The sequence below is a fragment of the Nicotiana tabacum genome, chromosome 8 (assembly GCF_000715075.1).
Source record: "Nicotiana tabacum cultivar K326 chromosome 8, ASM71507v2, whole genome shotgun sequence".
Lineage (NCBI taxonomy): Eukaryota > Viridiplantae > Streptophyta > Magnoliopsida > Solanales > Solanaceae > Nicotiana > Nicotiana tabacum.
In genome coordinates this window covers 190,021,462-190,093,550 of record NC_134087.1, presented here as the reverse complement: position 1 = coordinate 190,093,550, position 72,089 = coordinate 190,021,462, and the positions used below count along the sequence as shown (strand labels likewise).

The following is a 72,089-nucleotide window of genomic DNA, read 5'->3' as shown; positions in this document are numbered from 1 at the left end:
AGAATGAGGATGAAGAAAGAAAAGAAGTCAGGCGTCCACCTGGAGAATGAGGATGAAGAATTGAAGAAGTCAGGCGTCCACCTGGAAAATGAGGATGAAGAAAGAAAAGAAGCAGTCAAGGCACCCACTTGAAGAACGAGGGAATGAAATTGAAATGTTGAAATCAAAAGCCCGCTCATATGAAAAAGGAGCACACTTAGAATCAATAAAGCAGAGGAGTCCAACAGAATCTCCAGCAAGAAACAACAAGAGTTCCAAAAGGAATACGGAATAAGCCAAGTGCCCAAGAGTCACCAAGATATCAAGACAACAAGAAACACAAGGGCATGATCTAGATAAGATTTTTATAATTCATGTACCATAGTCTAGTTTAGCTTTTGTATTTCCTTTAAAGTAAGGTGTAATAAGGAGGTCAGCAAGCAGTAAAAATAGCACGAAGCAGTAGTAACATCACAGTCCCACGGTAGTCCCAGCTACCCAAAATTCCCGAACTACATTGACCTGATTCCTTTATAGCCAAGGATATGTAGGAAACCTTTGAAGTAGAGGTTCGGTCAAATATTTCAAAAAAATGCTTCCCACGGAATATTCTAACGGGCAAAAATCGCTCGTATCCGCTCACTTTATCTTTGTACGAAAATTCTTCGAGTTTCCGCACAAAGAGGGGCAGCTGTGAGCACGTGATTTTTGCCTTACGAAAAAAACTACTCCAAAATAAATCAAAAAATAAAATAAATTTCTTTTACTGTGTAATTTTCGAATTTGCGTGGTGTTAAATACTTGTGTAATGTCCGTAAGTGTTTACATTGTCATAATAAAATGAAAAAATAAAATAAAATACATATTGCATGCATATAGGATTTAATTATGCATTTAAGAGATAATTTAAATAAAATCACAAAAATATGCATTGGTTCTATTTTAAATGTTTCACTGTGTGATTGATGTTTTGTCTATGTGTTAAATAATTGTTATAGAGTAATTAATATATTTTTGTGAAGTTAAAATTGTTTTATAATTACAATTAGAATTTAAATTAAAAAAAATGAAAATATATATATATACACAAAATCGGGCCGGGATTAAAATATATATATACAAAATCGGACCTGGATTTAAATCCAGGCCCAAATCAAATTACCCCCACAGCCCAATCCAGGTAGCCCCAAGACCGGTCCAATCCAGACAAGCCAAAACGACAGCGTTTGGTCGTAGCTTCTCAGGGGCCGTTGGATTAAGTCCATCCAACGGCCAAGATTTCATCACCCTAACCCGAGACCTTTACCCGATCCAATACCCGGTTCAACCCGTCCCCCTAACTTAAACCAAACGACACCGTTTGGTTAAGTGAATAGATCTCAGCCGTCCATCCTGCCTAATCCAACGGTCAATATCCACCCACCATTCCCCTATATAAACCCATAATCCTTACCCCGGCCCCCTAACTAAACACCCCCCCCTCCGCTCCTGTTCATCATCGTTCCAAACCAAATCCCTAAACCTAGCCGCCCCTATTCCCCTTTGCCTGAAACCCGGCGGCATCAACGCCGCCGGTCTCCACCTTAACACCCCAGAACCCCCTGAACACCCTCTATCCGAATATGTTAGCCTCTTGGCTCGAATCTTCCTGAAGGTTCTCGAATCTTTATTTGAAAATTCGAGCCGAGTTTAGATCTAAACCAAACAACCCCTAGTTAACACCATAGTACCCCCTAGCATGCCTTGTTATGGATCTGAAGTTAGTTTGGCTTGAATCAGTTCTGAACTTCTCGAATCTTCTTTTGAAGATTCGTACCAAACAAGAACAAACTCAGATCCATTTCAAACTAACACCAAATGACCCCTAGGCTACCCTCACCCTTGTATCATGTTTGGTTCCCTTCGAATCTGCCCGGAAATGTTCGGATTTAAGATCCAAGAACCTGAAACCCTAAAATATTTCCAATCTTGGAATTTCTCTGATTCGAGTAAAGGGTTGAGGTCTAAGAGACTTTAATCGAGGTATTCTCAACTGAGAATACTTCGAATAAAGTCTGTTTGATTTCAAACAAAAATCCGAAGCCGAGTTGAGTTCCAGTCTGATTAAAATTCAGAGGTATTTTTCTATTTCTTTTGTATATTCTACGTGTATTTTTGTCTGTATTAATAGCTTGTAAATTTTTTATATTTTTTATTTTGATTAATTCTGTCATTTCTGTCTCCTACCTATCTATTTGATCCGAATGTGAATTGTTTCTATTGATTGTGATTAATTACAATGTGTGTAATCGACTCGATTAAGTTCGTCGATTAGTTGTATTGTGAATCTTGCTTTTGAAAATGTTGACTGAGACAACCTGTCTTGAATAGATTATTTTACTATAACCAGTTAATTAGTTATTGTTAATCAGTTAGTTCTTGTTTAATAAACCAGTAAATTCAAATGTATGATGTGTATGTATTGTTTTCTGAACAGGGCATTGTCAGTATATTGACCATGACCCTGTGTGTTTTTGATCTTGGTTCAATGTTAAGTCCAGTCTGAATTGTTATGATAATTTCAGTAATATGTTGTTATGATGTTAGTTCTGAATTCAGTGTAATATTGCTGTAATGTCAAGTTTGAATTCAAGTTTACAAAATGTTGGTCAAATACAATTGTGTTAGGAGGTTAATAGGATTGGTTATAGCTGTAAATCAGAAAGATAATTAAGTTTATACAGATTTTAGAATCTGTTTTGCAGTAGGTTCTGATTTTTCAGTAATAACATCAGGATTTCAAAGGGGTACTATTGGGATTGAAATAATGTAATAGTGTGCTGATAATGGAGTATTAATGGCTATTAGTTAGTAATAAAGGGGAACAAGGGATAATGGGGCTGCTGAAAAACAGGATAAATAGCACTTAGTTTTAAAATATTAAAAAGTAGTTTTAATGGAAAAACTTTCTGATTTTTAAAGGGATAAAGGGTCCATCCAGCATTAAAAGGGTGCAACCAGCCCTGTATAAATACAGGAGCTGGACAGACAGAGGGATAAGTTTTTTTTTAGAGAGGAGTTTTCAGAGAGAGTTTTCAGAAAACTTGAAGAGAGAAGAGAGTTTTACACCCAAATTTGGAGAGCTTAGAGATAGTTTAAACAGAAATTTGAAAAGGAAGATAGAAAGAAAAGAAAATAGAAACATTAAAACAGAATCCTACATCGGAAATTAGTATTGAAGCTGATTCTGTGTTTTTGAAATTGAAAGTTTTCTTTTTCAGTCTGCTTTGTTCTAAACCTCAAAATCAGAAATATTATTCTTGGTATTGAATCTGTCCGGATTTGTTCGATCTCATTCTTCAGTTAAAAATCTGAAATTTCTTAAAAGTACTTTTACTGTGCATCCGGGCTCTTCGAATCCTATTCTTGTTCAGACTTGCTGTGTTATTGGTATATTCTGCTGATTTTGTTACTGCTGCTACTGCTGAAATTTACTCCTCCTACCTTCATTTTCAGGTACATGTCTTTTAAATTTTATGTTGGAAAGAGATTCAACATGACAAATAAATAGAGTTTGAATTGTAATACTGTCTTCTACTCATTTGAGTTCTTTAGTTGAAAATTTTAGCTTTGGTTTCATGTTGGTTAACCAGTAGTGAGTTCGACTCGATGGCTACAAGTTAATTGTCTTATTTTGAAATTCATATAAAACTTTGTAATAATGTTATCCATGTCAAATTTCATTAGTTTAGTTATCTATGAGTTGTGTAAATAGGAAGCATGGCAGAAAATTGGCTTTTATTTACACTTTATGGTATTGTTAGATAGGTATAGCATAATATGGCATTATCAAAGAAAATATGCTATTAGTTTATTTTGTTAGTTAATTAGTTGTTGTTTAAAGCTAGATGATGATTGGTTGCAATTTGCTATCTTTCGGCATAACATTGGTTGTGTTCATAATTTATAGTTGAAAGATGCGTTAGTATAATCCGTATGTTCAAAATGTCAAATATGGTAAGTAATATTGTATGCAATATCATTTTATTAAGTCAACAAGATTTGTTCTCTTTTTTAATAATAAAGGGCATAGGAACTTATACAATGTGAAAATTAATAGTTAGTAATAATTCACATAGATTGAGAATCAAATTGGTTTGATTATATCTATATCTATCCTAACTCAATAATAGGCATAATTAATTAAATTAATTTCGTCTATTAAGATTAAAACGAGTATATGAGAATAAGTTGAGATGTATATGCACAAATTGCAACACTTTAAATCAAATGGTAATTAGAAATAGAATTTGCATTAAGTAAATAATGAAATTTCTTGGAAAATATTTCCTTCCTTTATGAATCATTCATTTTCAGTTTCATATGCAATTTATTCTTTGGCATATATATATATATATATATATACGTCATATTTGTTTTAAAAGATAGTATTAATCATATTTTTATTCTGTCCTTTAAATCTGAATAATTGGAATGAATATAATTTGTATTCAGAAATTATAATCAATGGGCAACATTCAATAAATTGATGAATTCTTTTTCAAGAATTAAGGGGTATCTTAAATGAAGATTTCTCATAATATAATAAACAATTTGTGGAAAAATCCCTGATATCATTGCAAAAATTTTGCGCAATTAGGGATACGTTCGCGTACCCTGATTATATTTTTAAAAAGCAAAAAATTCGGATTATGCGTACGCGCAATTTCGAGCGAATATTTAATAAAAGGATTTTTCCAAAGGCGTTAAATCAATTTCATATAAACCCGAGATGTATGGTTCATTATTCAAGAAAAACAAATATTCTTGATTCGACACAATTTCGAAAAACGATTGTTTAATAAATATATTACCAAAAGTTATCGTGTACACGTACGCGTGACACAATTCCGCATTTTTTTAAAATTTATAACACGAATATACGTATGCGTAATTCGATTCAAAGAAGGGTCCTCAATCACAGTAAGTATAAGCGGTAGTAAAATCATGTAACATCAATATTATTTAATAAAATCAAGATAATTAAGCCAATAATAAAAACAGTTAAGCGACCGTGCTAGAACCACGGAATTCGGAAATGCCTAACACCTTCTTCCGGATTAACAGAATTCCTTACTCAGGATTTCTGGTTCGCATAATAATAAACAGAGTCATATTCTCCTCGATTCAGGGATTAAAATTGGTGACTTGGGACGCCTTAAAATTCCCAGGTGTCGACTCTGAAATAAATAAACAAATCCCGCTTCGACTGTCCTTCAATTGGAGAAAACTCCCCACGCGCCCTGCGGGTGCGGTAAAAAGGAGGTGCGACACTTTCTTCTTGTCTTACTAACTTGCAGGTTGATGCCACATTGGCGGTGCTTCAAAAGCGGAAAAAGGCAATTGGATGGACTTTAGCTGATATTAAGGGGATAATCCCCGCATTATGTATGCACAAGATTATTCTGGAAGATGATGTAAAGCCTTCCTTGGAGAATCAAAAGAGGTTGAACGAGGCAATGCAAGAAGTTGTGAAAAAGGAGGTGATCAAGTGGTTGGATGCCAGGGTTGTGTACCCCATCTCTAATAGTTGTTGGACTTCATCGATGCAATGTGTACCGAAGAAGGGTGGCATGACCGTGGTTTCAAATTCATAAAATGAGTTGATTCCTACCAGATATATCACCGGTTGGAGGGTATGCATGGATTACCGCAAGTTGAACAAAGTGACCAGCAAGGATCACTTTCTTTTGCCTTTTCTTGATCAGATGTTAGATCGATTTGCTGGGCGTGCCTTTTACTATTTCTTGGATGAGTATTCTGGGTACAACCAAATCTTTATTGCTCTGGAAGATCAGGATAAGACCACATTCACTTGTCCATATGGTGACAATTTTTCCTTCTCTAGGATGCCTTTTAGGTTGTGTAATGCACCAGCTACATTTCAGCGGTGTATGATGGTCATTTTCACCGATATGGTGGAAGACATTTTGGAGGTGTTCATGGGCGATTTTAGTGTTGTGGGGGATTCATTTGATGTGTTTTTGAAGAATCTTGATAGGGTGTTGGCCCGTTGTGAATAAACCAATCTTGTCCTCAATTGGGAGAAATGCCACTTTGTGGTGGAAGAAGGAATAGTTCTTGGGCACAAAATTTCGAAGCATGGTATTGAGGTAGATAAATAAAAGATCGATGTGTTTTGAAGGCTCTCTCCCCCTACATCTTTCAAGGGAGTTCGAAGTTTTCTTGGGCATGCGGGGTTCTATCGGAGATTTATCAAAGACTTTTAGAAGGTAGTGAATCCCTTGTGCAAGTTGTTGGAAAAAGATGCTAAGTTCGTGTTTGATGAAAAATGTATGCAAGCCTTTGAACTTCTCAAGCATAAGTTGACCACCACTCCTATCATTACCGCACCTAATTGGAGCTTTCCCTTTGAGCTCATGTGTGATGCGAGCGATGTTGCGGTTGGGGCGGTTTTGGGTCAAAGAGTGAACAAAATGTTTCATCTGGTATACTATGCGAGCAAGACAATGAATGATGCTTAAGTGAACTACACGGTGACCGAGAAGGAACTTTTGGCTATTGTGTTTGCTATGGAAAAATTCTGGTCGTATCTTATGGGTGCTAAGGTTATTATTCATACCGACCATGCCGCACTCCAGTACTTGATGACGAAGAAGGATTCCAAATCTAGACTGATGTGGTAGGTCTTGTTACTTCAAGAGTTTGATTTGGAGATTGTGGACCGGAAGGGTAGTGAGAACCAAGTGGCGGACCACTTGTCCCGCTTGGAGGAGGAGGGGAGACCTCGTGACATCCTAGAGATAAATGATTCATTTTACGACGAACAACTCCTTTCGGTGTCGATGAATGATATTCCATGGTTTGCCGATGTTGCTAATTTCCTTATGACTGGTATAATCCCGTGTGAGCTCTCTTCTAACCAAAGGAAGAAGCTCAAGCAGGATAGTTTAGATTTCTATTGGGATGAGTCGTACTTGTTCAAGATTTGCACGGATGGGGTGATCCAAAGGTGTGTCTCGGAGGAAGAGCAATTGAGTATCTTGGAGGCTTGTCATTCCTCTCCCTATTGTGGCCATCATGGGGTTTGAAGACGGCTTCTAAAGTTCTTAGTTGTGGGTTTTATTCGCCAACTTTGTTCAAAGATGATGGTGATTTTGTGAAGAGATGAGACGAATGTCAAAGAGCGGGTGAAATTTCAAAGAAAGATGAGATGCCTCTCAATACCATCCTTAAGGTTGATATTTTTGATGTGTGGGGCATTGATTTCATGGGACTATTTGTTAGCTATTGTGGGAACACATACATTCTTGTGGCGGTGGACTATGTTTCAAAGTGGGTTGAAGCCGTGGCTTTACCAACAATGAGGCCCAGAGTGTTGTTGCATTTATCAAGAAAAGCATTTTTACAAGGTTTGGTACTCCGCGTGCAATCATAAGTGATGGGAGGGTCTCATTTTTGCAATAGAGCTTTTGACAATTTTCTTGCAAAGTATGGTGTCAATCACAAAGTTTCTACTCCCTATCATCCTCAAGCAAGTGATCAAGTTGAAGTCTCCAATAGGGAAATCAAAAGCATATTGTCAAAGACAGTCAATGCAAATAGGACTGATTGGTCAAAGAAGTTGGATGACGCTCTATGGGCTTATAGGACTGCTTACAAGACTCCGATTGGTATGTCTCTGTATCAGTTGGTGTTTGGGAAAGCTTGTCATCTACCGGTTGAGTTAGAGCACAAGGTCATGTGGGCTTTGAGGAAGCTAAATTTTGAGTGGGATGTTGCAGCCAATCTTCGTGTGGAACAACATAATGAACTTGATGAATTCCGATTCCGTGCCTACTCCAGTTCATCCTTGTACAAGGACAAAATGAAATACCTTCATGATAGATATGCTCGTGGAAAGGAGTTTAAAGTAGGTGATTTGGTTCTCTTGTTCAATTCTTGGTTATGTCTGTTCCCGGGAAAGCTTAAATCAAAATGGAGTGGAACGTTTGAAGTGGTCTTGGTGACCCTTTTTGGTGCTCTTGATTTGAAAAACAAAAATGGAGAGGTCTTTAGAGTTAATGGGCACCAGGTCAAGCATTATCTTGGAAAAATTGATGACATCCACGTGGTGGCACTTCTTCATTTCAAATGATGTGATGGTAACCTGCGTCATGCCGCGACGTTAAATCAGGCGCTTCTTGGGAGGCAACCCATGTGTTTTTCTTCTTGTTTTATTTGATTTTCATTGTAGTTAGGATTGATTTTTGGGCTAACTGGTTGTAAGATATTACATGATTGTGTTCGTGCAGTGCAGGACATAGTGGAAAAAGTGTTCAGGCCTCTGAACTTTGCAATGCGGCCGCACTACATTTAGTGCGGACCACACTCGTGAAGGGTGAAATGTTGACCTCTCTAAAGTTTTCCACTGCGGCCGAACCACATTTTGTGCGGTTTGCAGTGGAATACTACGGCCGCATGAAATTTTGTACGGACCGCAGTGTGTTGCCTCTCAAACTTGGAAGACTCTGTGCACTGCAGACCGCGGTCCATTTTGTGTGGTCCGCACTGGGTTGTTAAGCTGGGCCCCAGGTCCTTTTCTATAAATAGGGCTTGAGGCCCTCCTTGTACACTTTTCGAACCTTTGAATCTTAGCACTCTAAAATCACTGTTCAACATCCCTGTTGCTCGTAATTAATCATTCAGACTTGTTAGTCTTCATTTCATCACACATCTGGTAACTCTACTGCTGTTTAATTATTTTAATTTCGTTATTTTCCTTCCTTCTTTTGTTTTTCTTGTCTTTCACCCTATTATTCCTGTATTATTTTCAATTGATTAGGTTAGGGTAATTAATTCTTTGATTAGAGTAGGTTCAGGTAGTTAAAAACAATGGGCAATCACTTAGGGACATTATTTAAGTGCAAAATTGGGCTTAAAATCAAAATTTATGAAACCCTAACTTAGTGCCATAACTGGGCACTTAGTGCGGACCGCGGTCGATTCTGTGCGGTCCGTGGTGCCCTTGTGCGGTCTGCAGTAACATTTTGTTCGGACCGCATTGCTAATTATCCTGAAAGTTGAAATTTGGGGACTGCGGTCGCACTACGTTTTGTGCAGAGAGCATTGGTCCCTATGCGGCCGCCCTATATTTTGCGGGATCCGCACTGCCTGGATACAGAGAGTGGGTAGTATGAACCCTACCTCTGTGAGGACCGCTTGGCCATTTTGTGGGGTCCACATTGACCCTTGTGCGGCCGCACACCATTTTGTGTGGTCTGCACTGTGTGACTTTTGAAAACTATCTGCAATTGTCTGTACCTTTTTCTTCCTATTCTGCAACTGTATTTCTTAACTACTTGTATTGATACTAACAAGTTTATTGGATTGTGTTTGCAGACAATGGTGAAACAATGAGGTAAAAGTTCTAAACAGCCAGGCAGAGGTGAATCCTCCCGGGGAGGGAAACAGAAAATGGTTAAACTCACTCCCCTAGCCAGGAAAAACATAAAAACATGAGGAAGATGATTAAAGTTGCTGATAGGGCCATTGACATATCTGGGAGTGAGTACGATCCCTCGCGGGAGATATCTTTAGACTCAATCCCAGAATACATCCCTGACTGGTTGGAGAGAAATAGACTAAGAGACACTCTTCCCACTTCCCCCGCCACCCAAGCGATAGTAAATGTGCCTTTTGGGTCGTCTGAGGGCTCAGCTGAAGGTGGTGGGGATGAATACTCCACCTCTCCCACAGCTTCATTATCCGGAGAGGGTGCAGTAGGAGACGATGAGGAAGTAGGAGGTGAAGAAGTAGTTAGAGAAGGGGGTAAACCTTAGGTTGGCGGGATGGCTAGAACTAGGAAACTGGAGGTGTGGCAAGACCGGTTCATAAGTGAAGTAGCATATTACAAATTCAGGGAATGGTGGACGATGAGGAAATTAATCTCAGAGCGGAGTTTTGTTGATAGAGATCTACTGCCTCACAAACCCAATGTGAGGAGACAGTTTAGGGAGAGAGTTGGTTGGGAGCATTTTCTGGATGAATTTGTAGATGCCAATGAGCACTTGGTCAAGGAATTCTACACCAACGTTGCCCACATCAAAAAGGGCTCCAAAGTGACCAAGGTGCAAAACATGAAGTTGTTATTTGACGGAAAAACCATAAATGACTACCTTGGCTTTGATGAGGAGGATGAGTCACTATATATGGCGAAGATGGAATTGGGTGAGGAGGTCCATCCCTGGTTGGCATAGTACTTGGCAATCCTGGGTACCACCCCCGATTAGTTGATTGGGGGCGTCAAGATATTGAGACGTAGTTTGAATTTCGAGGCAACGGTGTGGGAATCATTTGTAAGTAGCAGGTTGGACCCCACGACTCATGAAAACTCCCTCCCTCTTCACCGGGCAGTTTTGGTGGCTTCGATTATAGCGGGGTACCCAATCAATGTGGGAAATGTGATGCCGAGGATAATTACAATTGTGGGTGCTGAGAATGACAGAAACTTCCCGTTCCCCAGTTTTCTTACTATGTACTTCCGGGACTTAAAAGTTGAGAAGAGACCCTTCGACATCAAGGTCAAAGCGAAGGCCCCATTTTCTTGGTACAACATACAGGGGGATGAAAATCCCAAGAGCAAGAAATTCAAAGGAACAACTACTGCTCCAACTGGCCAGTCTGAAGAGCTAGTTGTGGTAGTGGCTCCTGCTCAGCCTGCCTCCACCTCCACTGATATCCCTCCTAGCCCATCCACCTCAGCAGACTCTGAGATACCATTTTCCCGTTCCTATCCAATGACTGCTCACTGACTGAGCCAGGCTCTCCTCAGTATCAACAACTGGATGCAGACTGCGTCATCCAAGTTGTCTACCCTCACTACCACAGTAGAGGCTCAGTCGGCACCTCCACCTTCACAGGTCCCCCAGTCTATAGAGGAGGCTCCTAAGGAGATTTTGGCCAACCAGCAGAAAATCCTCGAATCTCAGAAGGTGCTCACAGAGGCAGTTGATTCACACAGCAAGTCTCTCAAGGAGCTTGCTAGGGAGCACAAGAAGCTGAGAAAGACGCGGGCTTCCAAGGAGTCCGTAAAGGCACTGAGGGTTGATGTTGACAGAATGAAGGCAGATCAACTACCTTTGGACTTATTGCTGCAGGACCCAGTACCATTAGCTTATCCCCAGCCCGAGTAGTCCCAGAGGCCTCCCAAGAGGAAGAGGATGATCCCCAGAGCGGATGATGCAGTCATCCAGTTGGCAGACCCACCGAAGGCCTCCTCCAGTCAGCCACATGATGCACCTCAGGAGCCTATCCAAGCCCAAGTCCCAGTAGCAAGCCACAGGGAACCAGTTTAAGGTTCCCGGGCACAGTGAGGACCCAGGGACCACTCAAGAGCCCATGCAGACAGACAGGCCATAGGGAGTCCCTATATCCTTTTTCCCTTTCTCTTTTTGGTGCTTTATTTAGTTGAGTTGGCATTGGGGACAATTCCAACTTTCATTTGAGGGGGTAAGCCCTACTTTGATAGATTCATTCAGATGATTGTATATATATTCGATACTTTTTATGCTTTCTTTATTTTTTCATCTTTGGGTCGTATATAATTTTAACATTTAGTTACATTTATCACACTTTTATTTTACTTTGGGCATGTATATAAAGTTATGCTACATTGTACATATTCATCCCATCGATTGTATATTCGACAAATCCCCTCTTGTATATATTCATTTTACTTTTTGCAACTTTTCGTTCTTAGCTTCTTATTTATGATTTGTAGCTTCTTGTTTTGAAAGTTTTCAATAAGTCTTTGGTTTTCTTAATGCCATAGTTCTTTCCAAAGGTGGAGTTTTGTGTGAACCGGGTGGCTCTTCCCAATGATGGATGGCGTGACAACCTTTTTAAGGGTTTGAGTCCGTTTTTCTTTTTTTGTTTTTAGTAGTTAGTAGTTAAGGGTGCCTTAATCAAAGCTTCACTTGGGCCTAACACATTTGCCTTTGATCTTATGGTCAAAAACAAATTGTTGTGTTTAGGATGGTGAAAGTCGTGACCTTGAGACTCTTGTGTTGACCAATAATCATCAAGTGTTTTTTCGGGACCAGTATGTGCTCAAATCTTATCTAAGGTCGTTGTGGGCTCCCGACTCTATGTCTTTAGCGACCCCATAGCTTGTGTGGTGAGTAATTGCATTGCAAGTCCAAGTCCCGAGCCATTGGTCTAGAACTTGCCCTGAATGTTTGTTGAGGCGAAATCCTAAGTGAATTTTGACTTGAGACATGATTATAGGCTCTCCTTGGTCCAAATGATAGCTTGAACACTTCCATAACCTACCAATGATAAGATTCCTAGTCAACCCTTTTGAGCCTTAGACCTTTTCCCTTCAAGACCCATAATACAAACCTATACCCGTTCTAAATGATACCATCTCTTGGCACCCGATCTTTCCTTTATCACATGGCAAAAACATATGTTTGGTGGAAGAGACGAGGACCGTAACAAAGTGGTAAAAAGGCACAAAAATGAAGAAAAGGAAAGGCAATGAAAAAGAAAGAAAATCAAAAAGATAAAAAGAATGTTCAATGTGAAAAAGAATAAAAAAGGGACTCAAGAAAAGCAATGAATGAAAGGTGTGGAAAGTTGGAAAAATATAGGAGAAAAGGTTTGAAATGTATAAGAAAAAGTGACAGTGTGTCTCTCTAACCTCTTAGAAAGAAGGGAAATGACTCAAAGAGTCAAGTGAATGTGTGCCAAATGAAACAAAAGAAGTGCTTAAGGCAAGATGGAACCTACTTAGACCAAACAGCTCCTACCCTGAACCAATAGCCTTCACAATGTCTCCACAAAAGCCCTATATGATCTTGAGTTGAATGAAGCTTACATTAGTAGTGACTCACATAAGGGGCAAGCATATGGTACATAGAGCCGGACTTGTGACTTTTTCTTGAGAGAGATGAGTGAATTTCCATTAACCTTGTTCTAAGTGCCACTATTCTAAAGGTGAGGTTTGCTTAACGAGAGTTGAGGATGTGTAAGTTTGGGTTCCACAATGACCAAGTAATAGAAAGAGTTTTTTGATGTGTTGAGTCAACTCTTGAAGCTCCTGTGTTGAACTTAATCCATAGAGTTTTAAAGAGTAAAAGTTGTTAATGATTTATTTGTATTGAGGACAATTGTTAGTCCCAATTGATGCTAGATGAGGTTACTTTGGGACAACTGAAATTTTCTTGGATGTTCTCTTGAGGGGTGAGTCTTATTTTGTTTGCTTGAGGACAAGCAAAAACTTAAGTTTGGGGGAGTTGATAACTAGGGATTTTGATACATTTTATACTCCTTCTTGCTTAAGTATTGATTAGAAATATATAAAAAAAATAGTCCCAAAGGCTCACAAGCTGTGCTTGATTGCAAGTTTGACCAACAAAGTGACAAGAAGCCAAATATCAGCTCAAAAGGAGTGAAACTTACACAAGTATCAAAACAAGACAAAGCTCAAGCAAAACAAGGCCAGTGCGGCCGCACACTATTCTGTGCATTCCGCACTGTGAGGTTCAGAGAGCATGACATTCAAGAACAAAGGCAATGGGGCCACACTAGGTTTTGTGCGGTCCGCACTAAGATCAATGCGGCCGCACTTGATTTAGTGTGGTCAACAGTAAGAAGGATCAAAGAGTTGCAAAATTCCGAGTTCAAGCCAATGCGGTCCACGCTCCATTTTATGCGGAACGCACTAGAAGCCTCCGCAACCGCAGTCCATTCTCTGTGGTCCGCAGTGCCCGAGTTCAGAGAGTTAGATTTTCAACCTCAGAGCCCTAGTGCGACCGCACACCATTTTGTGTGATCCGCACTAGCCCCGCATGAGTATTTTTGTCCAGATTTTTTTGCTTAGTATAAATAGATTTTTTTCCATTTTAGGGTATCAGATAGTTTTAGAACATAGCTGCACTCGTGGGTTCGAATATTTTAGCTATTTTGGACAATTGTATCTAAATTTCATCATTGAATCTTATTGTTTGTCCTAGTAATTAATTAATATGAGTTGTTCTTCATCTATTTCTTAGTTTTCTTCTTTAGTTATGAGTAGCTAAACCCATAAGCTAGGGTTGTGGCTCAACCCTAGTGTGGGTAATTCATGGGTCTTGAATTTTAGGGCTAGATTGACTATGGGTGTTTGATATTTGGGCCAATTTCATGGTTAATTACTGAATTAGTGGTTGCAAACACTAGTTTGTGCTTAGTTGACTTGAGCTATTGTTGAGAAAGAGAGCCTAAGTCTCCGAAATTGGTCCAACAAGGAATTGTGGCATACTCAAGAGATTGATAGCCCCAATTAAAGGGTTAAATCTTTTAGTAGCTCAAACGAGTTATGAAAATAGTGAGAAAAAGGAAAGAAACGTAAAACAGCCCCTCGGGCAAAATATCAACAGAACCGGCCACTCGGGCTGCCTCGTAATCACTCGTATCAACCCCTTGGGCAATAACATGAAACAACATCAGCCCCTCGGGCTATATCACATCTCACACTGGGTACCCGCGCTCACTAGGGGTGTTCAGACTCCGGAGGGGCTCTTATAGCCCAAGCGCTATCACAAGTCACCTCATGGAATAACAAAATCAGGCCCTCAACCGCTCATATATCACAATTAGTACACATGTTGCAACGTACAGCTCGATCCCATAATAATCCTCACCACATAGGCCCCTCGGCCTCACTCAGTCAGAATCTCTTAAGCCCCTTGGGAAATAGTAAAACATGATGCTCAACCCAAAATATCATTTAGAAATATCGAAAACGGAGTAAATATAGCTAAGTTATGAAAACAGCAGAATACAACATGAGTGAGTACAATTATAAAGTAAAAATAGTGAGGAATAGAAGTAAAAAGCCCCTAAGGGTCCAAAACAGTTGGCACAAGACCTAAATATGGCATTTAGCCCAAAACATGATAATACTTTCCAAAACACAATGATATCAAGAAGTTCTAAATCAAATATGCGACTTAATAGGCGTACTGGATGGACTAAGTCACAATCCCCAACGGTGCATGACCCCACGCTTGTCATCTAACGTGTGTGTCACCTCAAAGTAGTACAATGATGTGAAATCCGGGATTTCATACCCTCAAGACAACATTTACAATCATTAGTTACCTCAATCCGATCTAAATTCTAGCCCGCGATACCTTTGTCTCTCGACTCGGCCTCCAGATGCTCCAAATCTATCCAAAAATATGTTTATACGATCAAAATATGCTAAGGGAACAAAGCCTACTCGAAAATAATCAATTTACATCAAAAATCCCGAAATTGGTCAAACCCGACCCCCGGGCCCACGTCTCGAATTTCGATAAAAATTACAAAACTAGAAACCTTACGCTCTCAGGAGTTCGTACATATCAAATACATCAAAATCTGACCATAAATGACCCCTCAAATCCTCAAATCAAAATCTCAAATTCCAAATCCTAACTCCAATTTTAGGCTTTAGATTTCATGAATTTCATGTTTAATTAAGTAGAAATCATAATTGGATCGATAATTAAGTCCATAAATCTTATCTCCAAGTGTTTTCCTTTGATTCCCTCTTTAATTATTCTCAAAAAGCTCCAAAATTGCTCAAAATGGTGAAAGTTAGACCCAAAATCGCGGACAAAGGTTATTTAAACATTCTGCCCAGGTGACCCTTTCCTTCTTCGCGAACGCGGTCAACGCCTCGCGTTCACGGAGCAAAAAATCTGCTGACCACTTAAATCATTCATCGCGAACACGAAGCTTCATCTCCTCAACCAATCGCAAACGCGACCTCTAGCTCGCGAACGCGAAGCACAAATCAACATAGACCCAGCTGCTCCCATTTACTCTACGCGAACGCGGGAAACACATCGCGTTTGCAGTGAGCATTGAACCTAACCCTTTGCAAAAACGGGACCCATATCGCGAACGCGAAGGCCAAACTTCCTGCCTCACACCACATCCCTTTGCGAACGCGAGATCCTACTCGCGAACGCGAAGGCCAAATGTCTGCATCACCAACAACAGATTTTTTTGCAACTTTTCAAACATGATTTTGATCCGTTTAACCAACCGAAACTCACCCGAGGCCCTCGGGACCTCAAGAAAACATGCCAACACATCCCATAACATCATTCAAACTTAGTCGAGCCTTCGAATCACTCAAAACAACACTAAAACACCAAAATACCATCGGATTCAAGCCTAAGAATTCCAAAAACTTCCAAATTCCGCTTTCGATCAAAAAGTTTATCAAACCTCGTCCGAATGACCTGAAATTTGGCACATACGTTACAAATGACACAACGGACCTACTCCAACTTCTGGAATTCTATTTCAACCCCTATCAAAATCTCCCCTATCAACCGAAAAACGCCAAAAGCAAACGGACCTTCTTTGATTTTTATTACAGTATATAGTTTTGTTCGCCTCAGGTATTGTATTTTGTATTGCTATTATTGGATACTGTTTTCCTTCCTTACTTCCCTTTTTTTCTTATTGCCCTTCCTGAGCCGAGGGTCTGTTGAAAACAACCTCTCTACCTGCATTAGGTAGGGGTAAGGTCTGCGTACATACTACCCTCCCCAGACCCCACATGTTGGGATCAAAGTGGGTTTGTTGTTGTTGTAACCAGAAAATGCCAAAATTCCAATTTTGCCAATTCATGACTAAATCTCCTCCGGACCTCCAAAACATATTCTGATCACACTCCTAAGTCCGAAATTACCTTCCGAAGCTATCCGAACCATCGGAATTTATATCCGAGCCCCTTTTCACATAAGTCAACATCTGGTTGACTTTTCCAACCTAAGCTTACTTAAAAGAGACTAAGTATCTCATTTATTTCCAAAACCTCTCTGAATCCGAACCAACCAACCCGATAATACATAATACACCTGAACAAGACAATAAGAAGCAAAAATGGGGGAAACAGAGCGGTAACTCATGAAATAATCGACCTGGTCATTACATCTTACCCCTCTTAAACAGACGTTCATCCTCGAATGGGTTAAAAAACATACCTGAAGCCTCAAATAGGTGAAGGTATCTTCTCCGCATCTCCTCCTCAGTCTCCCAAGTATCCTCCTCCACGGGCCGACCTCTCCACTGCACCTTCACTAAAGCTATGTCCTTTGACTCAACTTTCCAACCTGACGCTCCCAAATAGCCACTGGCTCCACGTCATAAGTCAAATCATCATCTAACTGAACCTTGCTGAAATACAAAATATGAGACGGATCACCAATATACTTTTGGAGCATGGAAAAATAAAATATCGAATGCACACTCAATAAGTTGGGTGGCAAAGTAAGCTCATAAGCCACCTCCCCAATCCTCCAAAGCACCTAAAATACCGGATGCACACTTAAAAAAGACTAAGTATCTCATTTCTTTTCAAAACCTCTTCGAATCCGAACCAACCAACTTGATAACACATAATACAACTGAACAAGACAACAAGAAGCAAAAATGGGAGAAACGGAGCGGTAACTCATGAAATGACTGGCCGGGTTGTTACAGGACCCTTCCTAGTTTTATTAGTATCATTGAACAGGTCATGGGATAAATTTTTTGTTCGGTGAATTAGTTATAATTTATGATATTTGCATCTACCTTTATAAGATGAAACTACCTTTTTGTCGATTAACCATTGTTGCTATTATTTTTTGTTTTGATGCACTTCCTTTTTGTATTACAATAAGCTAGAGGCTGCATAATAGACAATGCGTCTAGTAATAAACTAGCTATTTGATTGCGTAATAAACACTTGGTCCATTAATAAACTAGTTATTTGGTTGAGTAATGACTCAAAGTCGCGTTTAATAACTTCATCAAATATCACATTACATCGGCAGAACATTACATGATCTAGAACACTTCCAACAAAGGAAACTTAGAATAATTAAACTATTCCTACCAACTACAAACTGATATTGCTTTTCATCATCCAAGTTGCCACAAATTCGACGATGATGCGCAAAAGTATAATCCATTTATTCAGTCTCATTTCCTTTGTCTTAACCACCCCCCCCAACATAATCATCTACATGAATCTGCCCTACTTCCAATTCAATTCTTCCATCATCATCATCTTCTACCTGAACATCCATTGCTAAAATATTTTCTAGTTCAACCACCTTCATTTGCAGGATTTTTTTTTCATGCTTAAGAGCATCATTTACATACTTCAAACTACTAATATGGCCAGCAATCCTTGGATCTAGCAGATCATCGTCTCATTTCCAAAATTGACATCTTTTACCTTATCCAATGAAATTGAAAAAAAAATTATCAATAAACTTGAAGCCTTAAAATTAAAAAAGGATGAATTATTAAATTTATCTTACCTTAGGCTTCAAACATTTTGAGAATTGTTGCAGTGAGAGTTCTTTCTCGACCCAAATGACACACTCGATCCTTGGATCATCTTCTTCAACTATTTGACCAATGCTTTTTCAGAAGTAAAAATTGAACTTGAAATGTGAGTAATTTTGGTTTTTAGATAGCTGGTCAAATTGTAATTTTATAGGGGTCAAAAAATAGATTTGGTTAGGGATATGCCACTTGAATATATTTTAATTAATTAACAATATGTGTTGTCTTCTATAAACCACTAATCGTCGATAAACCCTTTTAATGGTCTATTAACCCCGAACCCTAACCCTTAACATTCAACCTAAATCAATAGCCATCCTTAACGGTCGGTGTCAGCTTTAGGTTTTGTCCTCCACTCTTATTGTGGTGGAGGATAAACACATGGTCCTTAACAAACCCCTTAATGGGGGTTTTGGATTTTTCTTTTTTCTTTTTTGTTAAAAATAATTTGGAAATATTATATTTATATAGATTGGGACAAAAGTGTAATAACTAAAACATTAGGATAAAGTCTAAACTTTTCCTTTTACTTTATAATTAACCCAAATCCCATTTAAGAACTAATTAAGCAAGAAGGTCAATCCTAAAATAATTAAAACTTGAAGATCAATTTGCAATTCAAGTTTTAAAAAGGGTCAAGTGTCTAAGAGGAAATAAATTTATTATTTTTCAAATTCTTCACACGAACAAAGTTATTTTTTAATTAACTGAACCTTTGTGATACATAAATTTGTTTCCGTGTGAAGAATATTGAAGATGAAAGAAATCAGAAAATATACTGAACTCAGATATAGTTAGTATTACGAATCAAATCAGTAAAATGCAAAGTTGAATCAATAAGAATGAAATAGAAGAAGACAAAATATATTCTAAATGTGTTGCTATTAATTTTTTTTTATACTTTTTAATTTTTTTCCAACAAATGACGGTTCTCTATATTGTTTATGAATTAAGTTATTTGTTGTAACATATTAGTAACTCAATTTTGATCATTGTATATTGTCACTAATCAATTTTTTATGCACCAAAGGGCAACATTTTCATTTCCGAATTTCTAAAGGACCGTATTGACTTTCAATTTGTGTTATCTAACAACTTTTTGAAGAGTCCTTGATAAATATATTTTTGTGGTACATGTTTGTTTAGTATTATATTATAATAATAACAACAATTTGCATGGATATTCCCACAAAAGTTCCCAGAAATCACAACTAGGCATCTCGTAACTTTTGTGGTACAAAATTTCTTTATTTACTGAGCTCAAATACATTATTTGATACTCCATTCGTTTCAAAAATCATAATGCTATTTTTTTAGTACGTTTAAGAAACCAATAATACTTTTTAAAATTTAGAAATGACTCAACATAAATATTTTATTTTATATTTAATGTTAAACTTTTATAGTCACTCAGATGTTATGGTATGTTTATGATCACAAAATTCGAAAGTCTTCATTTTTTACTTTCTTAAATGTTATATCCAGTCAAACTACGTAATATAAATTGAATCAGATGGATAATATTTATCTAATTCTTTAAAGCTATATACTCATTGATATAGTTACACGCGTAACGCCTAGCCTAAAACTAATATAATATAGATATAGGTATAAATACAGATGAATTGATGATGATACGATGATAGGTTTACAATTTTTCGATTCATTTTATTTGAAATTGCCCGTATATCTTTTTACATTGAATTTCCCATAAATTTTCCTGATTATATAGGATCACGGATATTCTATACAGAATTAAGACATGAAACGAAATACTCCGTATCCTACTCAACTTAGGAAATTTTATATATGCGGGTAATTATATAAGTCATAAACATACTAAGTACAAAAAAAGACAAAAGAAGAATAAAAGGATATCCTAATCCGACTAGTTTTGCAAGTTATAAACCTATTCGATCTCGGTTTTTGACATCTATATATACCCTTCTCTTTCCACGCCTAAGGACACCATCTCAAACACTTTATATAATCTTCCTTTCTTTGTTCTGCATAGTATTTTCTTTGATCAATATCTTCATGGCTGGTGGAAACTTTATCCCCGGCGGTGGCGGAGACAATCTAGATGAGTACCCAGGGAAGCTAACAGTGTACGTAGCCATGACTTGTATCATGGCAGCAATGGGAGGGTTGATCTTTGGCTACGACATTGGAATTTCAGGTGGAGTTACTTCCATGATCCTTTTCTCAAACGCTTCTTCATATCTGTTTACCAAAAAGAGGCTTTGAACACCTCGACCAACCAGTACTGTAAGTTCGACAGCCAGTTGTTGACCCTTTTCACGTCTTCTCTTTACGTGGCTGCCCTGTTTGCGTCCATTGTTGCTTCTCATGTTAGTAAAAAACGTGGCAGAAAAGTTACTATGGCCCTTGGAGGTCTCTTTCTTTATAGGCCCCGTCCTCAAGGCTGATGCTATCCATATTAGCATGCTCATCCTGGGTCGTATTCTTTTGGGGATTGTGTTTAACCAAAAATCTGAGTCTTTGGTCAAAGCTAGAAATAAAGAGAAATTCGGGTTACTGATAATTTGGAGACGAAAATGATAGAAGACTTCTAAGAATAATAAAGTAATAAGTAGTTTTGTATTTCAGTGTAATCTCAATAATATTTCGTGTCTACAGATGTTGAGTCCTTCTCCTTTTATAGTTGATTCTAGGAGAAGATGTAATGCCTTTGTTTTAATGAGACAATTATGAGCAATAAATGACATTTAATAATATGTTACACAATCAGATATTAAACAAATATTCTCTAACGTTTTTAGTATTTAATGCGCATTAAATATTGTATCTGGTCTCTCATAGACTACCAGGTTCATTCCTTTAATTCCCTTTGATCTTTGTGCTTTAAATGTCTTGAATAGGGGCGGGCTCTGCATCTTCTGAGTAATTGCACGTGCCTCTTCCACAACCCTTGCTCACATCTGTTATTGCTCGTGTCTCTTGGCTATTTATTGCATTTTGACCTTTTGACCAGTCCATGTGTCATGACACGTCATCTTCAATTTATAGACTCAGTTTTTTCCCAATACAGATAATCCCTCCACTTTCCATTTATTTATCAATTAAATATTTGGGAAGTAGATCTTCACAAAAAATGAATTTTTTCCATAATCAGTGTTATGACAATACTAACGCTTCAGTTGTCTTTTTCTATTTAATGCTTTGCACACGTGTTACCTTCTGATTGGCTCTGTAATTCTGCAGCCTTTTCCAAGGCTTCTTCATCCCCTCTATTTACGAAGTGATAGTTGTCTTTATTATAGGCTTTCTATCATTACGCTTCTTTGTTTGACGGTTGCTATTATATACATATTTAACCTTTTTTCCTTTGTCTTCTTCTTCATAAACCCTTAACAGATACTTTACTCTTTACTTTTGTTCCTTTCTCCTTTAGTTCATCCTTTCTCTGCAATGGCATCTCCGAATCCTAACCCTAAGAGAATCCCAATTCTTGATAGCTTCCCTAACGCCCGTGTAAGACATAGAAGGGGTAGAGGTGGCAGGCTTCGTAGCCTAGGATCCGTTCGTGGTGGTTTCTCTGGTTCCATCACTCCTTCTTTTAGTTCTGGCACTATTTCTAGAGGTTCTATCACTAAGAAATCCTCTTCTAAAGGTAAAGAACTTTCTGAGCCTCTTCAAGAGCCTTTAGTTGTGGAAATAGTACCCAATGACTTATCCTTTGAGAATGATAGAAAATCTCTTTGTGAACAAGTTGTTAATTTAGAGAAAGCTGACACTTTTCCTTCTCTAATCACTGAACCTTTGGTTTCTATTGTTCGAAAAGATTGCAACTGGAGAAGTGATCTTCGTATAGTGATCCCTAATCCAAACCAGAGAATATCTTCTTTTAGGATTGGATTTTCTTTTGTTTATACTTACCCCTTCACTTTGGGATTTATTCCTTCTATTGACCCAGTTATACTTGATTTCTGTTGCTTTTTCAAAATTTGTTTGGGACAAATTGGCACCCTTGTATGGAGAGCAGTTGCTTGTTTGAGGTATTTATCTGTCAAAGCTAATGTTGACTTTTCCTTTCCCACCTTATTCATCTTTACCACCCCATGCTATTCCGCAATGGAGTTCTCACTTTAACTGCAAGAAGTAAAAGGGTCTTGGTAAGCCCTGAAGATGACAAGGATCGTGAGTGGTACACTCGTTATGTTGCGGTACGCACAGTTGATTTGGTGGGTGAAACATATATCCCCTTCCCTGAGAAGTGGAACTTTGCACGTAAGTTTTTTTTACTTACCGTTCCTATCTTTAAGAATTTCAACTTCTTTTCTAATTTTTTGCTTTTCTATAGAAACTATGGAAGATGTGGAACCCGTTCCTAATTTCCGTGGTTGGGTAGATTCAATCTTGAAAGCCGTGCCTATGGAGGCGAGAACTTGGAAATCCATTTCCGGTTTACATGGTTGGAAAATGAAAACTCACGGTATGCATCTCTTTATTCTTTTTCGTATGTTAAGTCCTTTCTTATTTCTAACCTTTTTTTATATCCTTCTTTTTATCAGGATTTGCTATTCGAGGAATGACAACTGAAGTAGCTATTGCCTTTTGAGCCTCTTCTGGTACTTCACTCTCTTTGGAGAGAACTCAAGCTACGCTGTCAAAGAGGAAAGTTGTAGAAGAGGATCCTGAGGATGATGAAGATGAAAACACCTCTTTGATAACTAGACCAAGATCCAGGAGACGCATCGTTTCCGAGGATGAAGCTGAAGTTACCCCTATCCGTGCCTCTTTTACTGAACCTATTCACTATTCACATTCCTTTTGATGATGAAACCACTCCGAGGGACACCAATGAATCTATTCAACGTCTCTTCGTTGGTGGCTTTGAAAGTGGAGAACTAGGTCCAGTTTTAGATGAAGTTCCTCTTTCTTCCTCTGTTCCCATTCCTCCTATTCCTCCGTTGGTTTCAAGTGCTTCCTTGCCCATTCTATCTGTTCCTGCTCCCTTACCTATTTCTACTCCCTTACCTGCTTTGAGTCCTGTGACTCCTGTTATTTTCACTTATTCTACCGCTCCTCCTTCTATAGTTCCCCCTTCCTCTGTTCAACATGCAGAAGAGGGTTCCAGTAGCAAAAGCTTGGCTATGAAGAGCGTTACACTTGAAGTTCCTGCTAATAACAGTCTTTTAAGGAAGTCTGGTGGAGCAGATGCCTGACTTAGGCCTTTGATTGGAGATATTGAGAAGAAGAAGATGAGTAGTGACAGTTGCTTAACTCTAATAAATGATATAATTCATTCTACTTTGAAGGTATTTTTCCTTTACTTACTAACAAGTTTTTTTTATTTACAAATTCTTATTTCTATGAGTTGTCACTGTAGGCTAACCTCATTGGTATAGAATTGATGGGAAGAATTTCCCTTCTGGAAAAGAAAGCCCGTGAGTCTGAAAAGTCTATCCATGAGGCTGAGGAAATAGCCAAGGGAGCCCAGCTAGAAGCAGCTAATTGGAAATAGCAGTTTGAGAATGCTCAGGGAACTATAGAAGAATTGCTAGAGAGAAGAAATCTCCTGGAGCAGCAAAAGCGAGGTCTGACTTCTGAGTTAGCAGTTGTCAAAGCTTCTTCAAGTCAATTTGAAAAAGATAAGGAGCGCCTTGAATGTTGCTTTTCAGAACAGTTATCAAAGTCAAGTGAAGAAATCAGAGAACTTAAGGCACTCTTGGACAAGAAAGAAGAATATGCAGGAGAATTAGTGCAGAACTTGACTCAAGTTCAAGCTGATTTAAGGATCTCCTCTGACAAAGTACGTGCCTTAGAGAGTTCCCATGCCTCCCTTGAAGCTTCCCTTGATTCTCATTTAGCTGAACATCAAGTGTTAAAAAATGATCTTGCTATGTGGGAAAGGGAGTATGAACTTCTTGAGGAGAAGTTTGATTTAGAAGTGAGTTGGGCTTTCTTAAACTCTCGTCGTGATGCTTTAATGGAGGCCAGTCAAGAAAACTTTGACTTAAACTCAGAGTTGGCCAAAGTTTTAGAAACCATTGTAATAACCCAACAACCACTTGACTTTCCTTCTCCGGCAATTGAAGCTCCCGTGGCTAAGGAACCTGTAAATGACGAAACTGTTGTTGTGGCAGTTGAAGTTGAAGATGTTGCAATTCCAACTCCCGAGGGTGAAATTTCTATGACTCAGTCTATGGAAGCTGAAACTTCCGTGACTCTTGCTCCCTTCGTTGAACCTAACACTTCAAGCCCAGCTGAAACCGCTCTTGTTGTTGTTTCTTCAGAAGTTGCCACCGTGCCTGTGGCTGTTTCTGAAAGTGAAATTAATATTGCAACTTCTGATGTGCCAACCCCTTCAGTGACCAGTTAAATTTCCAGGCTTTGTTTTTACTTTTTTTTGTTGGATGATGGTTTTATCCCTTAGTTAGTTTTTAAGGGATTTTTTGGTGAATGTCCCCAATTATCATAATGGAGAACTTGTATGAACTTTTTGTTGACTAAGTTTCTACTTAGTCTTTTTAATTATATCAAGAAGTTTGTTAGTACTTCAATGTGTTCTATTCTTGCCTTTTCCTGATTTATTAGGACTTATAGAATAGTTTAGCATTTTTATCCTTTAAAAATGCTTTATGATTCTTCTCATGACTTATTAATATGAGGTTTATAAAAGAGTGCCCTTTTATATACCGACACTTAATGAATAAGACGTCTCAACTTTATAATGGTATTATAATACGATGAAAGAAATAGGAACACACGTGTTTTGTTTGAAATAACTTTGACAAGTTTTTATTCATGAACTTGGACAAGCTTTTGAATATTACATGTATTTAGATACATCTATAACTTTCTCGTAACTGTTTTTCTTGTAACAGAATTTTACAAAATAAATATTATTCAACAAGGTTTTTCCTTATAACCTGTTTCAATACATAGTCATGACCCTATCTTAATGTATTAAGAAGGGTTTGAGAGGTGACTCCGTTGTTCTCATGGGAAAGAACACTATGATGAATGTTTTGCATCTTCCTTTGTTTTGATAGGAAAGAACACAATGATGAATGCTGAGGTTTCGTAACTTCTGCTCGACACTTGTTTCGATTTATGTCTCCGTCTTACCGCACGTATTTGTGTACAATATGCAGTCCCCTAAGTGTTTGAGTGCTGAAGTATGAAGCCTCGAGCACTTGTTTGTTTCTCACAATTTGGTCCTTTTTCCTGAAAACAGAAAAACATACGGGACTCGGAGGTGCGATTAAAGATGAAGACTGCCTAACCCGTGTATATTTCCATCAGATTAATTTGTAACCCTGGGCTAGGAATTTTAGAATATTCTATTTTGTTGTGCAGGTCGTGACTCATCATTTGGCACTAGTTAGGGTTTTTGCCTAGCATCTAAAATCATTAGTAAAATTTTAACAATTCAAAGAAAAATTCTAATATAGCGATACCTGATCGTAGGTACTTTCTCAGAAATAGTATCTCTTTAGATGGACAGCATTCCAATGTGAGAGTAGAACCTTGCCATACATTGTCTCCAACTCGTATGCTCATTTTTCCGCAATGTCACGAACTCTATAGGGTCCTTCCCATGTTGGACTTAGCTTTCCCGAATTAGCAGTTTTTGTAGATTGGAACACCTTTTTAAGCACGAAGTCCCCAATTTTAAAGAATCTGAGGCATGCTTTCCTGTTATAATACGGTTCAATTACTTGCTTTTGTGTTGTCATCCTTATTAATGCAGCTTCTCTTCTACCTTCGAGCAAATCAAGGTTCACCCGCATCTCTTCATCATTTGATTCCTCCTTTGCTTGAACGTACCGTGTGCTTGGTTCTCCTATTTCAATTGGAAATAAGGCCTCCGCACCATCAACCATTGAAAATGGTGTTTCTCCCGTGCTTGTTTTTGTCGTTGTACGATAAGCCCATAATACTCCAGGTAATACCTCAGGCCAATTACCTTTTGAATCCTATAACCTTTTCTTCAAGTTGTTGATAATGACCTTGTTTCTGGATTCCGCTTGTCCATTACCCACTGGATGGTATGGTGTAGATGTTATCCTCTTAATTTGCCAACTTTGAAAAAATTCTGTGATTTGAGCTCCTATGAATTGCGGACCATTGTCACACACGATTTCCTTTAGTACAACAAAACGGCATATTATATTTCTCCAAATAAAGTATTTAACTTCCTTCTCTTGTACCTGTTTAAATGCTCCTGCTTCTACCCATTTAGTGGAAATAATCTGTAAGTACAAGTAGAAATTTCACCTGACCTTTTTCTTGTGGCAATGGACCTACGATATCCATTCCCCATTTCATAAAGGGCCACGGGGCTATAACAGGGTGCAATAACTCAGCTGGTCTATGCATATTATTACCGTATCTTTGACATTTATCACACTTGGACACGAAACTGTTTGCTTCTTCTTCCATTTTAGGCTAATAATACCCTGCTCGAATTAGTGTTTTTACCAGCGACCTTCCTCCTACGTGATTTCCACAATATCCTTCATGTACTTCCCTCATCACATATTCTGTTTGGGAAGGTCCGAGACACCTTGCTAATGGTCCACCAAATATCTTTCGATAAAGATTTCCTTGATGTAAACAATAACGAGCAGCTTTTTTGCAAAGTGCATAAGCTTTTCTTTTGTCATCAGGCACGGTTCCGCGCTGTAAAAAAGCAATAATTTCGTTTCTCCAATCCCATGTTAAATGATTAAAATTTATCTCGTTCTTATCAGGTTCGAGAACGGAATGAAATATATGTATGACTGAAGCATTTGCGTTGTTTGCTACGTCTGTTGTAGATGCGAGATTAGCTAAAGCATCTGCCTCCACATTCTCATCTCTTGGGATCTGCATTACCTTCCAAGTTTGGAATTGCTTTATTAGTTCCCATACCTTTTTGAGATATTCTTGCATTCGTGTATCCATGGCTGTATAAGTCCCCGACATTTAATTGACCACGAGTTGAGAATCACTCTTGATTATAATCTGTGTTATGACAAGTTATCGTGCCAATTCTAGACCTGCAACTACAGCCTCATATTCTGCTTCATTGTTAATTATAAAATGACATTTTATAGCCTATCTAATAGTCTGACCCGTAGGTGGTATGAGAACTATCCCTAGGCCTGCTCCTTTTAACATTAGACGAACAATCAGTGAATAAAATCCAAGTCCCCGGGTTTGCACCATTAAAAAATTGTAGTTCTTTTTCTGCTACTAAATGCATCCCCTGGCTATAATCAGCTACGAAATCGGCTAATACTTGAGATTTTATAGCAGTCCTATGTTGATAAATGATTTCGTATTCACTTAATTCTATAACCCATTTTGCTAACCTCCCTGACAATTCATGTTTATGCAAAATGTTTCGTAATGGAAAAGCAGTAACTACAACAATGAGATGACATTGAAAATAAGGTCTTAATTTTCTAGATGTCACGATCAAAGCTAATGTTAATTTTTCTAGTTTTGGATATCGTGTTTCAGCATCTAGTAAAGACTTGCTTACATAATAGATAGGAGATTGTTTACCTTGGTTCTCACGGACTAAAACAGCACTTACAGCAACTTCTGATACGGCCAAATAGATGAGTAGCTTTTCTCCTTCCTTTGGTTTTGCCAATAGTGGTGGATTTGACAAGTAAGCTTTTAAATTTCAAAGGGCTTGTTGGCAATCTTCGTTCCATTCAAAATGATCTTGCTTTTTGAGTGCGGAGAAAAATTTAAAACATTTTTCTGAAGATTTGGGAATAAACCTCCCCAAGGCTGCAATTCTTCCCGTTAGCCTTTGGACTTCTTTTTTACTCGTAAGGATATTAGAGATCTCCTCTATTGCTTTGATCTGAGAAGGATTTACCTCAATACCATGGTTAGAAACGAGAAAACCCAAAAATTTGCCTGAGGCAATCCCAAATGCACATTTTTCTGGATTGAGTTTCATATTAAATTTTCCTAAAATTTCAAATATAACAGATAAATGAGAAACATGATCATGAGAATGCTGGGGTTTGATGAGCATATCGTCTATATATACCTCCATGGTTTTTCCTAAATGTTCTTGGAATATTTTGGTGACCAACCTTTGATAGGTTGCTCCAGCATTTTTGAGACCAAAGGGCATTACTTTATAACAGTAAGTCCCCCTGTCTGTGATGAAAGAAGTTTTTTCTTCATCACTGGGGTCCATTTTAATTTAGTTGTACCCCGAATATGCATCTAAAAAACTCAAAAGTTCATATCCCGCAGTTGCATCAATTAACTTATCTATATGCGGTAAAGGGAAAGAATCTTTTGGGCAGGCTTTGTTAAGATCTGTATAATCCACGCAAAACCGCCACTTACCGTTTTTCTTAGGTACAACAACTGTGTTTGCTAACCAATTAGGATACTTTACCTCACGGATTGACCCAATTTTCAATAGCTTTTGGACATCATCTTGAATCACCTGATTTTTGAAAGCTCCTTGCTTTCTTTTCTTTTGCTTTACTGGTGTGAAGGATGGGTCTTCATTTAGTTTGTGAGTCATCATATCCGGTGGTATCCCTGTCATATCAGCATGGGACCAAGAGAAACAGTCCACGTTAGCTTTTAAAAATTCAATCAACATACCTCGCATGTCTGAGCTTAAATTGGCTCCAACATAAACCTTCCGTTCAGGCTATTGCTCAAATAATATCACAGCCTCGATCTCTTCAATTGTTGTTTTGATATTTTAATTCTCTTCAGGTTCTTGAATTGTATCAGGTCTTGAGTCTAAATCTGTTTTTTCTTGTTCAGTTGAGGTTTGATGCTTGATACCTTCAACTGTTTCCTGTAATTGCTATTTTTCTTTATTTACGGTGCTCGTATCTATTATAGTGTTGATACTCCTGGCTGTCTGCTGATCCCCACGAATTTGGCAAATTCCCCACGGTGATGGGAATTTAATAACTTGATGTAGAGTTGATGGGAGAGCATCCATATCATTGATCTAAGGTCTTCCCATGATCATATTGTAAGCCATTTTCATATCTACTACCTGAAATTTAATTTCATTAACAACACCTGCAACAAAAGTTGTTAGAATTACCTCTCCTTTTGTTACCACACTTGAATTGTCGAACCCGGACAAGGTATGCGCCTTAGGTATAATTTTGTCTTCAGCTTGCATTTCACGTAATACCCTTAATAGTATAATATTTACAGAATCTACCTGGATCAATCAAAACTCATTTTACGTTAGTATCATGTACAAGTAAAAATATTACCAGTGCATCGTTATGTGGGGTCATTACTCCCTCGGTATCTGCATCATCGAAAGAAATACTTTCGTTTTCTAAAACCTGCCGTACCCGTTTCCCGTGTGTTATCGTTACTTTAGAAACCTTGTTGGAAGCCGTATATGTTACACCGTGAATATCTTCTCCCCCACTTATAACATTCACGGTTCTCTTGGGTGAAGGGGGCTTTGGTGGCTCTTGCCTATTTTTCATATAGGCTTGCTTACCTTTCTCACTAAATAACTCAGTGAGATACCCTTGTTTCAATAGATGATCCACTTCACTTTGTAAGAATCTACATTCTGAAGTTTTATGCCCGTGATCATTGTGGAATTCGCACCAATGGTCTGGATTGCGTCTATTTGGATTTGACCGCATCTCTTTTGGCCATCGTACCTTATCTCCCATGCTCCTCAAAACAGCTACAAGCTCGGAGGTAGTGACATTAAAGTTATATCCACCGAACCTTGCCTTTAATCTTCTGTCATCATCTCGTGACTTTTGTCTGTTTCGGTCATTTCTGAACCTTGATGAAGAACCAGATTCCCTGTTCCTCGATTTTTGATCATATCATTGACTATCCTTCTTTGACCGCGAGTCTTTCCCTGCAGGTCCCATATATGGATCGTACCTGTTTTTACCTGATCTTTTTTCGGTTTCTGATCTCTTAGAATTGCTCCTTCTTTCATGATGATACTGAGGTATGGTATCTTCCTCAATTCGCAACTTCGTACTATACCTATTATAAATGTCATTCCACGTGGTTGCAGGGAACTCTCGAAGGCTTTCTTTAAGTCTTCTCGTGGCTTCTGAACTTTTGTCATTTAAGTTGCTTGCAAAAGCTGTTGCAGCCCAGTTATCCGGTACACGAGGTAAAGTCATCCTCTCATGTTGGAATCTATCAACAAAATCTCTAAGCAACTCTGAGTCCCCTTGTTTAATTTTGAAAATGTCTTCCATTCTTTTTTTAACCTTTTGAGCTCCTGAGTGTGCTTTAATAAAAGGATCTGCAAGCTCAGCAAAAGAGTTTACAGAATTTTCAGGTAAAAGGGAATACCGGGTTAATGCACCCTTGGTTAGTGTTTATCCAAATTTCTTGACCAACACTGATTCAATTTCTTGCTTGGTCAAGTCGTTGCCTTTTACACCTGTAGTAAATGCAGTTACGTGATCATGTGGGTATGTTGTGCCATCATATTTCGAGATGTCAGGCATTTTGAACTTTTTGGGATTGGAAGGGGAGCAACACTTGGTTTCCAAGGTTGTTGTGAGTATTCATCCACATCCACTCCTTTGATTACATGGGGAACTTCAGGGATTTGCTCGATGCGCTCATTCTGTTCCTTAAGCTGTTTCTACAAAGTTAGTACTAAATTTCTCAAATGAGAATTATTTGAATTACCTGATTCTCCTTCTCGTGGTTCACTGGGGGTTCCTCCATTTCCAGGATTAACAAGGCCAGAATGAGGATTTTCCAATGTATTATTATTAGGCGTAGGTGTGGGTGGTGCAACAGGTAATCGACTAACTAGAGCCTGAAGAGCTTTGCTAATCTGTGCATCAATTACTTTTTGTAAAGCTTCGTCTGCCCCTTCAAAATGTTCAGATTGCTCTTGTTGATCAGCACAGGATTCAGGAGCAGGAGTGCCTTCACGAGATTGACGTGGTGAATTTTGAGGGGAGGGAACCACGTCAATGTTCTGTAAATCTCTTTGATTTTGATGGATTTGATTTTCATGGTTTCCCAAGGTGTTTTCACTGTTATTATTGTTGTTGTTATTGTTGTTTGACATGATGATAACAACGGATGGAATGTAGCTTAAAAGAGAAGATTATCAGATTCCCGATAACGGAACCAATTTATTTAACCAAAAATCTGAGTCTTTGGTCAAAGCTAGAAATAAAGAGAAATTCGGGTTACTGATAATTTGGAGACGAAAATGATAGAAGACTTCTGAGAATAATAAAGTAATAAGTAGTTTTGTATTTCAGTGTAATCTAAATAATATTTTGTGTCTACAGATGTTGAGTCATTCTCCTTTTATAGTTGATTCTAGGAGAAGGTGTAATGCCTTTGTTTTAATGAGGTAATTATGAGCAATAAATGACATTTAATAATATGTTACACAATCAGATATTAAACAAATATTCTCTAACATTTTTAGTATTTAATGCGCATTAAATATTGTATCTGGTCTGTCATAGACTACCAGGTTCATTCCTTTAATTCCATTTGATCTTTGTGCTTTAAATGTCTTGAATAGGTGCGGGTTGTGCATCTTCTGAGTAATTGCACGTGCCTCTTCCACAACCTTTGCTCGCATTTGTTATTGTTCGTGTCTTTTGGCTATTTATCACGTTTTGACCTTTTGACCAGTTCACGTATCATGACACGTCATCTTCAATATACAGACTTAATTTTTTCCCAATACAGATTGGTGTCGGATTTGCTAATCAATATGTCCCTATTTATTTGTCAGAAGTTGCTCCCTACAAATACAGAGGGACTTTCAACGTGTTATTTCAAATGGCTATCACCATTGGGATTCTGATAGCGAATTTGGTCAACTTTGGAACTAGCAAAATGTCTGACGGTTGGGGTTGGAGGGTTAGCTTAGGAGGTGCAGCCGTGCCAGCACTAGTCATCCTGGTTTCCTCAATGTTTCTCTCTGATAGTCCGAGTTCGTTGATAGACAGGGGAAAGAAAGAGGAGGCAGAACAATTGTTGAAAAAGATAAGAGGAGTTGATAATGTGAATGCTGAATTTAATGACCTTGTTATGGCGAGTGAAGCATCCAATAAAGTAGAAAGACCATGGAATAATCTTTTATTCGTTCGAAAGTATAGACCGCAGTTGGCTTTGTCAATTCTGATTCCATCATTACAGCAGCTTACGGGAATTAATGTGGTCATGTTCTATGCTCCTGTGCTTTTCCAAACATTAGGGTTTAAGAGTAACGCTTCGCTTGTGTCAGCTGCTATCACTAGCGGTGTCAACCTGGGTGCAACTTTTATTTCAGTATTTTGTACAGATAAGTTTGGGAGGAGAATACTCTTCTTCTGGGGTGGCATCTTCATGTCTATATTCCAAACAGCAGTGGAAGCTCTTATTGGGGCAAAATTCGGAACAACAGGGAATGCAATAGATTTTCCACTTTGGTTTGCAGCTTTAGTGGTTGTCTGCATCTGTGTATTCGTTGCTAACTTTGCATATTCATGGGGTCCGTTAGGATGGTTGGTTTCGAGTGAGATTTCTCAATTGGAAGTTTGATCTGCAGCATACTGTGTTATTGTATCCTTGAACATGTTTTTCACTTTCGGAGTTGCACAAATATTCTTGAAGATGCTATGTGGGATGAAGTTTGGTCTATTTATCTTCTTTGCGGCGTTTGTGTTAATAATGATTGTGTTTGTCTACTTGTACGTGCCCGAAACAAAGAATATACCAATTGAAGAGATGTCTCAAGTTTGCAGAGAACATTGGTACTGGAAGAAGTTTGTGGATGATGCAGAACCAAAGCCACAAGGGAATGGCTTAAAGCCTTCAAAGAGATAGTCTAAAATATAGGATATGATTGGCACACAGATGAAAATAGTTCATCGTCTAGCTAGTTTACTGTTTTCTCTCTTTGTATACTCCATCTTTTCTTTTTCTAATGTTTTGGAGTTTTTTGGATGTTTTTAGACTTTGTTATTTTCCATAGTAGTACTATTTTTCTTTCTATTCAATATGTAGTCTTGTTTTCAGTAACAATTATTTCTTATGATATGCAAGAGTAGTATTTTATAGTAGTAGAAGTAGACACAAAAGTGCACCTTAATTAGCAAAAGACACTCTTGACCCCCAAAACTGTAAGTCTGTCTCAAAGGTGTGCAAAAAAAACGAATTGTCAATTAGACTCAGAACCTTTTAGGTATAAACAGATTGATGGTAAATACAAATATGCTTGTTATGTTCAATTTGCAGTCCGAGACTAAGTTTTGTCTAGAGCTCTTCTCGAGTTGTCATACTTTTGTCTAGAGCTCTTCGCTAGTTGTCATGAGAATTATGTCATCCAACAATTATAAATAACTCAATTAGATGTTGTTCACTTCATTAAAAGGCATGGACAAATAACATCATTCATGTACTTTCACTAAATATTCACAAACTGCCTCATCTATGCAATGATCTTAGTGGAGTTAATTTTATTCAGAACTTTTTCAGGCCAATGAACTTCAACTACTGAATAGTCAAAAAAGAAATATCTCCAGTAGGATCTCTTGTTTTTATTTCCCACATCTGCATATGGCATCATGTTTATCACGTGCATTTTGGCACTTGAGCATATAAGATAAGGCATTTCCCACCGTTAAGCCAAAGCTCATTGTACAATTTTCATTTCTCCCCAGTCTTTCTTCTTTTTTTCCAATGGCTACCAACTCATCAGGCAATGAAGTGATTGTGGTCATGGTTCCTTTTCTTGAATATAGCCGTCTAAATCAGTTCTTTCTTCTTGCTCGTTTCATCGCCTCTCAAAGAGATTGGTATTAATTCATGACAATACTATAAAGCATTCTATGGGGGATGTGTTTTCATTTCCAAATGTCGAGTCTTATATTTTTCACTCCGATTCAGTTTTTACTAGATAATCTTTGCTTCGACAATGTCTTGATCACATTGTTGTTGATGATGATCACGACCAAATAGTTCGGCAATTGCAGGACGAGTTTCCTACGATGGAGAGCTGTTACTTAAGAACCTCATAAGGCATTGTTTGTTAGAATGGCACATGAATGGACGCTCAACTCTGAAGAATTCATGAACTCTTATAGAGAAGTGGAAGGTAAGTTCCTTGATTTATTACTTGCCAATGATGAAAAAGACAAGAAGTCATTGTGGGTTGTTGGTCCACTTCATATGCTGCTAGAATCATACGAATCTAGTGACAAAAATCGTCATGAATGCCTAGAATTTCTCGACAAGCAAGATGCTAATTCAGTAATATTCGCATCGTTTGGAATAAACACGGAGCGTTTCGGCACCTATTGTGGAAGTTGGCATTTTGGAAGAATTTCATAAATTTGGATTGCAGTGCATTTCAATGTTATCGATGTCCATTTGGGTTTTCAAGTCTTGGAATAGCTCCTTACGACGATTCTGGTATTGGAAGCGCGTCCAAAAGTGGATTCGGAGGTCCCTAGGTCATTTTGGGGTCATTTGGCAAAAGTTAGAAATTTGAAGGTTTTTGAGAAGTTTGACCGGATATTGGACTTTTTGATATCGAGGTCGGATTCCAATTCCAGAAGTTGAAGTAGGTCCGTAGTGTCGAATGTGATTTGTGTGCAAAATTTGAGGTCAATCAGACGTGATTTGATAGGTTTCGACATTGAATGTAGAAGTTTGAAGTTCTAAAGTTCATTAAGCTTGAATTGGGGTGCGATTCATGATTTTGATGTTGTTTCATGTGATTTGAGGTCTCGAGAAAGTTCGTGTCATGTTTTGGAATAGGTTGGTGTGATTGGATGGGGTCCCGAAGGCCTCGAGTGTGTTTTTGATCATTTTGGGCTACTTTGGATGCTGATTTATTGATATCTGGTGTTGTTCTTCGCGTTCGCGAGGACCCTCTCGCGTTCATGAAGAAGAATTTGGCTTCTGGGATTTTGTTCTTTGTGTTCGCGAAGAAGGAAATCTCTGTTGCACAGGTCTGACTTCGGAGGCTCATATCTCCCAATCTATAAGGAATTTAGAGATGATCTAAAATTAAATGTTGCATCACTTTGTGTCCAGTTTTCAGAAAAGTAAACCAATTAGTATTTGGATTTGTGTACAAAATGTTATGGCTGGTACACTACAGGCTATCCAGGAAGTTGAAGAAGAAATTTGTGTTACACATGGCTGACTTTGGCGGCTTATATCTCGAAATCTATAAGGAATTGGGAGATGACCAAAACATGAAAGTTGTAGATAATGGTGTCTAATTTTCATGAAGTTAAACAATTTATCATTTTGATTTTTGTAAAAAGAGTTATGATCATTATACTAGAGGCTGTATGAGAAGACTTTGGGAATGGCTTTCGAGTATTTTGTCCACCGGAAACACGATGGGAAGACCGCGAACGCAAAGAAGGGTTGACTGGCAGTGTATAAGTTTGCAAAAATGGGTTTGGCTTATTTCATTTCATTTCCTCCATGGGAAACGACCTAGGAGCGATTTTGGAGCTCCATGTTCATCATCCACGTCAAGGTAAGTGATTCCCACCTATTGCAAGTTAATTACTTGGATTATATCTGGATTTTAACATGGAAAATCATGGGAAATTAGTGAAAATTTGGGGTTTTAAAGCAAAATCTAAAAATTTATATTTTTGGATTTTGACCACGAAATTGGACACGGAACTTGGAAAAAATTATATATTTGAGTTCGTGGTGTTATGGGTAAAGTTTTGAAAGTAAAAGGGAGGGGGGAGGTAAATTGTACATTTTTAAACTTAATCTCTGTTAGTTGACTGGTTTTTCAATTAGTCGACTAGATGCAATAAACTAACAGTTGTAATAGCAGAATATAAGATGCAAAAAGTAAATACAGGAATTAAAGACACCGAAATTTTTATACTGGTTCGGATTCAATGTGAATCCTAGTCCAGTCCCTTTGGATTGCAAGGGAGTTCTCTTCAGTAAATGCATTTCTTCAAGTACAATGACGTGATAGCTGAATTCCTATATCACTCGTCTCTTTTGATACAATGCCTCACCAGTGTTGTTCTCTCTTTCTTCTCTAACTTGTTACACCAGTAGGTCTTAGAGATCTACAATATTTGTTTGCAGTAGAACAAAGAGAGGGTGTTTGGTTCGGTCGAAGTATATTTGCCTAAGGCTTGATGCTGAGTATAAATACTTTGGTGAAGGCCGTTTGCTGAAGAGATTTGACAACCCAAGAGATTTGATCTTTGGAAAGAGATTGATTCTTTTCAAGAGTAAGGTTACTTGCCGTTGCTCTTCCTTGATGAGAGGACATTGATAGCTTTCCTTCTACAGATCTTGATGACGTGGGTTTACTCCTTAATTGTTGGTCGTTCCGAAAATAGCAGCTCGAATAATCATCTTACAGGATCTTCAATGCTTCTTGTCTGCTTCAATCTTCCAGATTGAATGTGCTAGACTTGATTGATGCCTTAAGTTTAGGCTTGCTTGATTCTTTCCATCATAGTTGTCCATTGATTTCGTGATCTTTGCTGATTGATTTCCTTCCTTAAGCTTCCTTATTGATTTCTTTCAATCTCTTGTAACTCTTTGATTCCTTGATCTTCTCTAGTTGATTCCTTCAATTTTTAAATGGTTATCCATGATTTCCTGCAAAAATATATTATTTGCATCATTAAAATCAGATCTAACAAGTTTATCTTTGAAATTTTTTGGAATCTAGGCACGTGCGGAGTTGAATAGTTTTCATGAAAATTTTTGATGCCTTAAGATGATGATTTTATCGACTTTTCATGCGGAGTTGGAAATTGTTTTAAATAGGATTATAATGAGTATTTGAGTATATATTAATGGGTTTGCATAATTATTGAATAGTTTTGGAGTGGTGGACATCTGTTTGAGTCGTTGGAGGGGCTTGAGAGCCGGTTATGGAAGTACAGAGTGAGGCAAGTCTCTTTTCTAATCTTGTGAGAGGGAATTAACCCCATAGGTGAACTAAATTATTATGTGCTTCTATTTGTGGGGGCTACGTACACACTAGATGACGAGAGTCTGTATGTAATTACTAACTATGCCTATGTCCGGGTAGTTTTAGGCTTACATCGTGCCTTGTTGATATTGTTGTTGATTTATGTTTATTGTTTGCCTTGAGAAGAAGCAAGATTGAGTTAGTTTATTAAATATTTTTGAAAGGAGTCAAAATTGAGGAAAAATTGGGAACTTAAAAGTTTTCATTTGAAATTCGTAATTTAAAAAGAATTGAGAAATACTTTAACAACTTATGAAATTTGTGTGTAACCGCGTCGCACGTATGATCCGTGAGCGGGGTAATCCATTAAACATATATATTCTGCGCGCGGGGTGATTATTCCACTACTCTCATGGGAGCGGACCGTTCGCCTCGACAGGTTGGTAATTGTATATATCTATGGTTTGGGCCGTTCGACCCTTGACAGTGCACAATTTACTTTTATGTTGGATCGGGCCGATCGTCCTTGGTGGTGATTGTGTGTGATAATGGATATGTTGGATCGGGCTGTATGCCTCGGCATTTCCTATATATTATCCTCATGGAATCATGCGTAATATTTGGCAAGAAGCCAGTGTATCTGAGGGGTTTTCCCTGATTTGAATTATGACAACCTCTTTGAAGAAATCCACTATATCTATATATATATGCTTCGGTTACGGAGGGAACTTGCTAGTTGAGAGCTTGAGTAAATTGTAAAGAGAGGAATTGTACCACGTATTTTATACTTGTTTGTTTTATATAATTACTCTGTTTCATATTTATTTACTTCCTTACTACACATAATATTATTTGACCACTAGTAAGTGTCGAAGTTGACCCCTCGTCACTACTTCTTCGAGGTTATACTGGGTACGCGTTATTTTCTTACTCATACTAAACTTGTTGTACATTTTGTTGTACATGCACATGTATGTCTAGTGGCCTCGTGGGCACGACGACATGGTTGATACAGAGACTTAGGTGAGCTGCATCTTATGAGACGATTTGTAACCAACAGATTCTCCTTTAGAGTATTTATATTTTCTTTTCTGTCCAATTTGTATTTCGTGCAGTTATTGCATTTCATTTTATTTCTTAGTAATTGCTCTTGTACTTGTGATACTGGGTTCTCGGATAATGATGGGATATTCAGTAATGAAATGGTAAATATTTTTATTTATTTTGTAAAGTTCATCTGTTACTAGTGAAATTAAAGGACTTTATTATTTCAAAAATATAAAAAGAAAATTTAATTAACTATATAGTGTTGGCTATCCTGACAGCGTGTTTGGCGCCATCACGACCTTTAATGGATTTTGGGTCGTGACAACATGGTATCAGAGCACTAGGTTAACTTAGGTCTCACGAGTCATGAACAAGTCTAATAGAGTCTTGCGGATCGGTACAGAGACGTCTATGCTTATCTTCGAGAGGCTACAAGGTTGTCAAGAGAACTTCCCTTCTTGATTTCTCATCGTGCGGTTTGATTCCTTTGAGGCTTATGTCTTTGTTTCTTTCCTACTCAATCTTATGCGACGTGAAGCGCGTGCTATCGATTGAGCATTGAGAAATTGTAATGGTACTACAGTTATGGTATGTGATGTTCTTCCCCGCATATTTGGTTGGGCTATTGTCGTTGCCTTGCGGAAGGTCGTTCTGTAGTTTTAGCTCAGTATCAGTATTACCTAAGGTTTTGAGATTTGGCATTAATTGTTATGACGATTCGTGCATTGCTATCACACAATATTGGTGTAATGGTAGGGGTGCTTGTCTATGCGTTGAAGCTATGAGCATGTGATTTTTGCCCTATGTGAATTATTCCCATAAAATACAAGAAAACAATTTTTCCATTTTATTACAATTTTATAGGATTTTGTGAAAATTCTTGCAAATTATTTTTATTTTCTTTGCATGGTCATTTTTATTAAAAATCATGAAAAGCCAAAAATACCATGCATCACATTTAGGTTTGATTTTACATTTTTTGGAAATAATTAGCAATTATTTCTTTTATTAAAAATAAAAATCACAAAATAGCTCATTTTATACCTTTTAATTTTAGTCTATTGATTTTTCCCTTTAATTTAGGACTATGTTATTTTATAATTATTGTGACTGGGAAATTAGTTTAATTTTATAACTTAGATTAATTTAGGAGTTAATTTTAGGATTTTATTAATTAAAGAAAAAGGAAAGGAGAAAAAAAAGAAAAAGAAAATGAATTTGGGAAGGAGATTCATTCAAATTTGGCTGAGAAGTAACCAAATTCCCCTCCCAGCCCAAGTCCCACGCCTACCCGTCCAGGTCCAGCCCAAATTACTCCACTCACCAACCCGCCTGGTCGACACGACCCGTCCCTAAATATACACATAACACACAAAGCCCTAATCACCCAAGAGCTCAAATGATGCCTCACTGCTCAATTGTCTCTCTCGCCCAAACCAAGCCCAATTCAGGCGAGTGAATCCAAACTTACCCCATGTGTCTCCCCCTTCTGTCCTCCTGCCATTTTGTAACAGTTTCTGACACCAAGATTCCCCTCCCCCTCACTCTCTCGAATTCAAGATATAGCACGTGATTGGAAGGTTCTGAGAATGATCGTTGGATGAGTGTGAGGCGTTCGACCGATTTTATTCAATCCGAGCTCCACATTCATTAGAGGTTCATTTTTAAAAAGGACCAGATCTGAATTGGATAAAGGAGATTTTTTTTTTTTGGGGGGGGGGGGGGGGGGGTAGGGGCTATTTAACAATCGGACAGGAAAAAGAGTTTGGAGGATTTCTCAGCTTCTAATTTCTCTTCTCTGAACATTTTTCTTTTAAGAGTTCCTTTCAAAGGTTCAAAGAAGCATATACATTTTTTTAATTTTTGGAATCTGGCTTTGAGTTCCAAAAAGATAAAAAAAATGAATTGAGGTCATTCGATGGGTGGTGAGATTCAAATTCGTCGATTTCGATTTTCTGTTGCTGTCCTACTGATTTGCTGCTGAACCTCGTTAAGATTTTGGAATCCAAAAGTGTATTTGCTGATTCTTCTGTAATTATTATAAAGGAAATTTGCAATTTCAGGTTCGATTTCTTCTCCTATGTGACTCTGTTCTTTAAGTGTTCTTGAGCTATGAGATTCTGTCTAGAGTGGTTTGTTTCGTTATGTGATCAAATTTCATGAAGGAGTCGAGCTGGGTTTATCATTTAGTCCCGATTCGTAGTCGAAAATGATTTTTGATATGTTATTTTGCCAATGAATCCTTTCTCACTGGTTTGACGCGTTGAGCATTTTCAGTCAATAAGAGCTGATTTGAATAGTCGTCTTCCATTCCCTGTATGTTATAACTGTAATTCGGGCTCGAAATATATTTTGAGTCAACATTTCATCACTTTCAAATGAACGATGTGTTCAGTTTCTTTTTGTGATTTTCAAGTGAGCATGAATCTATGACGCTTATTCGCGAGATGTTTGTGTTTTTGGACTCTAAATGATTTGTTTTTGTGAAATCTTCCTCATTTACTAGAAGTTTTAAACTAGAATCACTCTATTGCTTGAACAATTGGTTTGTTAAGTGTTGTTGTTCAGAATTTTTGGTCATTTTGTTAAGGAATGATCGCTTCATAAGATGAGTTTTCCCTGTGTATCCTTGTCACATATGGAACTGCACTACGACCTTTATGTTTAGGAATGGTAACTTTGCTACTTTTGTCACTAATTCTTTGGCATTCTATTGTCTTTCTCTTTGAGATTGTAAAGGTTTGGGCTGCATATCTAAAGCTTAGAAATCATAGTTAATTGGCAACATGACCGCGTTTCCTATTCCGCTTTGTTAGTTGGTCGACAACAGTATTTAGCTAGATTTATCCTTTAAAAATCACGCTCAGTTTCTTGTGTTACAAACTGCTTGATAACTTTCTCATGGTTCTTTGGGATGTGGTGGACAAGGAATGCCCAGATTTGAACTACCTCATTTCTATGAACTTTGAGAAGAGCTTTCCATTATGATTGTTTGTCTTGGATGTGCAAGCTGTTAATGAGTTCACTCATGGCTGTGATTGATGTTCTATTATCTACCTTTGAGTTATGTTTCATTTGGTCATCGATAAGTTTGACAGAGGCTCGTTTAAATTTACTATTGTTAGTTGAAATTCCATAACTGGTGCATTCAAGTGCTATTTTTAGAAAGTGTCATTTGTTTTTCTCTCTTTGAAATGAGTTTATGATGGATGGTTTGATATCTTTTCTGTTAGGGGTTTGGTTATCGTCACCTTGATTTGGATTAATCAATGTTAATTATGTCAACACCCCAACAACTTCTTTGTTTATTTAATGTCAGCTGATTTGTACTTAGCTTTATTTGAATACACCTCCTCATGTGCTGTGTCAAGTGAACGCAGTTCCTTGATCGCTGCCTCCATCTGTTCATAAGCCATAGGGATAGGGATCAAAGCATTTTCTTCTTCTGCACCTTTTGTTACTTCGATATCATTCTCTGTTGTATCACTATCTGCCATAGAAGGTTTCATGCGCTTATTCGTGAAATGAGAAACTTCTATTTCCATTCTTTATCTGTAATTGTAGAAAGTCGATTATTATTAAAATACTGTCATGCATGAAACAATGTTTTAGTTTAGTTTCCCCAATGTCTACTTTAGTTTAATTCAATTTGTCTTCTTTCTCACTATTTGATTGTATAGACTTTACATTGTTAATTAGGTTTAGTTTTATATATTAGGGACAAGTAAAACCGTTAGGACTCTTCTACTATATGAACGTTACTGTCCATATTACAACTTTAATTTTTGTTACTTTTGAACTTGAATTTCGTACTTTGCTTTAGGCCCGTAATTAAAATATTGCGACTACGGGTACGGTTCCCATGATGTAGTTACTATAGTTACCTTCAAATTAGCTTTAAATATAAATATTCATAGTTCATTTAATTGAATGGTTTTGAGGCGTGTCATTCATACATTTGAATCATATCACCTATGGCCCTCACATAAATAAAATTTTAGTATAGAAAATGCCTTGAACTTTCGTAGTTTGCCTTAGGCGCGTTAATTGAATAATTGTTATAGCTACGGGTACGGTTCCCGCGACATAGTCATGATGCTTAATTACTAAAATTTGGGGGTGTATTTATGTGATTGAGCCACAATTTAATCTTGTTAAATAAATAAACATGTTGTGGATCGTGGGTACGGCTCCCGTGATATGATTCGCAATGTGTAATCAAATAGTTAGTTGTATAACAATCGGATTATTAAAAGTGGTTTAAAAGGAATAAAATGCACATATGTTTCAAAGATATTTTAGAATCAAATAAATATGCCAATAATAACAGTTGAGCGACCATGCTAAAATCACGAAACCTGGGAATGCCTAACACCTTCTCTCAGGTTAACAAAATCCTTACCCGGATTTTTATGTTCACGAACTTTTAAACAGAGTCAATCTTTTCCTCGATTCGGGGTTTGAACCGGTGACTTGGGACACCATAAATTATCCCAAGTGGCGACTTTGATTTTTAAATAAAATAATTCCATTTTGATTGTCACTTAAATTGGAAAAAAACTCCCTTATACCCCTTTCCGGGGTAGGAAAAAGGAGTTGTGACAACTCTCACAACTCTGCTGGGGATCGAACCCAGAATCTCTGGTTCAGGGTTCAAGAATTCGAGCTTAGAATAATTGTTATATTTGGCTTTTATTTATTATCTGGTTTTATAACATATTTGGGCCTAATGTGCTAAATGCTGCTTTTTACTGCTTTGATATTATCTGAACTCTAAAAATAAGCTACTACGAAACCGTTCTCTTCTCATCTTTGGGGATGTGCACATTGGTGTGACTCCTCTTCTGTTAGTGTTATACCTTAAATTAGAAAGAGGCTCGGACAAGTTACAAAGCCATATGGCCTTTTGGTTCACGGTAAGTAGCCCCCCCTCGGCTCGAGTTGTCCACTCGGGTACACAAGTCTAGAACAACATACCCATGTTTTGAACTTAGAATAACTCAGCCTCATGCCGGATCCCTAGTAGGAACGCTTGTTTGTATCATATACATTTGACTTTGGCGACTCAACAAAGGGGTTGGGTCTGTTTAGGACAAGTGAACCCGAAAAAAAAAGACCAACCTGATGCATTTTTATGTGCTACCTGTGCATTTAATTTGTTTTGGACTGCATGTTGACCGACTTCTACATTAAGAGAGAAAAACCAAAAAATCTTTTAAGGAAAAGAAAAAAAAGAGACCAAGTGCGGAGAATGAGAGAAAATTTCATCCGTTGCCCAAAATCCGGTATCCAAAACATTCCGAAACTCTGCCAATTTTTTTGAAAAAGAGTAGAAAAATCATTTCAAAGTGTTTTTTGTTTTTTGCAGTTGTGTCAAAATTGGTCGAACTACGCGGGTTTGATTCTCACTGGATGTGGGATACGTAGGCAGCCCTCATCGGGTCTAGCCCTGCTTTTTGAAAAATTTTGAAAAAATATATGAAACGTCATTATTTTGTCGTAAATAAAGTGGGTGATTCCGTTCTTCTCTAAATAGTCGAATGTCCCGATAGGATGTCGAATGCTAATTTTGCAAGAATAGCTGCTGACTGTGTTTTTGTCAAATTTTTGGCCAACTAGCGAACACAGCCCTAAAAACTTCCATTTCAAAGTGTGGAAGGGTCGTATTCACAAAAGTAGCCCTGATTTCTTGATTTTTTCAAAAATAACCCCTTTTGCCAGTTTTTCAAATGAGATTCACTTTGTGTGTAAACCAATCACCCTAATCTAAATGTGCAGAATGAGCACGAGTCAAAACTTGCCAATGAAGGTCATGACCAAGATTTGTTTGGAACTGTACATGTGGTGGGAAGATCTGGGAACATCAGGACGAGAGTTGGTCAACCAGTACTTGGGAGGCCTCACCGGGTTATTGAAGATCATGCCTAGAAGATACATAATAAAAGCATTGGTTACATTTTGGGATCCAGCCCACAACGTGTTTCAGTTCTTGGACTTTTAACTCACACCCACTTTAGAAGAGATAGTCGGTTATGTTGGGAGTACTGAAGCTTTGAGACATAAATAGCTGGTTTCCCCGAGAGTCGTCACCCCTCACAAGTTTTTTGATTTGCTAAAAATAAGCAGGGGGGTCCAATATGCAGATTTGGCAGTTTGGTATTCTACCCCACAGTTCATATATTAGCGGTACGGATACATAGGGGGATTCGAAAACTCGAGGACCAAAATTTATAGCAAAGGGAATCGACTAAAACGGGAAGAGCATAGACGCTTTGCCATCATGGTGGTATTTTTGGGTCTTTTAGTGTTTCCCAGGAAGGACGAGAATATTGATGTACAGGTAGACGGGGTCATCAACACTTTGCTTACACAGGCCAAAAGCACCCTCTCACCCATGAGAGTGTCTGAAATATTCCGAGCTCTCACACCCTGCAAAACCGGAGTAGACTTTTTTGAAGGGTGCAACTTGTTGCTATAAATGTGGATGATTAAGCATCTATGTCATCGTCCTCAGTACATGAACTATGGGTCAACGGGGGAAAGCTACGTAGAGGAGTTTCATACAAGGGTCGACGGGTTCAACATGCCAGAAGGGGTTGCAGAATGGATATCTTGCCTCAGCTCCATCACTATAAATCAAATAGAATGGACGTTGGGTTGGCTTCCTGTTGATGAAATCATATACATGCCTGCCATCGGTCCTCACCTCCTCTTGATGGGTCTCAGAAGTATACAGCCTTATGCCCCATACCGGGTTTTGATACAGTTGGAGAGATGCCAAATAGTTCCAAAGGATGTGACCTTAGCACTCATGCAGTAGAGATCCATTCTGATGGCCAATTTCAGGAGGCGGTGGTTTGCCATATCTGAAGTGAATGCCAATACTTGACAGCAAACACCTGAGTGCATGATCTATCCAAGGGTGAAGTCTCGTTCGTCTACCTCGCTTGGTACAAAAGAAATGTTGAGTTTGGGAGACCATCCAAAAGACCCCATCTACAAGAATTTGTCGAAGCGTCACAAGAACAATGAGATTGGTTGGCCAAAGAAAATAAGTATAGTGCCACCATAAGCGAGCTGGAAAAGCAAGTTAGAGATCTTCAATTTGAGAATAGTTTGCAAGTCGCTGCGGATGAGGGTGAAAAGAAAAAGCTAGCCAAAGAAAATGACGCCCTCTGAGCCTAAATTCAGTAAATGAAAATAGCAGCCGAAAACCCCACCAGAAGTGCAAAAGATGAAAAGCTTATAGGTAACCTTAGGCAGAAAGTGGGTGAAAATGGTTTTGATCTGAAAAAGGCTAAGGGCGAACTGGCAAAGGCTTGAACAAAATTGGCTAAGAATGCGGAGGAACGAGCATGCTCAACAGTTGAAAGGCAAATATGACAATGGAATCATGGGGTTGAAGAAAAAGATAATCGTCCTTGAGAACGAAATGAGCAAGCAGTCAAGAGATTTCAAAGATAAAATAGAACACTGCTATGCCCTGATGTCAAAGATAGAGAAAGACCTGCAACAACTTCAAGAGAAAAATCATACTGCCGAAGAAGTTTTGGATGCCAAATTGCGGACGGTTGCTACAAGAGAAGGGTATTATCAGGGAGAGGGTTAGTAGAATTGCGGACTACATTGTGATGAAGTGCAACGAATGTGAAGACATGACCAGGTCCATGTTCTTCGCTTCGGTTATAATTTTTGTCTGACAAATCATGGATGACTTGTTTTTCCTCCAAGAAGATATGGCGCAATGGCCCGCAGCAAGGCCAACTGGAGCAGCAGTGGAGGCACTTATGTATTCTTGACTTTGTTTGTTAGAGTCTGTATTTTGTTGGTTTATTTTCGAGTCTGTATTGTCAGTTTGTTAGTTCATTTTCGATTTTGTGTTTTAAGTTTTCTTTTGATGATATCGGTCCGTTCATCGAGTCTATCAGCTTTTATGTTTAAATTTGTAGGGGAAGTCATCGTAATCAAGGTATTTTTTTATTAATACTATTTTATTTTATGGAAAAATTTAAAACCCCCAAAATGTTTTTTATTTTATTTCGCACATGTTCCCAGAACTATGCTTGGTCTGATTCATGTAGCGTCATGATACGTAGGCAATCCCCATAAGATTCGATCACAACCGTGAAATGAAAAGAAAAAAAGGAGAGAAAACAAGAAAAACTGTAGGAAAGAAATAATGGAAAAAACAAGGGAGGAAAAAAGGAGAGAATAAAAGAACAAAAACAATAATTAAGCAAAGAAAAGCATGAATGAAAAAAGAGAGAGAAGTTGTAAAACGAAAATTAGTGAAAGCCGAGATAACACAGGCAACCGTTCGAATGCATAGTAGAAATGGTTAACTGCTTAGGCGCATTGCATCCCCAATATGCGGTTGCATATCTGTTAAGCCCTAATCGCTAACAAGTTTGTTGTTATCATCAAGTTCAAGCAGTTAGTGAGTTTGTTTGGCATTTTGGCAACTCACTCGTACAACACCAGGTCCAAAAACAAGTTGATCATGGCTAACCAAGAACTGGATGCATAGTGTTATTGATCCGTCAAGAGAGGAGTTGTATAAGCTGAAACACCAGATGGCAGAGATGTACCAGGTATGGGTAAAAGGGCATTTCACCACCAACCTACCCCGCCAACCCTGCTTTCATCCAATCGCTGGCTCAATCCCAAGAACCTCCCACTATTGATTCATCTCCCGGCTTTCCTATTTACCACCATTACCAGGGAACCACTTCCTAAACACCACAAGCTCCACCACTCAAACCAGTTCCATAACCTCCTCTACCAGCCACCCCTATTTTCGTGGCACCCCACCCGCTACATTCCACCGATCCTCCAGTGAGCCTTTATTCCAGACCCAAGATAACCAATACTATCCCTCGGAGCCTACTTTCAATGCCTCAGAACCTTACCCCTACACTCCTCATTTCGACCTCCTTGTTGAGACTGAGAAACCACCTAAAAACCCAGAACCTGAGGAGATGTTCAAGAAGGTTAGAAGTTTGGAACAGTCGTTCAGAAACATGCAGGGATTGGGAGGCCAAGTGAGCGTGACCTACAAATATTTGGGTCTATTTCCTAATGTTCAGTTGCCAGTGGAATTTAAGATGCCGAAGTTTGATTTGTATGATGGGCACGGAGACCCGGTGTCCCACTTGAGGGGCTTCTACAGTAAAATGAGAGGAACGGGTGAGAAATATGAGTTGTTGATGGCATACTTTAGCCAGAGTCTGAGTGGCTCGGTATTGGAGTGGTACACTCATCAGAATCATAACAGATGGTATACCTAGGATTATTTGCCCCAAGCATTCGCCCGTCATTTCCAGCACAACATTGAGATTGTTCCAGATCATTTGTCTTTAACTAAAATTGAGAAGAAGACTAGTGAAAGTTTAAGAGAATATGGCTTTCGCTGGAGAGAACAAACGACACGAGTTAACCCCCCGATGGAGGAAAGCGAAATGGTGGAGTACTTTCTGCAGGCTTTGGATCCCACTTACTTTAGCCATCTAATATCGGCCATAGGCAAATTGTTCAACGAGGTAGTGAAGATGGGTGGCATGGTGGAAGAGGGGCTTAAATCAAGCAAAATCATGAATTACTCGGCTATCAAGGCAACTACCCAAGCCATTCAGAACGGTACTGGGGGAGTAATTAGAAAAAAGAAGAAAGAAGATGTGGCAACAATTGATTCAGGATCTTGGTTTGGACCCAGGGGCCCGTCACACCAATATACCCAGCATTGACCCCATCACCGAACCTACACTCAAACCTCATATAATCCACCCCAATAGTACTTCTCGTTACCAGACCCTCATATTTCTATCCACCATGCCCAGACATATACTCAACCTACTACCTACGCATAAGGGTGTGCCCGAACCCCACAAAATGCTTACCCTTCCCTATGAGCCTACCGAAACCATGCCGACCCTAGCTTCCAACCTAATCCACCATTCAAAAATGAAAGGTTGCAGCGGAAGAAAACCTTCACCCCGTTGGGGGAGTCTTATACCAGTTTGTTCCATAGATTGAGGCATTTGGATATGCTGAGGCCAATTGAGTCGAAATTGCCAAACCCACCTCCAAAGAATAATGATTACTCTGTTAGTTGTGACTATTGTTCTGGTACTCCAGGGCATGATACGGAGAAGTGCTGACCCTTGAAAAATGCCATCCAGGAGCTCATTGACACATACCAGATTAAAGTCCAAACTCCAGAGGCCCCTAACATCAACCAGAACCCACTACCAACCCATTAGGAAATAAACATGATCGAGATAGTACATAAGGGAGGGGAGCCGAAGAAGCCTTCACAGACCGTCATGATGATTCGGTCCTGTGAGGTCAAGCCAGTTAAAAAATCAATAGTTGAAGGATCATTGAACAAGTTGAGTAGGACAATTAGTGAACCATCTGCGGTAGTCAAGAAAGTATCCCCGAGTGATGTTGCAGCAAAGCAAGAAAAGTTAAAAGTAATTGTGCCAGGGGTGGCAAACAAGCCTATCATAATTGTAGAGGGTATCCGTACGGATCCGGTCATCATCAAGCCTGTAACCCGGTTGCCAGTAATCAGCACCAAGGCCATCCCATGGAACTATGAACGGGTGATAGTTACCTATAAGGGAAAGGAAGTGAAAGAAGAAGTCAATGAGGCTCAGGATTGACTCGTTCGGGGAGATGCTTTTCCCCGGAAGAGTTAAGGAAAGCTAGATCATCCAAAAGATAACCCAGTTCTAGTGAAGAAAGCAGTAACTAATGTAGAGGCGGAGGAGTTTCTGAGAAAAATGAAGGTACAAGATTATTCCATCGTTGAGTAGTTGAGAAAGACGCCTGCTCAGATTTCATTATTGTCATTCTTAATCCACTTAGACGAGCATCGTCGGACCTTGATGAAAATTCTGAATGAGGCTCATGTTCCCGACGAAATTTCAGTAAACCATCTGGAAAAGATCTCCAACAAAATATTTGAGGTGAACAGGGTCACCTTCTCTGATCATGAGTTGCCTGCGGAAGGTACGAAACACAACAGAGCTCTCTATCTTACTGTAAAATGTGAAGATTCTATGGTTACCAGGGTATTAGTTGACAATGCTTCTAGTGCAAACATCTGCCCTTTCTCTACACTGAACAAGTTGAAAGTGGATGATGAGAGGATTCACAAGAACAACATCTGCGTTCGGGGATATGACGGTGGAGGGAAAGATTCAGTTAGTGATATAGTGCTCGAGTTGACAATATGACCGGCAGAATTCACCATAGAGTTCTAGGTACTTGACGTGGCCCTCTCCTACAATTTGTTGTTAGGTCGCCCTTGGATTCATGCCGCTAAAGCAGTCCCGTCCACTCTGCACCCAGATCTACCAGGTTTTTGAAACCGTGCCGGTCTAGAAATTTCCAGAAGGGAAATGTTTTCCAACTCCAAAGATAACCTCCGCGTCAGTTATGATGGCCTTTGAAATGCTGAAAAATGATTTTGTGTCCGGTAAAGGTCTGGGTGCATCTTTGCAGGGTATCATACAGCCAGTTTCCCTCCCTGAAAATTTGGGTACGTTCGGTCTTAGATTCAAACCTACAACGGCAGATGTGAAAAGGGCTAAAAGGTTGAAATAGAAGGCGTGGGCACATCCAAAGCCTGTTCCACGTCTCTCTATGTCTTTTGTCAAGCCTGGGGCCAGGAAACGCTTAGTGACGATAATTCCAAGTTCTGTGGTCAACGTTGATGAGGAGTTAATTGAAAGGTTTCAGAGGTTGTTTGATGATGTGAACATGGTAGAGGTTTGAGAAGGTTCTACCAACGCGGACGTGCAGTTCGTTGGGCCGAATACAAAGCTTAACAATTGGAAGGCTACTCCTCTCCCTATCCAGAAGGAGTCTTAGTAGTTTGTTTTGCTTTCCTTTCCAGCTGGGTCATTCCAGGGTTATGACCCAGACTTTTATTTTTCACTTGTTGATGTACAAACCTTGTTATCCTTTATTTTCAATAAAATGCAATTTCCCTTTTCCATCATTCTCGATAGTTTTATTTTTGTTTTTCTTTTTTTCTCTGTACAGTTATTTTTATGCTGGTTTCAGTGACATGACATGTATGATGAATCTTCGGCCCAGTCTTAAAAGTCAATCTAATTCTGAAATAACAATCGAAGAAATAGAGTGTGATGATGAATCAGAATATGATGAGGATGAGGCCTTTGAAGAGATTAGTAAGGAACTTAGTCATTTTGAGGAAAAACTCAAGCCTAACCTGAATGATACAGAAACAATCAATATAGGGGACCCATGTAATGTCAGAGAAACTAAGATAAGTGCCCATCTTGAACTGCAAATCAGGGAAGAGATAATTAAAGCTTTGTTTGAGTATAAGGATATTTTTGCATGGTCATATGACGATATGCCCGACTTGAGTACTGATTTGATGGTCCATAAATTGCCAATTGATCCAGCATTTTCTCCCGTTAAGTAGAAGTTGAGAAAGTTCAAAACCGACATGAGTGTGAAGATTAAAGAATAGGTCACAAATTATCTTGATGCAAAGGTCATTCGGGTCACGCGGTATCTCACGTGGTTAGCATATGTTGTGCCTATGCCAAAGAAGGATGGTAAGACCATAGTGTGTGTTGATTACTGCGATCACAACAAGGCAAGTCCAAAGACAACTTCCCACTGCCAAATATCTACATTTTGATTGATAATTGTGCCAAGCATGAGATTGGGTCTTTTGTGGATTGCTATGCGGGATATCATCAGATTTTAATGGATGGGGAAGATGCGTAAAAGATGACATTCATCACGCCATGGGGAACATGTTGCTAGAGGGTCATACCTTTTGGTTTGAAAAACGCCGGGGAAACTTACTGAGGGCAATGATGAGCATATTCCATGACATGATACACAAGGAGATTGAGGTTTACGTGGATGATGTGATCATAAAATTCCGAAAGTAGTCGGCCCACGTCAATGGTTTGAGAAAGTTCTTCCAAAGGCTCCGTAGGTACAATCTTAAACTCAACCCTGCAAAGTGTGCATTTGGTGTCCCATCCAATAACTGTTGGGATTCATAGTCAGTCGGCGGGGTATTGAATTGGATCCGTCAAAGATTAAAGCTATTCAGGAATTGCCCCTGCCAAAGAACAAGACCAAGGTAATGAGTCTGTTAGGGAGACTGAACTACATCAGCAAGTTTATCGCTCAGCTCACGACAACTTGTGAGCCCATCTTCAAGTTGCTAAAAAGGTTGCTATGGTCAAATGGACCAAGGAGTGCCAGGAAGCCTTTGATAAGATCAAGGAGTATTTGTCGAACCCACCTGTGTTGGTCCAACCAGAACCAAGAAGACCTTTGATTCTTTATTTGACAGTCTTGGATCATTCATTTGGATGTTTATTGGGTCAACATGATATCACTGGCAGGAAAGAGCAGGCCATCTATTATCTCAACAAGAAGTTCACATCTTATAAAGTTAAGTATACTCCCCTTGAGAGGACATGTTGTGCCCTGACTTGGGTAGCACAGAAGTTGAAGAATTATTTGTCATCCTACACTACTTACCTCATCTCTCGCCTAGATCCTTTGAAGTATATCTTTCAGAAGCCCATGTCCATGGGAATGCTCGCAAAGTGGCAGATCCTGCTCACGGAATTTGACATCATATATGTGACTCGGACAACGATGAAACCCCAAGCTTTAGCCGATCATTTGGCCAAGAACCCAGTGGATGAAGAATATGAACCTTTGAGGACCTACTTCCTTGATGAAGAATTAATGCATATAGACGAGGTTGAGACGGATGAAAAGCCCAGGTGGAAACGTTTCTTTGATGGGGATGCTAACATGAAAGGCATTGGGATAGGAGTTGTACTCATTTTAAAACAGGGCATCACTACCCTGTTACGGCTCAGCTCCGTTTATATTGTACTAACAATATGGGGGTGTATCCAGTACAGGCCACAGGTGATCAAAAGAGAATAATTCAACGTTTGGCAGGTGGATTTTTCTACAATGGAGGAGTTTTATACAAATTTACTCCATATCTCGGATTGTTGAGGTGCATCGATGCAAATCAAGCCACAACTATCATGACCGAAGTACATTCTAGAGTCTACGGACCACATATGAGTGGGTATGTTCTGGCAAAAAAGGTTCTTCGAGTAGGTTACTATTGGCTCACCATGGAGCGAGATTGTATCAGTTTCGTGCGCAAATGTCATCAATGCCAAGTACACAGAGATTTGATTCATTCTCCGATATCTGAATTGCACAGAATGTCTGTACCACGACCCTTTGTTGCTTGGGGTATGGATGTCATCGAACCAATTGAACCAGTAGCATCTAATGGACACAGGTTCATTCTCGTGGCCATTGACTATTTCACTAAGTTGGTTGAAGCTAAAACTTCAAAATATGTGACCAAGAAGGCAGTGGTTGATTTTGTTCATTCAAATATCATTTATCGGTTCAGAATCCCAAAGGTGATCATCACAGAAAATGGTGCTAATATTAAAAGTCATCTGATGAAGGAAGTGTTTCAACAATTTAAGATTACACATCGCAATTCCACCCCATACCGCCCCAAGGCAAATGGAGCAGTCGAGGCAGCCAATAAGAACGTAAAAAAGATACTTCGGAAAATGGTGCAAGGTTCCAGGCAATGCCATGAGAAGTTTCCCTTTGCGTTATTGGGTTATCACACTACTGTTTGTACTTCAGTAGGTGCAATTCCTTATTTGTTTTATATGGCATTGAGGCAGTGATACCAGCGAAAGTTGAAATTCCATCCCTTCGGATTGTTGCTAAAGCCGAAATTGATGATGATGAGTGGGTTAAAACCTGTCTGGAGCAATTAAGTTTAATTGATGAGAAAAGATTGGCAGTAGTGTGTCATGGCCAGTAGTATCAAAAGAGAATGGCGAGAGCGTATAACAACAAGGTGCACCCCGAAAATTTGAAGTGGGTCAGCAAGTATTGAAACGCATCCTTTCACATCAGGCTGAAACAAAGGGCAAGTTCACCCCAAATTGGCAAGGGTCGTTCATCATAACTAGAGTGTTGTCTAATAGTTCTTTGTATTTAATAGATATAGAAGGCAAATGTGTAGATATGGCTATTAATTTTGATGCCATCAAAAGATATTATGTATGATTCCGCTATCTAAACACTTTATCCTTTGGTCCCCCTTTTGAGACTTATTTATTTTATTTCATACCCCCTTTTGGAATCAGTAGCGAAATTCAGAAAAATGAATGCAAAAGGTAAGTAAAGAAGTAAAGATGTAAAGAAGAGAGAAAAGAAAGGAAAAAAACGGAAAAAAAAATGAAAAGAAAGAAAGAAAAAGAAAAGAAAAGAAAAGAAAAGGAAAGAAGAAAGAGAGAAAGAAAAGAAAAGAAAAAAAGAAGAGAAAGAAAGGAAAAGAGAACTAACAAAAACAAAGCAATTCCTATGTCATGAACTATGTTCGACCTGATTCCTTCTAAGGATACGTAGGCAGCCTAACGGTTCGGTCCCATCAAAATAAAATTTGAAAAGTCTCCAAGCAAAGAAACTGGGGCAGAAGTTGTGGTTGTTGTAAGAGATCTGAATCCAAACGTTGTAATTTTGAACCCATTCAAGTTGTTTTATGCCTTTGTGATACCTTTTCTTTCTAACCCTACCCAAAAGCCACATTACAGTCCAAAGAAAGACCTTCCGATCAGTCTTCGAGAGATGCCAAGACGAGCAAGAAGAGGTGATTCATATAAGGGGCAACACTCCGTTCTGAGCAAGAAAATGAAAAATGAGAGGGTCTTATTGGTAAAAACCCTCACGGGCACCGTAAAGCGATGGAAAGCTGAGAGAAATTTAAAAAATGAGAGAGTCTTATTGGTGAAAACCCTCATGGGCACCATAAGGCGACGGTGAGTTGAGAGATGAACAAATGAGAGAGGTTTGTTGGTGAAAACCCTTCAGGGCACAACAAGCCGAATAAGGTCAGTGATTTGGTGAAATAATTGGGTTACGGAGATCCTGGGGCGCAAATATTGACAACTGAAAGGTGATTGGTTGAATAGGCTGGGCTTATTAATCCGAAATGCATGTCATGATTATTAATGCCAGCTGCTCCACTCAGATAAGTCTGTTGTCCTTTTCTCCCTCAAATAGTCATCTGGTTTTGGATTTTCTTTTATTCCTAACTTTCAAAGTCATTCATTTCATTTCTTTTGGGTTTATTCCTCTAAGGTTTTTCTAATATCAACCTTGTTTAAGCAAGTAAGAAAGGATTTCAAAGCTTACTACCAACTTTCAAATTGCACAAAGCATAGTGCGGCCAAAGCATACCAGAGATGGCATGATGTAAAGTGGTAAATAGGGTATCAGTGAAAGTTCCATTGGTTTAATAGTTTAGTAATCTTGTGGGAGATACAACGGTTTAGATAGAAGGGTCAAAAATGTAAAACAACAGTTTGGGTGTAGGGCACTCAGGTCATCTAAAGTCCTGCGGTTGAGAGTCAGTCAGAAAGTCAAACGGTTCTTGGCCAGTTCAAGGCAACTAGTCAAAGCAAAGCGCGGCAGCTGAGAGGCCACCTTCAGCAAGAATGCCACAAACTAACCACCATATTTTTAAACTAACAAGATTTTTTGTTGATTTGAAATAGGGGCAGGAAAATCCATTAGTTTCGGAGAAACCTTCCGTAAAGACAGCAATGTACCGGACAGGTTCGATCGTAAATTCTCAGGACCCTCCTGGATAATGGGATTTAATTTGCAGTTCTCATGACCTTCCTGGACAATGGGACCTAATTTAAAATTCAAAACATTCATGAGTGACAAGATCTAGCATAAGCTTTACCTTGAGGAAATATAAGTTCGCTTTGAAATTTTCATTCTTAGGATAGGATTCAATTCAAAATTTTTAGGACCCTCCTGAATAATGGGACTTAGATTTAAGACCTCCATTAGATAACAAGATTTAGCGTAAGTTCTGCCGTAGGGAAATATAATTTAGCCTTAAAGTTGTCACTCTTAAGATGAGATTTGATTTTAATTTTCAGGACCTTCCTAGATAATGGGATCTAGCTTTTAAAATTCTTTAAGATTTTCTGGTAACATGATTCAATTAACACTCACAGATGTGCCCAACTATCAAATTGGGGAATGAAAATTTCGTTTGTTTTGTATGCTTTGTTAAAATCAGACACCTACCTGGAGAACAAGGGAAGACAACATGAGTTTCAAGAATGGAAAGCAGTTCAGACCCAAGCAATCAGGCACCCACCTGGAGAAATATGAGAGGACAGTTCAAAGGAAAAATAGTCGCAAGAGGAAGTAGTTCCAGTTCAACAATCATGAGCCCACCTGGAGAACAAAGAGAAAACAAATCAAGTTTCGAGGAAAAGCAATTAAAGTTTTGGCAATCAGCGCCCACCTAGACAACAAAGGAAAAACAATTCAAGTTTCAAAGGAAAGGAATACAATTCAAGTTCAGCAGTCAGGAGCCCACCTGGAGAACAAAGGGAAAAGCAATTCCAGTGTTGGTAATCAGGAGCCAACCTGGAGAACAAAGGGAAAAGCAATTCAAGTGTCGGTAATCAGGAGCCCACCTGGAGAACAAAGGGAAAGCAATTCAAGTGTTGGTAATCAAGAGCCCACCTGGAGAACAAAGGGAAAAGCAAATCAAGTGTTGGTAATCAGGAGCCTACCTGGAGAACAAAGGGAAAATAAACTCAAGTGTCAGTAATCAGGAGCCCACCTGGAGAACAAAGGGAAAGCAATTCAAGTGTTGGTTGGTAATTAGGAGCCCCCCTAGAGAACAAAGGGAGGCAATTCAAGTTTCGAGGAAAAATCGTGTAAGTGTTGGTAATCCGTAACACAGCTGAAGAACAAAGGGAAAGCAGCAATATTCAAAGGAAGACGGTGCAAGTTCGGCAATTAGGCGCCCATCTTGAAAACAAAGGGAAAACAAGTCTAGTTTCGGATGAAAGGAAGATAATTCAAATGTTGGTAAGAAAGAAACAATGTTCAAAGGAAGACGGTTCAATTTCAGCAATCAGGTACCCGCTTGGACAACAAAGAGAAAGCACCTCAGAATACGATTCAAGTCAGCAACAAAGGAATTTCACCTGGAGAGTACAAGTAAACAGAGCAATAGAAATTGCAAGATCAAGTTTGAAGATATAGATAGGATTCTTGTAATTCATAGATCATAGTTTAGTCTAGCTTCTTTTATTTTGTCTTGGTGAAATAAGGAGTTCACCTAGTAGCAACAATAGTGAAATCACAGCTTCCTAATAGTCCCAGCTACCGAAACTTCCCAAACTACACTGACCTGATTCCTTTATATCCAAGGATATGTAGGCAACCTCGGAAGCATGGTGCGGTCAAATCTTTCAAAAATGCTTCCCACGGAGTATCCAAACGGGCGAAAATCACTCGTATCTGCTCACTTTATCATTGCACGAGAACTCTTCATGTTTTCGAACAAATAGAGGCAGCTGTGAGCACGCGATTTTTGCCCTATGTGAATTATTCCCATAAAATACAAGAACAATAATTTGTTCCATTTTTTATAATTTTATAGGATTTTAAGGAAATTCGTGCTAATTATTTGCATTTTCTGTGCATATTCACTTTTATTAAAAATTCATGAAAAGCCAAAAATATCATGCATCACATTTAGGTTTTATTTTATATTTTTTGGAATTAATTACCAATTATTTCTTTTATTAAAAACGAAAATCACAAAATAGCTCATTTTACACCTTTTAATTTTACTCTATTGATTTTCCTTTTAATATAGGATTAAGTAATTTTATAATTGTTGTGACTAGGCAATTAGTTTAATTTTAAAACTTAGATTAATGTAGGAGTTAATTTTAGTATTTTATTAATTAAAGAAAAAGGAAAGGAGAAAAAAAAGAAAAAGAAAATGAATTTGGGAAGGAGATTCATTTAAATTGGGCTGGGAATTAACCCAATTCACCTCCCAGCCCAAGTCTCACGCCTGCCCGTCCAGGTCCAGCCAAAATTACCCCACTCACTAACCCGCCTGGCCGACCCGACCCATCCCGTCCCTAAATATACACACAACACAAAAAGCCCTAATCTCCCAAGAGCTCAAATGATGCCTCACTGTTCAATCGTCTCTCTCGCCAAAACCAAGCCCCAATTCATTCCAGATTCAGGCGAGTGAATCTAAACTCGCCTCACGCGTCTCCCCCTTCTATCCTCCTGCCATTTTATAATGGTTTCTGACACTAAAGATTCCCCTCCCCCTCACTCGCCTGAATTCGAGATATAGCTCGCGATTGGAAGGTTCTGAGAACGATCTTTGGATGAGTGTGAGGCGTTGGATCGATTTCATTAAATCTGAGACCCACATTCATCAGAGGTTCATTTTCAAAAAGGCCCGGATCCCATTTTGTAAAGGAGATTTTGGGGGGGGGGGGGTTAAAAAAATTGGACAGGAAAAAGAGTTTGGAGGATTTTTCAGCTTCTGATTTCTCTTCTCTGAACATTTTTCTTTTAAGAGTTTCTTTCAAAGGTTCAAAGAAGCATATACATTTTTTTATCATTGGAATTTGGCTTTGTGTTCCAAAGAGATAAAAAAAATGAATTGAGGTCATTCGATGGGTGGTGAGATTCAAATTCATCGATTTCGATTTTCTACTTCTGTCCTACTGATTTACTGCTGAATCTCGCTAAGATTTTGGAATCCAAAGGTGTATTTACTAATTCTTTTGTAATTATTATAAAGGAAATTTACAATTTCAGGTTCGATTTTTTCTCCTATGTGACTCTGTTCTTTAAGTGTTCTTGAGCTATGAGATTCTGTCTAGAGTGGTTTATTTCGTTCTGTGATTAAATTTCATGAAGGAGTAGATATGGGTTTATCACATAGTCCCGATTTGTAGTCGAAAGTGATTTTTGATATGTTATTTTTCCAATGAATCCTTTCTCACTGGTTTTGACGCGTTGAGCATTTTAAGTCAATAAGAGCTGATTTGAGTAGTCATCTTCCATTCCCTATATGTTGTGACTGTTATTCGGGCTCGAAATATATTTTGAGTCAAGATTTCATCGCTTTTAAATGAATGATGTTTCAGTTTCTTTTTGTGATTTTCAAGCGAGCATGAATCTATGACACTTATTCGCGAGATGTTTTTTTTTTGGACTCTAAATAATTTGTTCTTGTGAAATCTTCCTCATCTACTAGAAGCTTTAAACTAGAATCACTCTACTGCTTGAACAGTTGGTTTGTTAAGTGTTGTTGGTCAGAATTTTTGGTCATTTTGTTAAGGAATGATCGCTTTATAAGATGAGTTTTCCCTGTATATCTTTGTCGCATATGGAACTGCACTACGACCTTTATGTTTAGGAATGGTAAATTTGCTACTTTTGTCACTAATTGTTTGGCATTCTGTTTTCTTTTTCATTTGAGATTGTAAAGGTTTGGGCTGCATATATAAAGCTTAGAAATCATAGTTAATTGGCAACATGATTGTGTTTCCTATTTCGCTTTGTTAGTTGGACGACAACATTATTTAGCTAGTTTCATCCTTTAAAAATCACGCTCAGTTTCTTGTATTACAAACTTCTTGATAACTTTCACATGTTTCTTTTGGATATGGTGGACAAGGAATGCCCAGATTTGAACTACCTCATTTCTATGAAGTTTGAGAAGAGCTTTCCATTCTAATTGTTTGTCTTGGATGTGCAAGTTGTTAATGAGTTCACTCATGGCACATAGATGTTATGTGATCTCCCTTTGAGTTCTGTTTCATTTGGTCGTCGATAAGTTGGATAGAGGCTCGTTTAAACCTACTATTGTTAGTTAGAATTCCATAACTGGTGCATTCAAGTGCAATTTTTAGAAAGCGTCGTTTGTTTTCCTCTCTTTGAAATGAGTTTATGATGGACGATTTGATATCTTTTCTGTTAGGGGTTTGGTTATCGTCACCTTGATTTGGATTAATCAATGTTAATTATGTCGACACCCTAGCAGCTTCTTTCTCTATTTAAAGTCAGCTGATTTGTACTTAGCTTTTATTTGAATACACCTCCTCATGTGCTGTGTCAAGTGAATGTTGTTCCTTGATCTCTACCTCCATCTGTTCAGAAGCCATAGGGACAACGATCAAAGCATTTTCTTCTTCTGCACCCTTTGTTACTTCGATATCATTCTCTGTTGTTTCACTATCTGCCATAGAAGGTTTCACGCACTTATTCGTGAGATGAGCAACTTATATTTTCATTCTTGATCTGTAATTGCAGAAAGTCGATTAGTATTAAAATACTGCAAAGCATGAAACAATGATTTAGTTTAGTTTCTCCAATGTCTACTTTAGTTTAATTTAATTTGTCTTCTTTCTCACTATTTGATTGTATAGACTTAACAATGTTAATTAGGTTTAGTTTTATATATTAGGGACAGGTAAAACTGTTAGGACCCTTCTATTATATGAACGTTACTGTCCATATTACAATTTTTTTACTTTTGAACTTGAGTTTCATAGTTTGCTTTAGTCCTATAATTAAAACATCGCGACTACGGGTACGGTTCCCGTGACGTAGTTGCGATAGTTAACTTCATGTTAGCTTTAAATATGAATATCCATTTTTTAGGCGTGCCATTCATACATTTGAATCATATCACCTATGACCCTCACATAAATAAAATTTTAGTATAGAAAATGCCTTGAACTTTCGTAGTTTACTTTAGGCGCATTAATTGAATAATTGTCATAGCTACGGGTACGGTTCCCGTGACGTAGTTGTGACACTTAATTACTAAAATTCGGGGGTACATTTATGTGACCCGGCCACAATTTAATCTTGTTAAATAAATAAACATGTTGCGGATCGTGGGTACGACTCCCGTGACATGATTCACAATGTGTAATCAAATAGTTTGTTGTATAACAATCGGATTATTTAAAGAGGTTTAAAAGGAATAAAATGCACATAGGTTTCAAAGATGTTTTAAAATTAAATAAATAGGACAAGGTTTCAAATATGTTTTAAAATCAAATAAATAGGCCAATAATAAGAGTTGAGCGATTGTGCTAAAACCACGGAACCTGGGAATGCCTAACACCTACTCTCGGGTTAACAGAATTCCTTACCCGAATTTCTGTGTTCGCGGACTGTAAAATAGAGTCAATATTTCCTCAATTTTGGATTTAAACCGGTGACTTGGGATACCATATATTATCCCAAGTGGTGACTCTGATTTTTGAATAAAATAATCTCGTTTTGATTGTCACTTAAATTTGAAAAAACTCCCTTATACCCCTTTCCGAGGTAGGAAAAAGGAGGTGTGACAGCTCTGGCGACTCTGCTGGGGATCGAACCCAGAATCTCTGGTTTAGTGTTCATGAATTCAAGCTTAGAATAATTGTTATATTTGGCTTTTATTTATTATCTGGTTTTATTACATGTTTGGGCCTAATGTGCTAAATGGTGCTTTTTACCGCTTTGATATTATCTAAACTGTATATAAACTACTACGAAACCCTTCTCTTCTCATCTTCGGGGATGTGCACGCTGGTGTGACTCATCTTGTATTAGTATCATACCTTTAATTAGGAAGAGGCTCGGACAAGTTACAAAATCGGATGGCCTTTTGGTTCTCGGTACGTAGCCCTCCCCCCCTCGGCTCGAGTTGTCCGCTCGGGTGCACAAGTCTAGAACAACATACCCAGGTTTTGAAATTAGAATAACTCAGCCTCATGCCAGATCCCTAGTAGGAACACTTGTTTGCATCATATGCATTTGACTTTGGGGATTCAACATAGGGGTTGGGTCCGTCTAGGACATGTGTACTTGGAAATAAAAGACCAACCTGATGCATTTTTTTTGCTACATATGCATTTAATTTGTTTCAGACTGCATGTTGACCGGCTTCTAGATTAAGTGAGAAAACCCAAAAAAAACAATTTAGTGAAAAGAAAAAAAAAGTGACCAAGTGCGGAGAATGAGAGAAAATTTCATCCGTTGCCCAAAATCCGGTATCCAAAACATCCCGAAACTCTACCGCAAATTTTTGAAAAAGAGTAGAAAAATCATTTCAAAGTGTTTTTTTTTCAATTCTGTCAAAATTGGCCGAACTACGCGGGTTTGATACTCACCGGATGTGGGATACGTAGGCAACCCTCATCGAGTCCAGCCCCGCTTTTTGAAAAATATTGAAAAAAATATATGAAGCGTCCTCATTTTGTCATAAATAAAGTGGGTGATGTCGTTCTTGTCTAAATAGCCGAATGTCCCGACAGGACGCCGGAGGGCTATTTTTGCAAGAATAGCCGCTGACTGTGTTTTTGTCAAATTTTTGGCCAACTAGCGAACACAGCACTAAAAACTTCCATTTCAAAGTGTGGAAGGGCCGTATTCGCAAAAGTAGCCCTAATTTCTTGATTTTTGCAAAAATAACCCCTTTTGTCAGTTTTTCAAATGAGATTCACTTTGTGTGTAAACCAATCACCCTAATCTATATGTGCAGAATGAGCACGAGCCAAAACTTGCCAATGAAGGTCATGACCAAGATTTCTTTGTAACGGTACATGTGGTGGGATGATCTGGGAAAATCAGGACGGGATGTGGTCAACCAGTACTTGGGGGCCTCACCGGGTTATTGAAGATGAGGCTTAGAGGAGACATAATAGCATTGGTTACATTTTGGGATCCAGCCTACAACGTGTTTCATTTCTCAGACTTTGAACTCACACCCACTTTAGAAGAGATAGTCGGTTATGTTAGGAGTACTGAAGCTTTGAGACATAAATATTTGGTTGCCCCGAGAGTTGTCGCTCCTCACAACTTTCTTGATTTGCTAACAATAAGAAAGGGGTCCAATATGTAGATTTTGCGGTTGGGTTTTCTTCTCCGCAGTTCATATATCAGCGGTACAGACACATAGGGGGATTTGAAAACCCGTGGAGCAAACTTTACAGTAAAGGGAATCGACTAAAATGGAAAGAGCATAGATGCTTTACCTTCATTGTGGTATTTTTGGGTCTTTTAGTGTTTCCCAGGAAGGACGGGAATATCGATGTACAGGTAACCAAGGTTGTCAACTCTTTGCTTACCCAGGCCAAAAGCACCCTCATACCCATGATAGTGTCTGAAATATTCCGAGCTCTCACAGCCTGCAAAGCTGAAGTAGACTTTTTCGAAGGGTGTAACTTGTTGCTACAAATGTGGATGATTGAGGATCTATATCATCGTCCTCAGTACATGAACTGTGGGTCGATGGGGGAAAGCTGTATAGAGGAATTTTATACAAGGGTCGACAGGTTCAACATGCCAAAAGGGGTCTCAGAATGGATATCTTGCGTCCGCTCCATCACTACAGATCAAATAGAATGAACGTTGGGTTGGCTTCCTATTGATGAAATCATATACATGCTTGCCACCGGTCCTCACTTCCTCTTGATGGGTCTCAGAAGTATACAGCCTTATGCCCCATACCAGGTTTTGAGACAGTTGGGGAGATGCCAAATAGTTCCAAAGGATGAAGACCTTAGCACTCATGCAGTCGATATCCATTCTAATAGCCAATTTCATGAGGCGGTGGTTCGCCTGATCTGGAGTGAATGCCAGTACTTGATAGCAAACACCCGAATGCGTGATCTATCCAATGGTGAAGTTTCGTCCGACTACCTCGCTTGATACAAAAGAAGTGTTGAGTTTGGGAGACCAGCCAAAAGACTCCACCTACAAGAATTTGTCGAAGCGTCATACGAACAATGGGATGGGTTGGCCAAAGAAAATGAGTATATTGTCACCATAAGCAAGGTGAAAAACCAAGTTACAGATCTTTAATTTGAGAATGGTTTTCAAGCCGCTGCGGATGAGGGTGAAAAGAAAAGGCTAGCAAATGAAAATGATGCCCTCCGAGCCCAAATTCAAGAAATAAAAATAGCAGCTGAAAACCCCACCAGAAGTGCAAAAGATGAAAAGCTTATAGGTAACCTTAGGCAAAAAGTGGGTGAATATGGTTTTGATCTGAAAAAGGCCGAGGGCGAACTGGCAAAGGCTCGAACAAAATTGGCTAAGAATGCAGAGGAATGAGCACACTTTGTTCAAAAGTAGAAAGGCAAATATGACAATGGAATCATGTGGTTGAAGAAAAAGATCACCGTCCTTGAGAACGAAATAATCAAGCAGGCAAGAGATTTCAAAGCAGAAAGAGAACACTGCTATACCTTGATGTCACAGCTAGAGAAAGACCTACATTAGCTTTAAGAGCAAAATTATACAGCTAAACAAGTTTTGGATGCCAAATCTCAGTAGGTTGGACAATTGCTACAAGAGAAGGGTATTATCAGGGAGAGGGTTAGGAGAATTGCGGACTACATTGTGATGAAGTGCAGCGAATGTGAAGATATGACCAGGTCCATGTTCTTCGCTTCAGTTATGATTTTTGTCCGACAAATTATGGATGACTTGTTTTTCCTCCAAAAAGATATGGCACAAATGCCCGCAGCAAGGCCAACTGGAGCAGCAGTGGAGGCACTTATGTGTTCTTGACTTTGTTTGTACGAGTCTATATTTTGTTGGTTTATTTTCGAGTCTGTATTGTCAGTTTGTTAGTTCATTTTCGAGTTTGTATTTTCGATTTTCTTTTGAAGATGTCGGTCCACTCATCGGTTCTGTCAGCTTTTATGTTTAAACTGTAAGGGAAGTCGTCGTAATCAAGGTGTTTTTTTATTATTACTATTTTATTTTATTGTAATTTTGAAAACCCCAAAAATGATTTTTATTTTATTTCGCACATGTTCCCAGAACTACGCTTGGTCTGATTCATGCGGTGACATGATACGTAAGCAATTCTCATAGGATTCGATTACAACCGTGAAATAAAAAGAAAAAAAGAGAGAAAACAAGAAAATTTGTGGGAAAGAAATAATGGCAAAACAAGAGAAGTAAAAAGGAGAGAATAAAAGAATAAAAACAAGAATCAATCAAAGAAAAGCAAGAATGAAAAAAGGCAGAGAAGTTCCAAAACGAATATTAGTGAAAGCCCGGATGATACAGGCAATCGGTCGAATGCATAGTAGAAATGGTTAATTGCTTAAGCGCATTGCATCCCCACCGTGCAGTTGCATATCTGTTAAGCCCTAATCGCTAACAAGTTTGTTGTGTTATCAAGTTCAGGCAGGTGGTTAGTTTGTTTGGCATTCTGGGAACTCACCCGTACAACACTAGGTCTAAAGACAAGTTGATTATGGCTAACCAAGAACTGGTTGCAAGTGTTACTGATCCGTTAAGAGAGAGGGAAGATTCTGATGTTAATTTGAAAGAGGAGTTGTATAAGCTGAAACACCAGATGGAAGAGATGTACCAGGCATGGATAAAAGGGCATCCACCACCATCCTACCCCGCCAACCCTGCTTTCGTCCCGCCGCTGGCTCAATCCCAAGAACCTCCCACTGTTGATTCATCTCCAGGCTTTCCCACTTACCACCATTACCAGGGCATCACTTCCCAAACAGCACAAGCTCCATCACCCAAACCAGTTCCATACCCTCCTCTACCAGCTACCACTATTTTCGTGGTACCAACCCTACTACACTCCACCGATCCTCCAGTGAGCCTTTATTCCAGACCCAAGATAACTAATACTATCCCCCAGAGCTTACTTTCAAGGCCCTAGAACCTTACCCCTACACTCCTCGTTTCGACTTACCTTTTGAGACTAAGAAACCACCTAAAAACCCATAACGAGAGGAAAAAACTCAGGAAGGTTAGAAGTCTGGAACAGTCGTTCAGAAACATGCAGGGATTGGGAGGCCAGGTGAGCGTGACCTATAATGATTTGTGTCTATTTCTTGATGTTCAGTTGCTGGTGGGATTTAAGATGCTGAAGTTTGATTTGTATGATGGGCACAGAGACCCGGTGGCCCATTTGAGGGGATTCTGCAGTAAAATGAGAGGAGCTGGTGGGAAAGATGAGTTGTTGATGGCATACTTTAGCCAGAGTCTGAGTGGCTCGGCATTGGAGTGGTACACTCGTCAGGATCACAGCAGATGGTATACCTAGGATGATTTGGCCCAAGCATTCGCCCGTCATTTCAAATACAGTAGTGAGATTGTTCCAGATCGTTTGTCTTTAACTAAGATTGAGAAGAAGCCTAGTGAAAGTTTCAGAGAATATGGCTTTTGCTGGAGAGAACAAGCAGCAAGAGTTAACCCCTTGATGGAGGAAAGCAAAATGGTGGAGTACTTTATGCAGGCTCTAGAGCCCACTTACTTTGGCCATCTGATATCCGCCATAGGCAAATCATTCAACGAGGTAGTGAAGATGGGTGGCATGGTGGAAGAGGGGCTTAAATCAAGCAAAATCATGAGTTACTCGGCTATCAATGCAACTACCCAAGCCATTCAAAACGGTACTGGGGGAGTTATTGGAAAGAAGAATAAAGAAGAAGTGGCAACAATTGATTCAGGATCATGGTTTGGACCCAGAGGCGCGTCACACCAATATACCTAGCCCCGACCCCATCACCGAACCTACACTCAAACCCCATATAACCCACCCCAACACTACTTCCCATCACCATACCCTCATATTTCTGTCTACCACGCCCAGACATATACTTAAACTCCTGCCTACGCAAATGGCGTGCCCCAACCTCAAAAAATGCTTACCCACCCCCACGAGCCTATCGAAACCATGCCGGCCCAGGCTTCCGACCTAATCCAGCATTCAAAAATGAAAGGTTGCAGTGGCAGAAAACCTTCAACCCATTGGGGGAGTCTTATACCAGTTTGTTCCATAGATTGAGGAAGTTGGATATGCTAAGGCCAATTGAGTCCAAAATGCCAAACCCACTTCTAAAGAATCTTGATTACTCCGTAAGTTATGAATATTGTTCTGGTACTCCGGGGAATGATACAGAGAAGTGCTAGCACTTGAAAAATGCCATCTAGGAGCTCATTGACACAAAACGGATTGAAGTCCAAACTCTAGATTCCCCTAACATCAACCAAAACCCACTACCAACCCATCGGGAAACAAATATGATCAAGATAGTACATAAGGGAGGGGAGCCGAAGAAGCCTTCACAGACCGTCATGATGATTCGGTCCAGTGAGGTCAAGCCAGTTAAAAAATCAATAGTTGAAGGATCATTGAACAAGTTGAGTAGGACAATTGGTGAACGATCTGTGGTGGTCAAGAAAGTATCCCCGAGTGATGTTGCAGCAAAGCAAGAAAAGTCAAAAGTGGTTGTGCCAGGGGTGGCAAACAAGCCTATCATAATTGTAGAGGTTGCCCGTACAGATCCTGTCATCATCAATCATGTAACCCAATTGTCGGTAATTAGCACCAAAACCATCCCATGGAACTATGAACGGGTGATAGTGACCTATAAGGGAAAGGAAGTGAAAGAAGAAGTCAATGAGGCCCAGAGATTGACTCGTTCGGGGAGATGCTTTGCCCCGGAAGAGTTAAGGAAAGCTAGAACATCCAAAGATAACCCAGTTTTAGTGAAGAAAGCAGAAACTGAAAAAGAGGCGGAGGATGTTTTGAGAAAAATGAAGGTACAAAATTATTCCATCGTAGAGCAGTTGATAAAGATGTCTGCTCAGATTTCATTGTTGTCATTGTTAATCCACTCAGACGAGCATCATTAGGCCTTGATGAAAATTCTAAACGAGGCTCATGTTCCCGACAAAATTTTAGTAAACCATCTAGAAAAGATGCCAATAAAATATTTGAGGTGAACAACGTCACCTTCTCTAATGGTGAGTTGCCTGCGAAAGGTACTGAACACAACAGAGCTCTCTATCTTACGGTAAAATATAAAGATTTTGTGGTTACCAGGGTATTAGTTGACATTGGTTCCAGTGCAAACATCTGCCCTTTCTCTACGCTGAATAAGTTGAAAATGGATAATGAGAGGATTCACAAGAACAACATCTGCGTTCGGGGATTTCACGATGGAGGGAAAGATTCAATTGGTGATGTAGTGCTCGAGTTGACAATAGGACCGGTAGAATTCATCATGGAGTTCCAGGTACTGGATGTGGTTGTCTACTACAATTTCCTGTTAGGTCGCCCTTAGATTCATGTCGCTAAAGCAGTCCCGTCCACTCTGCACCAGATGGTCAGGTTCGAATGGGACAGACAAGAGATCGTCGTGCATGGCGAAGATAATTTGTGTCCTCACAGTGATGACTCTATCCCGTTCATTAAGGTTGAATATGACAAAGTGCCTTGGGTCTACCAGGTTTTTGAACCGTGTCGGTCGAGAAAGTTCCAGAAGGGAAATGTGTTCCAACTCCAAAGATAACCTCCGCATTAGTCATGATGGCCTTTGATATGATGAAAAATGGCTTTGTGCCTGGTAAAGGTCTGGGTGCATCTTTGCAAGGTATCACACAGCCTGTGTCCCTCCATGAAAATTTAGGTACGTTCGGTCTTGGATTCAAACCTACAACAGCAGATATGAAAAGGGCTATAATGTTGAAACAGAAGGCATGGGCACTCCCAAAGCCTATTCCACGTCTCTCCAGGTCTTTTGTCAAGCCTGGGGCCAAGAAACGCCCAGTGACGACAGTTCCATGTTTTGTGGTCGACGTTGATGAGCAGTTAATTGGAAGGCTACTCCTCTCCCCACCCGGAAGGAGTCTTGGTAGTTTGTTATGTTTTCCTTTCCAGCTGGGTCATTCCAGGGTTGTGACCCAGAGTTTTATTTTTTGCTTGTTGATGTACAAACCTTGTTATCCTTTATTTTCAATAAAATGCAATTTCCCTTTTCCATCATTCCTGATAGTTTTATTTTTGTTTTTCTTTTCTTCTCTGTACATTTCTTTTTATGTTGGTTTTAGTGACATGACATGCATAAGGAATCTTCGACCCAGTCTTAAAAGTCATTCTAATTCTGAAATAACAATCAAAGAAATAGAGTGTGATGATGAATTAGAATATGATAAGGATGAGGCCCTTAAAGAGAGTAGTAAGGAACTAAGTCATTTTGAGAAAAAACCCAAGCCTAACCTGAATGATACAGAAGCAATTAATTTAGGGGACCCAGATAATGTCAGTGAAACTAATATAAGTGTCCATCATGAATCACAAATTAGGGAAGAGATAATTAAAGCTTTGTTTGAGTATAAGGATATTTTTCCATTGTCGTATGACAATATGCACGACTTGAGTACCAATTTGGTGTTCCATAAATTGCCAATTAATCCAGCATTTCCTCCCATTAAGAAGAAGTTGAGAAAGTTCAAAACCGACATGAGTGTTAAGATTAAAGAAGAGGTCACAAAGCAGCTTGATGCAAAGGTCATTCGGGTCACGCGATATCCCACGTGGTTAGCCAATGTTGTTCCTATGCCAAAGAAGGATGGTAAGACCAAAGTGTGTGTAGATTACCGTGATCTCAACAAGTCAAGTCCAAAGGACAACTTCCCATTGCCACATATCCATATTTTGATTGATAATTGTGCCAAGCATGAGATTGGTCCTTTTGTGGAGTGCTATACGGGCTATCATCAGATTTTAATGGATGAGGAAGATGCAGAAAAGACGGCATTTATCACGCCATGGGGAACATATTGCTAGAGGGTCATACCTTTTGGTTTGAAAAATGCCGGGGCAACTTACATGAGGGCAATGAAGACCATATTCCATGACATGATAAACAAGGAGATTGAGGTTTACGTGGATGATGTAATCATAAAATCCCGGAAGCAGTCGGCCAACGTCAGATATTTGAGAAAGTTCTTCCAAAGGCTCCGCGGGTACAATCTTAAACATAACCCTACAAATAGTGCATTTGGTGTCCTATCCGGAAAATTGTTGGGATTCATAGTCAGCCGGCGGGGCATTGAATTGGATCCATCAAAGATTAAAACTATTCAAGAATTTCCCCCGCCAAAGAACAAGACCAAGGTGATGAGTCTGTTAGGGAGGCTGAACTACATCAGCAGGTTTATCGCTCAGCTCATGACAACTTGTGAGCCCATCTTCAAGTTGCTAAAAAGGTTGCTATGGTCAAATGGACCGAGGAGTGCCAGGAAGCCTTCGATAAGATCAAGGAGAATTTGTCGAACCCACCTGTGTTGGTCCCACCAGAACTAAGAAGACCTTTGATTCTTTATTTGACAGTCTTGGATAATTCGTTTGGATGTTTATTGGGTCAACATGACATCACTGGCAGGAAAGAGCAGGCCATCTATTATCTCAGCAAGAAGTTCACATCTTATGAAGTTAAGTATACTCCCCTTGAGAGGACATGTTGTGCCCTGACTTGGGTAGCACAGAAGTTGAAGAATTATTTGTCATCCTACACTACTTACCTCATGTCTTGCCTAGATCCTTTGATGAACACCCAAGCTTTAGCCGATCATTTGGCCGAGAACCTGGTGGATGAAGAATATGAATCTTTGAGGACCTACTTCCCTGATGAAGAAGTAATGCATATCAACGAGGTCGAGAAGGATGAAAAGCCCGGGTGAAAATGTTTCTTTGATGGGGCTGCTAACATGAAAGGCATTGGGATAGGAGCTGTACTAATTTCTGAAATAGGGCATCACTACCCTGTTACGGCTCAGCTCCGTTTCTATTGTACCAACAACATGGCTGAGTACAAGGCATGTATTTTGGGTTTAAGGCTAGCTGTAGATATGGGAATCTAGGAAGTCTTGTTCTTGGGGGACTCAGACCTCTTGGTGCACCAGATTCAAGGAGAATGGGAGACACAGGATTTAAAGCTTATATCGTATCGACAATGCTTGCATGATTTTTGTCAACGGTTTCGATCTATAGAATTCAGGCATATTCCTAGGATCCATAATGAGGTTGTTGATGTTTGGCTACCTTGGCGTCAATGTTGCACCATCTGGACAAAGCTTATGTTGACCCTTTGCATATTCAAGTTTGCAATCATCATGCTTACTATAATGTGATTGAAGAAGAACATGATGGTGAACCATGGTTTCATGACATCAGGAAGTATATCAGGATGGGGGTGTATCTAGTATAGGCCACGGGTGATCAAAAGAGAACAATTCAACGTTTGGAAAGTGGATTTTTCTACAGTGGAGGAGTTTTGTACAAGAGAACTCAAGATCTCGGATTGTTGAGGTGCATCGATACAAAGCAAGCCACAACTATCATGACCGAAGTATATTACGAAGTTTGTGGATCGCATTTGAGTGGGTATGTTTTGGCAAAGAAGATTCTTCGAGCAGGTTATTATTGGCTCACATCCTTCCACATCAGGCTAAAACAAATGGCAAGATCGCCCCAAAATGGCAGGGGTCGTTCATCATAATGAGAGTGTTGTCCAATAGTGCTTTGTATATAACAAATATAGAAGGCAAATGTGTAGATATGACTATTAATTCTTATGCCGTCAAAAGATATTATGTATGATTTCTTTAGTTTGTCTAAATTTTTTGTACTTTCTATATTTTGAAGATTGGAATGGCGAAGACATTTTGTTCTACTGTCTAAACACTTTATCCTTTGTTCCCCCTTTTAAGCCTTATTTATTTCCTTTCATACCCCTCTTTTGGAATCAGTAGTGAAATTCAGAAACATGAACGCATAAGGTAAGTAAAGAAGTAAAGAAGGAAAGAAGAGAGAAAACAAAGGAAAAAATGGAAAAAGAATGAAAAGAATGAAAGAAAGAGAAAAGAAAAGAAATACAAGGAAAGAAGAAAGAGAGAAAGAAAAGAAAGAAAAGAAAATAAAAAAAAGAAGAGAAAGAAAGGAAAAGAGAAGTAACAACAACAAAGCAATTCCTATGTCATGAATTAAGTTCGACCTGAGTCCTTTTAAGGATACATAGGCAGTCTCACAGTTCGGTCCCATCAAAATAAAATTTCAAAAGTCCCCAAGCAAAGAAGCTGGGGTAGAAGTTGTGGTTGTTGTAAGAGATCTAATTTCAAAAGTTGTAATTTTGAACCCATTCAAGTTGTTTTGAGCCTTTGTGATACCCTTTCTTTCTAACCCTACCCAAAAGCCACACTACGGTCCAAAAAAAGACCTTCCGATCAGTCATCAAGAGATGCCAAGATGTGCAAGCATAGGTGATTCATATCAGGGGCAACACTCCGTTTTTAGCAAGAAAATAAAAAATGAGAAGTCTTATTGGTGAAAACCCTCAAGGGTTCCGTAAGGCGATAGAAAGATGAGAGAAATTTAAAAAATGAGAAAATCTTATTGGTGTAAATCCTCATGGGCACCGTAAGGCAACAGTGAGTTGAGAGATGAACAAACGTGAGAGGTTTGTTGGTGAAAACCCTTCAGGGCACCACAAGCCGAACAAGGTCAGTGATTTGGCGAAGAAATTGGGTTACGGAGATCCTGGGGCACAAAGCTTGACAACTGAAAGGTGATTGGTTGAATAGGCTGGGCTGATTAATCCGAAATGCATGTCATGATCATTGATGCCAGTTGCTCCACTCAGATAAGTCTCTTGTCCTTTTTCTCCCTAAAACGGTCATCTGGTTTTGGATTTTCTTTTATTCCTAACTTTCAAAGTCATTCATTTCATTTCTTTTGGGTTTATTCCTCTAAGGTTTTTCTAATATCAACCTTGTTTAAGCAAGTAAGAAAGGATTTCAAAGCTTACTACCAACTTTTAAATTGCACAAAGCATAGTGCGGCCAAAGCATACCAGAGATGGCATGATGTAAAGTGGTAAATAGGGTATCAGTGAAAGTTCCATTGGTTGAATAGTTTAGTAATCTTGTGGGAGATACAACGGTTTAGATAGAAGGGTCAAAAATGTAAAACAACGGTTTAGGTGTAGGGCACTCAGGTCATCTAAAGTCCTGCGGTTGAGAGTCAGTCAGAAAGTCAAACGGTTCT

The 72,089-nt window shown here is 38.9% G+C and overlaps 1 pseudogene; it reads left to right on the top strand.

Moving 5' to 3' along the window:
• The first annotated feature begins 20,379 nt into the window (after positions 1 to 20,379).
• Positions 20,380 to 37,615, top strand: LOC107760434 (sugar transport protein 12-like; annotated as a pseudogene).
• The last annotated feature ends 34,474 nt before the right edge of the window (positions 37,616 to 72,089 follow it).